Genomic DNA, 72089 nt, shown 5'->3' with positions numbered 1-72089 from the left:
TTAGAGGAAGCAGTACACAGGTCCTGTGTAACAGTATGATGCAAGGGTCATACAATCCAAAATGTACCAAATATCTACCTCTTAGCAAGACAACATCTAAACCAAGAGATATAAATGTTTAATCTTTTAATTATGATCTCTTATCACACTAGACATCTTAAGAAGCCTAGAAGTTCATGTCCCATTGCAGAACGCCCTCACAGTAAGCAGACCTGTCCTGGATCACTTTTGCTCTAACTGCTCATGCACCAAAAGCCTCCCCCCTCCCACTAGCCTCAGCACTCCCAAACCCCAATGCATGCATTAATCTTATACACCCGGGAGGGAAAAATCCAGCAGCTGCCAATGCAGTCCCACCCAGCTAGCTGCGTCCCTGGAGCTCTACTAATTCCAAGGTCATGTGGATGCATCAGCCCCTTTCCTCTCACCTCGTCCTCTTACCTCAGCTGCAGGCGAAAGAGAGGAAGTGAGGAGGGAGAGAAAATGGTAGAGGATGACAGAGAAAGTGAGCCTTTCAAAAATAGTTCTGTCACACAGAGGTTTGGCTGTGAGGTGAGAAGTTCCCTCATGCAACAGATGTGAGAGCAGAGATAACTCAGGTGTGACAGGGCATGTATTTCTGGAGGTGGGAGGACAGGGGAGGCCTGGTGCTGTCTTCTAGGCTCTCGCCATCTTCAGTGATTGAATATTTCATTAGTGGCGCCCAGACATTCCTAAATCTCCCTCCCCCTCAGTGACCCCTCTCTGGTGACGGAATAGAGATATGGCCTTTATTAATCTGATTCCCTTTGGAGACAGGTCATGATTTTGCAGATGAGAGAGAAACATTTGACAACTAGAGATGCTATATTGGATTTTCTGATTATTCCAAATGTGAGTTGACATAAATTTTAAGTTGTACAAACCTTGTTTGTTTTTTTAGGCAACCTCAGAGCCTGAAAAGTGAAGCCAATGCACACACAGCTTAAACCTGCATTCTTTCTAATGACCAGCAGGGGGCGACTCCACTGGTTGCAGAATAGATTTCTGATTAAAAATGACCATACTTCCTGCCTGATTTTTCACCTCAGTTAACATTTAGCTGATGAGTTTACGGTCTCAATTGAGAATTTAAAGTTGTCTTCAATACTATATGATTTTTCAACATTAGTAGGTATAATGACGTATAATTGATGATAAAACTGGGTACGCTTTTGGGCATGGCTATATAATGATTGATAAGTTACTAACATGGCGCACTGTGTATATTTCCATGTTTTCATCTTAAAAACGTGTACCTTTTCACAGTGTAATTCCAGTTCATAAAACGTAATTTTAACATTTTGGATGCATAAAAATATCTTTCACAGCTTTCAGTTGTACCAGAAGACAGAGGAGTTGGCTGACTATTCATTTTTCACCTTGCTAATCAAGCTAGCTAGCACTAGCTGCTAACTTAGTACCACCCTCTTGTCCATGGTCACTTCTGTCTCAAATAAAACAAGATGGCAACATTAAAAAACAAGATGTTCACTTCTTTTACAGTATATGGTCTTCACCTGTTTGTGTCTAGTTGAGTCTATTCTTGCTCTGCTTCTAAAATTTGCATTCTAACACATGAAGACCTATAAAACCATTTTCCCTATGCTAAAATTCAAATACTCTGACATGATATAATTGTAGTATGAAGCACTGCAAGCTACCTGGATTAGGAGGCAGAACCTTTAAGAGACTAAAGTATTTTTCCTCCTCATTTGTTTTTAGTTTTTTTTTTTACTTTTGGGACCCATCGACAACTGCATGTTCAGGTACTTCAGTTCTGCATGAGTGAAGTCTTTGAGTCCTGTTTTCCCAACACTTCTTTTCAGTACAGGAAAGTGTTGAAAGGAGGCCCTCTTTGTATTGTTTATAAGTGAGATACTCAAAGTAATAAATGGCAACTCATGTCAGCAGTGTGAACTTTCTTGCTAGCCTTGGATGTGCAGTGAAATGTTAAACTTTGGACTAAGTTCTTCAACTTCCAGTGCACTGAAAATATTAGCCTTCAATTCTCACACAGCATTCCAAAATACTGAAGATGGACGAAAATAAAGTGATCACCTGTTGTAAGTCAAATAGGAACATATCACTGCTGTTAAGCTTTTGTTTTTCTAGGTAATCAGGTTTTCTTTTGTCCCTTTGCCAACCACATGTTTAATTCAATCAGCAACTCCACACGTTGCATTTTTCTTTCTGTTTTCAAGCATGAAACTCATCAGGCTGTTGCATTAATCATCCCTTTACGCCAGCTCTCCCACAAGGGTCCAACAGACTCATTAGGTGAACCTGAGATGTGGTAGTCATAAATCCTGTCGGGGGCAGGCAATGGTATGTGACAACCATGGGAGAAATGATCAGCTAGATGATCCACCATGTTGGCCATTGCTAAAAGACAGTAGGGAGTTACCTACAAGTAAGTGACGCTGGGACAAAGAGGTTAGGTGTCAAAAGGGCCCAGCATCCAGTCCTGAGCGCAGGTTGGTGAGTAGTGGGATCCTGACAGTGGGAGATGAATGGTAGGGAATTATCTACTCATTCGGCCAGATAATTGCTCCATTTGGCCCTGAGTTAGAGAATAGCTTCTAATTAGCTCCCTGCAGTCCCCTAGACCTTCACTCCTCCCCCCAAAAGAAAAACAATCTCACACATGTTGGAGGTTTAACCAACTGGGTCACTTTGATGACACCTTTAAAAAGTAGCAAACCCCTCGGCCAGTTGGCAGCACGTCTTATTTGAATGATTTTCTACTTTAAAAGAGAGAAAGAGTTCAGTGTCAGTAAACCCTTATTACCAATTTGGTGCAAGTTGGCTTTCACACTGTAGCCGTCCCATGTGAGAAAATGCTTTGCAAAGCTGCAGTGTCATCTGCATAAGTTTCTGTCGGTTTAGGTGTCAGATGCATATGATCACGGAGTGACAATAGAGTTAGATAAAAGACGAAAGGCACATAACCCTTTATGTGATGTCTGAGAGCTGGAGCAGAAGCTTTCACAAGCTTATCTAATCATTCGTGAAATCCACTTATTCTCTTTCTGAGTCTGCTCCAATAACTGTAGGGAAAAATATTTCCCAAAATGTCAAACTCTTCTTTTCACTGAAGTTATTTTCTGTTCACCCATGAAGCTTAACAAACATTACATTACATTACATATGTTACATTGCCGTTACTATGAATTATCTGTGTGATTTTCAAGCACATTCAGTACAGTATAATAACCAGAACATAGAACAGCTTCATTATCCCTTCATGAACTTAAACACGTCTGTCTGGCAGTCAAATAAAGTGCAGAAAATATTCTAAATAAAGCATACACTTAAACTAATATTGGTTTTGTGTAGGTGGGCCTTTTTTAAGTGGCTAAAAGACCTTGAAAGACCTTTTGGGCTAATATCACCTCACCAGTAATAAAGAGGCGATGCCGCCTCCTCACTGATTAGCAGTTTTCACCACCAGTGGGGGGCCATTTACAACTGAACTTCTCTAATTAGCATTCTGTTTATTTGTTCTCACAGTTCAAGAGCACCAAACCTCACCCATTTCCTCCTTTTGCTGATAGGATCCATGAAGTCAGAGCCTCATCTACAGTCTGGACTGGCAGGACATACAGTTAAACTGTAGCCAAGCTCTTGTCAAGCATTATTGTGGGGATGTTCTGCATTGTTGCTATGTGCATCAAACTTTGACCTTTGGAATATGGAATGCATTCTTGTCACGAGATCCAGATAGCTTGCCAGGTCTTTTACAAATCTCAAACCTCAATTTAAAGACAGACACAAGTGGGGGGAAACAAAAGTAATTCAGTAGTAGTAAAGATCAAACAGCCACAGTGGGCCAGTGGGGATTTCTGTGGGGAAGATAACCTCCAGCACTGGCAGGAGTAGGAGGCGGTGACAGCTTTAGTGCACATGCCTGTGTCCCTGCGAGTGGACTGCACAGGGACCCCTGACATGCGGAAGCCTGCAGAGAGTGGCCCAGTGCTGGGCTGTCGTTAAGGGTTGAGTGGGGTTAAAGTGGGTGATGATAGTTGGAAGGATAGAAGGGTAGAAGAGGGTTTAAAACATTGTGATAGCCACCCCGACGACGTCTCACATTAGTCCCACATTTGATGAGAGCAGCAGGCCACAGGAGACATGGCATGAATGTGACATGGCATGAAACATATATACAGGTTATTAGAAGGGTAGTCTTGATTTATTCAAGTGGGGTTTATCCATAGTCAATGTATTACCTACTAGGGTTGTCAAAAGTATCGATGCTCAAAAAAGTATCGATACTAAAACGTTGTATCCAGATACGATACTCATTTTCAAAAGTATCGAGCATCTGAAGCTTGTTATCATAGTTGCAGTTTCTTTTGCACAACTGTTTTTTATTATAAATATTCAACCTGTGGTTCTGTTCATTTTTATATGTTGCATTTTTCTTATTAATAAAAATATTTCTGTTAAATTTTGGGGTCTTTGTTTTTATCCTGGTGGTATCGAAAATGGTATCGAGTATCGAATATTTTCCTGAGTATCGGTATCGAGTTGAACATTTTAGTATCGTGACAACCCTATTACCTACAGATTAGATTGCAGTGCCGTTGGTGAGTTTAGAACTAACCACAATGGAGTCTGATTTGCTTTGACAAGAACTGAGATAATGACTTGAGTTACCCCCATGTGAATGTAAACGGGGCTGTATGGCAGCAAAGTAAAGCTGTTAAAATATTGTAAATAAAGTTGAAACTAAAATTTGATTTTTTTGTATCTAAGATACGTTTCATTGTTGCCCCTGTTCTCAGTGTGCCAGTACTCCTGCCTGCTTCTCTAAACCTTGGCCGCACTGACTACCATCAACTGTAGTTAATAAACTGACTAAAAATAAGTACATTCATACAACCCAACTTCAATAAATAGAAACTTTCCATTTAACAATGAGTAGGCAGGCTAAGACTTTATAGGACCTTTAAATCTAGAAGACGTCAAGAACTACTTATACTCTCATGGAACTGGTATTATAAGCATTAAGCTTCTGCCTCTCACTTAGTATTCATAGATTTTTCATGGCAGACTCGATTTCAGGTTCATATTTTCATAAATGTGGAATTCCATCTCATCTGTCAACTGTTTGTTTGAAGTGATTTGAGATATCCCAATGTAACCACAGGAACTAAGGGCTGGGGAGATTTCATTGGCAAAGGGGTGGAGATAATGGGAAAGGCATCCTGGGAAAATAAACTGCAGCCAGTGATCCCTGTATGCAACATAATCCTCTCTCAAACTCCCCTGTTTATGGATGTTGGGATTTCTATCTGCAAGTATGACATATTTCTCATCCAGATCACATGACTGCCCATCAGAGTAAAGGTGGTATTACTATACTAACATGAGTATAAATCGGTAAAGGCGTTGGAAAACATAGATTGGGAGTCGTTGCAAAGCAAATATGGCGACATATTAATACGGTACTGGAAGCATTATCCATGGCAGTGGGAAAGGAGTAACCACCCAAGAAGGATGACATAACAAAAGGTATGTAGGCTTAACTAACTGATAAGAATGGTTGATAGTGACTGATGAGACCAATAAGGAAGTGAAGGTGAGTGACTGCATCATCGTCCCCATTTCCACTGTCCAGGCTTAAATGCAACTCTGGAGTTTTTAATCTAGAATGGGGTCAGTCATACTGATGTATTTTAGAAAGAGATGTGTAGTTGAGACAATACCGCCATACCGATATATATCTTTTGATGTTGCCTTAACTTATGACCACTATTTGGTTGGTTGTTAAAGAGTTCATTGAAAAAAATCTGTAATTTGGAAGTATTTCGGATTGCAGATGAATAGCAACACGACGCTGTTTGCAAAACATGCTGCAAACAAATTGATTCAAAAGGTGGAAGGTATTTAATTTGATAAAGTCCTTAGATAAAACAGGTTGATGATCATTACTTGTGACATTGGGTTAAAACTAAACACAGGACCACCACTTTGCATGTTTTGTTTAAAATACCAATATATATTGTATATCGCATTTTGGCCTAAAAATACCGGGATATGAGTTTTGGTTCATATCGCCCAGCCCTAGGGTCATCAGCATTTGAAAAGTTTAATTTAAGTGGTTCGGAAACGTCATAGAAGTGTGGATGCTAGGCCTAAATATAGCACAAATTGACAAGTTTTAAAATGAAAACATATCACTGGATGCTACGTGTGAAATCTGATACTATCGCATAATTTGTCGACTGACATTTTCAAGTACAGGCAAATTCTTTAACACAGGCTCACTAACAGTGACAAACTGACTGAGGTGAGGCAGTATATCATTAAGTCATTAGTCATTAGTTTTGTTTGACAAGCAGGGATTTATCACATTTCCTTAAGTGGAAAGTAAGGGAAAATCAAGGGCAAGAGAACATAAAGGTTTACTATGCAGGTAGATAAGGAATGTGTAGTTAGTTATAGTCATTATAAATATTACAAGTCAGATATGGTGTGCATGCATTTTATTCTTTTTTTTCTTCTTTTTAACTCAAACAGCATATAACCTGGTTTTTGGGACGTAAATGTGTAATAAATCTCCCCGTAAAGCCACTATTGGTGAGTTGAGAATGTGTCACACATCACCTCTGGGAGAGTAAGTGTAGCAGAGCTCAGCAAAGTGGATGGAGCTGATAAAGCTGGATTGTCTGGCTGTAATCAGAGCCAGATGTGGTCAGGCCCTCGCCATGGTGGTCCAACCACATCTGCTGTGTCAGGGGGAGAAGGAGGGAAGGGGAGGGGCCACAGCTGGATGACCTCTGACCCAGAAGGGGAACCACGAGCCAAGGCTGACAGCTGCCATGGACGAGGCAGACGACCTGCTATCATCTCTTTGGCTCACATGGTTTATGACTTGGCTCACAAGATTCAGTTGAGCTTGGTTAATTTATTATCATGTTTTATTTGTCTGGGTTTTTACTTTTTTGCCATTAGAAAGGTCTTCAGTAGGTGTTTTGATATTTTTTTTTACATCCCAAAACAAAAAGAGCCAAAATGTTTATCAATTGCCAGTAACAGAGGAAATATTTGTGTTTATATGATAGTCATAAAGAATAAAGAACGCTATGCAATCGCAGTCCATTTACCATTTACTATCTTGAGCAATTTTGTTTTCAAACAGCTTCATATTACTTTCACCCTGCATGCATTTAATCCAGCTACATTCTTCAACTTCTTGTACACTAGCAAGTTCAAAAGCAGCGAGGCAGAAAAAAAAAGAAAAACGCAAACATCTGTGCTGACTAGAATTCATACATTGCAGAGATTGAATGGAGAAATAACACAACCCTTTTTTACCCACATTTCTATTTTGCATATTCTTAAATTACAAGAAAAGATACCACATCATTATACATCATACCACAACATTTTACCTCCTGAAAACATAGACCAGACAAAAAACATATTGTAAATCCTGAATATGAGTTAGGAGCAAACATAGCCCAGTAAAGCTGTCAGTGCAGCAGGTAAACTGACTGACACTATCTACACGTTCACTATTAACCCAGGGGGCAGGAACTGTAGCTTGATGATGGACAGCCTTGTGGTTGAAGCTTGCCCGGGGCTATTAGTAGATCATTGGAGAAGTTACTCTTTCCCTCACGCCCTCCACTTTCCTTGGAAGGAGGAAAAAAATATTGATGTGATTCAGCTGTTAAACACAGAGAATAAGATAACCGCTGAGATTAGCTATTTAGTCCACCTTCACAGCCAATATATGACAAGGACATTTATTATGTTGCTGCAGTTTTTGTTTTTAAAACTTTTGTGAATCTATAAATTATGGAAAATTTGGTGATACATTTTCTAAGTCTGATTGAACTTCACTTACCCCCATATGACTCATTACTTAAGGACAGATGATATAAAAGGCTATAATAGATTTGTGAAACAGTTGGGCTAAATAGTTTTGCCTGGCGAAATAAAAAAAAAGCATGTGATTCTTTTTTTTTTTAAAAGGTGGGATTATTTTTAGTGTTTGTGGTTGTAATACTCTTATCGGCCACAAGAGGCTGAAGTACACCTCTAACCCATGCAGGCTATTTTCATGAACGGTGTGTAGTTATTCCAACTGAATTTCATAGCTTTCCCACAAAATGACTGCACTGAATTTCTAAGGTATCCAACGGAACTGTGTCTGTTTATAAAGCGTACAGACTGCGGATGCATAATGTCCTGTTAGAAACTTCTTAACTCCACTTAACTTACTTCCAATTCACCAACATAACTGTGTCCAGCAGATTTGTACCAAAGTAGTTATTTTAAGCCTAACTATGTTCTTTTTTCCTAACCTTAAACAACTGATTTTGTTGCCTAACCTTAGTAATCACAATGTTACCAACATTTCTGCATTTCCTGTCTGCAAAACAAATCTACCTTTGTGTGCTAATAAAGAAACCTTGACCTTGATTTGAGAGTTGTGTTACAGCTGCATGGAAAGGAATCAATTCAGGAGAATACATTGCCCCAGTTTTAATTTCTCCATGTACGCTAAACACAAGGTAGTCCCGCATATATTGTGTGTTAAATAACTGTCTTGTCTTTCTTTTCGCTAGAGAGGAAAACAAAATGTTTTCCCTTGTTCTTACGTCATAAACAGAAAAGAAAACAAATCAGATCAGACTTAGAAAATGGATCAACACAATTTTTTTCTCATTGCCTCTCAGGGGTTCCCTAACAGATGGCATAACATTGTTTTTATTGGACCGCTTTGAGGCTTGGAGTACTTGAGTACATTGTACTGTATGTTCATCAACGGCCATAACCATATCTAGAAAATTTTAGTTTTACACGTTTCATCAAAGACAAATGGTCCTTTCATATCTGGTCTTGATGGATGCGGAGGGCAGCCAGTCAAACATAACTCCCTATACTTCAGGCCTGTGTGGCGCAGTGATACGGGTGAGTCTTCATCGCCATGGCAGCGAGCGCTCTATCTCCTGCGCTTGATGATGGAGTTGCCATAAAAAAAGAGATTTATCTGTCTTCGCAAAGCCAGAGACGAACGAGGTGCTACGTGAAGTATCGCCAAAACGACCTGCCTCCTCAGTTTCACTGCTTCAGGTGCCTCATATTTCCTTCCCTGCACCCCCTCATTTCACTACAGCGAAGGTATGCATTTATCAAGAGGAAGAGACCTAAATCATTTCTTGCACCCAAGCTAGGGGTTGGAATGCCAGGGCTGATATGGCTGAACACATTTATGCTTGAGTGTGCATGCTTGCTTGTATGCATGCCTCTGCTTATACGCAGTACGTCTTGTTGCTGTTCAACTTCTGTCTTCAGTGTGGTCTAATGGATGTGAGAGATGATTGCAGGCAGGTAAGAAAAACATCCATTTATAGTTCAATTTATGATTTAGGGCCACCTGACCTGCACAAATATGTCAAGCAGCAATTCTCTGTGACATTTTTGGCATCGTTTAATTACGTGAGGTTATTTCAGGCACCTTTGTTTGAACTGCGGTAAGATTTAAAGTAAAAATCGGTCCAAACAACGTTCCATAAATCTCGATTTAGGACAGTAATTATTAACTTCACAAGCAGGTGAATTATTGCTTGTGCGAAAGGTTATTGCGAGCTGTTATTTGCCACCATGTATTAACCCATCATCACCTCAAATGTATCATATTATGAATTATTATCTGACTCGAAGTACAGGTTTTCTGTTTGAAGTGAAGAGTCTGCAGACACACACCCATGGTGACACCTGGGTCATGTAAACAAAGTCAAAACAAAGAAGTATAAGAGGAAATGCTTCTCTTGTTTCCAAATTATATCTTTGAAAAGGGAGAAGAACAAATGGATAGAGAAGTATGCAATTTAATTAAGTGCTATCATATGAAGCAACCCATATACACTATAATCATCTCATAACTATGGCAGTTTATCCCATATATAATAATCTACTGTTACTGTTACCTGTAATTACATTCTGCACTATTCTCCTACCTGCACTGCTCACTTTGTTAGACGTATACTTTATATATCTTACACACGGTTAGTACTGTTCATACTGTATATATATATTAATACTACAACTGTTTATTCCAAATCCTATATATTCTATATTTTATCCTGTCAGCACACAATTTACTGCTTTTTGCACCCCTGGTTAGATACTAAACCGCATTTCTGTACCTGTACGCTGTGAAATTACAATAAAGTTTAATCTTATCGTGGGCTGTCATGATAAACCAGTATTGACAATAACCGTGAAATATCAAAAATGAAATACTGATATTAATGTTGTTATCAGTGTTAATAATACACATAAGATAATATCGTGTAAAAATTACAGCAGCTGTTAAATGATTTCTGCTTTTTCTCTCCCTTCTTGTTTATCAGTTCATCAGGTTCCCTTTCATTCTTTTTTTCATCCATTCAGAGTTATTGTTCTTTTTGCACGCTTTTTTAAAATGATGGTTACATACTCTCTCTCCACCTTCCTCAACTCAGATTTTTACGGAAGCCCTGAAAGGCAATGTGAAATTTTTATTTTTTTCGGGTATTGTTGGCCCAAAGTTTATCTCATACATATGAGATAGAGATAAACTTAGATAAACCGAAAAAAAAAATCACTTTCATTTTCAATAAAACATTGATATTGTCAATAGTTTTGCCATGATTATTATGTCGCAAAAATCTGATCATTTTAACGTGAATAATGAATTAATGTACCTGCTCTGACTGATAAAGTGGAATAATAACACACACACACACACACATATATATATATATATATATATATATATATATATATATATATATATATATATATATATATATATATATATATATATATATATATATATATATATATATATATATATATATATATATATATATATATATATATATATACTGTAAGTATACAACTATTACTTTTCTTTGATATCTTCTTTTGATCTTTCACAAACAGTTTCAACCAGATGTAGCACATGCAGAGTTTCTGTATTTGCAGATATAATAATAAATTCCTTACAGTCTGTCTGTCACCAACAAAATTTAAGTCATTGTGTTTTTGCCAAGAAAAAAAATCTAAATTGGAGTAATGTAGTTCAGGAGGGATGTGATTTCTTCTGACATCCTGTTATCAGCACCCAGAACTCCATTACATAAGAGTGATAACACCCAGGACTATGCTTAAAGTGCTGGTGGGGGGAGCACAGGCACCTCCTTCAGAGCTCAGGCATTTCCTTCTGGGATATCCCCCTCTTATGACCTCGGAGGGGAAAAGAAGAGATGGTGGAGAGGAAAGAGTGAGTGTTAAAACTGGCAGGGTCCATTAGGGCGTGTCCTCCTGAGGGGTTGGAGGGTAGCAAGCTACACTGACCTTTAATGGGTTTGAGTGACGGGCAGTCAGTGCTGGATCAGCCGGTGAGGAGTGTCTGGAAAAGAGGCCCTTTCTCTATTGTTCTCTCCACGACGTTCCCTGCCATGCTCCAGTGAGGGCAGGTGCTTGAGGGTGTCAAAATAGGAAGACCCACAGACAGGCTTGGCTGCTGTCCATGCTCCTCTGACATATGACAAAAGCTAAACTCTCAACGTGAGCACAAAAGGGAGACCAGCAGTGAGAGCAGGTCGCTTACAAAGAGCTGCTGGAGACGCTTTGCTTAAACGGGAAAGGGCCAACTAACCTTTGGACCCAAATGAGTGCTCTGGAAAGATTTGGTCACCTCGGCTTTCTTCTTTCATGAGTTTGCCATCATGTGGATATCACACTGATAACAGTCTTTCCATAGGATGTGATATATGATCAACTAAAGACCAGATTGCTTTCTTTGTAACTTCAAAGAATCAGCACAAAACAATCACAGACCGAATAAGTATTAAAGGTGTAAAATGCAATTTAATGGCAGTTTTTTTTTTATAAAAAAATCATTACCCTGATTAACATGATGACAGGCACAATCCATGACAAATGAATAAAGGTCACAGACAAAGAATAGACAACGAGAACAGGACACTGTCCAAATGAAGAGCAAAAGAAAGGAGCCAAGTTGTTATCAAAGCCCAAGTGATTATTTTCCACAAGATTTTCCTGTCAGGATGTTATGAATGTCTCCATGTTCACTGGTTGGTGATAAATGGTGTCGCTTGTGCTGTGCTGATGTCATACAACAGCCTCGAAGGCTCGACTTCCCCTCCAGTAAGTGTCAGCTGAAGGATGCACTCGCTGTGTCCTGTCCTGGACAGATGGCTTGTGTGTGTTTGTGTCACACATGTGTGTTCCATACTTTCCATCAATGCAAAATGGAAGATGTTTAGGAGGGTTTTCGCAATCGCATGTTTCCTCATTTTTAAGCTTCAGGAGCCTGAACGCAATTCTGTACAGAAGCAATTAGATCTATCACCATTACGGCTGCTCCGAGGCCTATTATTTACACTAGTTACTGCATTATTGATTATATTTTATCCCCAGTATGTGCAATGTGAGGGTGGAATGTATTTATGTTGGCAGTGAAAAATGTTTCCTCTGCAATAATGTATGCCATGGCATTACATTAACAAGTCTCTATGCTTTGTTTGTTTTCATAGTGTATCTAGCCTTTACTTTGCAATTGGGTGATTGCGGTTGGATTTCCTGCTGTGTAAAGAGAGCCATGGCAGGAATGAACTGCTCTCTTACCAAAATGTGCATTAGACACTTAAAAATGTCTCCAGTGAGATATCTTTGTGAGGTCTCAATCTGGGAATTGACCTTTCCCATGAACAGCGATTGTTCATTGATTAATCCAAGCTTAGAAAACGTAACTAGGCCTGCTTACAGTCATGCTGCAACCTCAGGGGCTGAAAAATGAAGTCAACATGGAAGAGCATGGAAACGAGTCATAGAGCCATAGATCGCCATATTAAAATGTCCAACTTTAAAGCAGAAATAACTATGCTTACAATCTGGTGCAAAAAACAGTTTTGGTCTCTATGGCTAATTCCCCATATCATGACAACTGTGAGGGGGTTAATTCACCAATTGATGTTATATTAAAGCTATACATGATTAAGGGCGTGGCCGCTACAGGCTTTATTTGACCTTCCTCAGCTCACCCACAAGATAAGATACATATAATAAGATAAGATAGCCTTTATTGTCATTGTTCAGACACCTATAGAAATAAATTGGGAGTGCCACAATTTAAGGTGCATTAGGGATTAACAAGAATAAACTGATAAAAATGAGAATAAACAGAAAAAAACAAAAGCATGCTGCCCTTTTTTGGCCTAGCCGGATGTTAGGAGGAGTCAGACCACTGCCAAAAAAGGGCGACGGCTAAAGCCACAAGACTGTCAGCATTTTATACAGTCTATGGTAAAAAGTTTGCATGGATATCTGATCAGTGCATTACTGGTCATCGAAAGGTTTTTTCCTATATTATATATGTCATATACAATATTTATTCTATACTGTGTATATCTCTGCATATATTTAAATATTTTAATTCATTGATGTTCATACTACTACTACATGCAACAACTTTAACCCTTTTAACATGCTAAAAAGATGTTCTCCATTGTGCAATATCTGTAAAATGCAAAGTACTTTCAGGAAAACAAACAAACACAAAAATATATCTTAACAAAAAATGCCAAATAGCAGAAATGTATGTATACAATGTGTATAGAAGATATGTTTATGTCTTAATTTTCTTTTCTTCTATATCTATGTGTCTGTATCTTGAGCTGCTGTGACAACAAAATTTCTCCACTGAGGGATAAATAAAGTCATATCTTATCTTTAGCACCTGCATCAATAAATACACTGTCGTGTATATAGTTATAGTTTTAAGTTCATTTTCATGCTTATAACCCTCCCACTACAATAGATCAACAATGTTGCTTCTTTCTTTAGTGTTGCCTTTTATAGCTACATGGATAATCAGCTTGTGACTCTCGCCTGGGACACTTTGTGCATTAAGTGAATATTTAACACCATTTTCACAGGATTCTCATTTTAAAACAAGTCTTAATGGTAGCATAAAAGAGTCAGTGTTTTCAGCAAACACATGACTCAAGGAGTTTACTCTCGTAACTGCTTGTGATCTTTCTTTTTTATATCTTTATTGAGAGCAATGTGTATATTGCACACAGTGATACAGCTTACATCTCCTCCTGATCTTTTTATTCTCCACACAGGGTAAACAAATTAAAAAACATGACGACATCAAGGCTTGTAATCTTGACTAATATATTCATGAGAAATCAGAGGTGGGTCTAAATGTGCTTGTGTGTTTATATACTTGCAAGTAAATATAATTTGGATTACTTTCTCTCCTGTTCCTCTTAACTTTATCTCCTCTGTGCTGGTGAGATTGCAGGCTGACTAAGTTTTCCCAATGCCAGGCGAGTCTGTGGCCATTGTTCTCGCTCCTGACAGCAGCAGAGCTGTCGTTGACTGACAGCAGCACTGAATCCCTGGTGCTTCCTGTACAGACCCAGACAGAGCTCGCAGTTTGCTTCGCTGCCCTTATCATGCGTGTCACCGTGCCAGGAGTGAAGAAAAAGAAGGGAAAACCGGGGGAGTATTAAGTGCATGAAGAGGGGTTTTCCTTTATATTTTTAAAGCCAATCCAAGGCGATGACTGAAGACGATGCGTATTAGTTTAACCATGTGCATTATTTGTGGCGGAGGTGGGAGCTAAATTACCACTTTCAATATAATTCCGTTTCTCCCTGTTTGGGCACGACGAGATGCGAGATTGTTGCTCCTGATAAGATAAGAATGTAGCAGTCGCCTGCTCTGGTTGCTGGTGCAGAAGGAGGAAATGCCTATCTGATGGGATTTTCAAATTGGATTTTGAATGGCCAGACAGGGAAGGAGAAAAATATTTACACAATTGACATCTCCGTCTCTTGGAGTTGTGGGCATGACCTCTGGGCAGTGTTATAAACAACAGAAACACAACAAATTAAACAACTTTCACAAGATTGGACGAGATTTGGAGAGATCTGACATATTAGTATCTCTTCTCTTGTTAATTCATTTTAATCTATAAAGTGTCATTTTGTCAGTAATAGCATGTGCTTATTTCGGATCATCTTAATATATATGTATATCCTGCACCTACATACAGTATTTATAAGTATAATCCAAACCTCAAATTGAACCCAAGCCCACTCTACAATCTACAGGCTCAACTCTTTAAATATCTTTCCAAATAAAATTCTGCCCTCGGTTTTTAATAAGTGCTGCTATGCACATAGAAGGAGAGTTTGTCATGAAAAATTTGACCTCAGGCTCATGTCGGTCAGCTCCCAGCAGGGCAGTATTATTAGTCAGCAGAAGAAACAATGACTAAGAGCATGTGGGCAGATTTGAGATTGTCTAAGTCTGTCAATGTACTGTGGAAGTGGGATTCAAAGTCATGAACTTTTTTCCAAGAAATCGGATTAAAGCACTCAAGGCAAACAAAAGTCATTTGTTCCATTATTACTTAGGGGGAAAAACTGAATATTTGCTGAAATTACACATAAAGGACCTTCAACAAAAACATCTTTATTGCTTGACTTAAATCATTACTGGAAGCTTTTATTCAAAGATTTTATGACAAGCCACCAATGGTAAAGAAGGTGGAAGAAAACACTCAATACTCGCCCGCATTAGAAAGGTGAAACCTGGGTATGCCCCCACAGCCGGTGGAGATAAGGGCCAAGGTGGCCCCTGCTTCCTTGTGTCTCCCTGCCCTGACTGTCCCATCAACATGCACCGCCACACAAATATTTGAAAAGAGATTCGAGTTACTATCAGTGAGTGCAAGTTCACACTACACAGGAGATGGCCCAAAGTTTACAAAGATTAAAATGAACTAGTTCACAGACATATTTCACAGTCCCCAAAAAATCAACCAGCAAGGTATTTTTCAACTTGATGTGTTGTCACAAATTTGATACCAATGTGGCTGTTGTGTAGAAATGTTTCTTCAGACCTCGCAGGAACAATTTGCATAAAATGTTATTTTTTTCAGTTGGATTAACTTGGACTGAGCACTGATTCGTTCATAAAACTCCCTCAAATATTCATTGAACTGGCTTCAGCAATACCAGTGTTGTGCTGTGACAAAGTCTTTTTCCCCATAGGGTTAGGGTTAGGGTTTAACATAATTTTAACAGGAGGGAACAGAATTGGACACAACACCGCCATGACTAGTGCCATAAACTACATTAGATGATAGTCATCAAATGTCTAGATAGTTAACAATGCCCATGTTGACATCATAATATTATAGAGTAGGATATGGTGCCACTACCTAGCCTCGCAGCCAAATTTTCCCAGTGGCCACTCATGGTATTGCAACAAAACATCCACCCATAGGCATTTTCTCCATAAACCTCCATTATAAAAGAGACTGATGTTAAAACAGGACATCACAAACTGCAAACGAGGTCAATTATGACTCTATTGAGAATTTTCTGCTATTGTTTTCGTTCAATACTTGTAATATTTTGCTCGAGCTTAGAAAAATGATTTAAAAATCTGAGATGTCACAGCAATATGAAGTCTATGGGCAAAGAGTGAGAGACACAGCTGTACGTTAAACTTTTTAGTGTATGCACCAGGCGAGCAATTGTTCTCTGACTGAGTAGGAGCCATCATTGGGACAGTTCCTACTATATTCATGGTTCACATTTATTAGTGGCACATGGATATGTTCAGTTCATTGTTCATTTAAAAGCTTAATGTGTTTTATGAAGACACTCTTTTAGCTTGTTCCTGTACAACACTGGTTACTACTATACAGTCCAGATTAGATACACAAAGTTTAACGATAAGTGTACTTTTAACTCACTCACACAATGCTACCATTGTGTTATTTTCCTCAACAATAATATCATTTAGAGTTTGAGTCCCTCTCAATTACTTCTTTAAATACCAGAAAACCACCAACAGAAGCCAAATCCAAGACGCTTAAAAGTGGACTGACTTACTGGACTCTTGACCTTACTGTCAAGCAGTTGTCAGACACCATATGTTTGCCCTCTCGTAAGCCAAAGGCAAGTCAATTATTGGGAAAGTGCATGAACAGAGGGGTCAATGTGTTTTTTCCAGAGGTTAAATCAAGTGTGTAACCTCCACATTACAGATTGATGGCTGCCTCATGACAGCCAATGAAACACACAGCCTGGGATTTTTGTAAACTTCAGAATGGCCGGCAGCCCTGGCTCTCAGTTTGAAGGAGGTGCTGCGCCAGGTGGCCGGAGTACAGAGCTGTTTATTTCTGCAAACTGCAGGGGACTGCAGCCCTGCGAGCAGTCCCGACGCTTTCATGTTTCCCCATACGGTATGCCCCATGCAATCCGCCCGCCTGTTATGAGCATGAAGTAAACAAAACATTAGGTCATCATAAATCACTGGCCAATGATATGTCTGGAGCTGAGATTAGACGACCAGAGTAAAGCGGCGGAGCACAGAGCAGCGAAGCCAGCCTCTCGTCCTGCAGCCTGCAGCTCCTTCGGTCCCAATGTGTAAGATCATTATTAAAATTGCAGCTCAATTAAGATAAGACTAAATTACTTTCTCTGTCTCCCTCTTTGATGTTCAGGGGATTTTTCCTTCTTTCTACAGTTAAAAAACAGGCACTTTAAAAGGAGCAGGGGGAGACAATCGCTTGGAGCACGCTTTGATGTTGGGAGTCATAGCATTGCATGGGTTTTGATTGGAAATCTGCATGTGTTTCTTTGTGAGATTAATTTTACACAAAGCTCCATTTTACAAAAGTAAATGTTACATCTCATTTGCTTCAAGACAATTTAACCTTTTGGCAGAATGAGTAAGCATTCATCTGTGCATGTGTGTGTGCAGCATTCCACTTTTCTTGAACTCTTCATTTCGGTTGCCACAGGCCCTGAGCCCTGAAACGTGACTTCTTTTTTTTCCCTGTCGGGTCCGCCCATGTCCATGCTGAATCAGTGTAATTGAACTTGTTTCCTACTGCGTGTGGAGTACGGTGCAGAGAGTCGGGTGCAGAGAGTCCATACAAACCTCCACAGGATTAAATGCTGTTTGTTTTATCCCATTAGAAGAGCTGGGAACAGATACACAATGGGAACATGAAGCTAATGTGTAGAAGAAGCAGTCTTTATATGTTTGATTTGAAACAAAAGAACACTTAACCTACTAGTACTGTTTTATCATTTATAAAGAAAATCTTTTTGCATTTGAGAACATTTTTTATTTTACAATCCAAGCGCTTAGCCACTCAGTCCATTGTTCATCCCCGTCCCCTTTGTCTTAAAGTTCACGTATTTGCCTGACTTCTCACTGTAAACACAATGGCGAAAACATCAGAGGCCCATGAACTGGGGATGTTTATATGAGCCCGAGAGCCTGGAGATGGAACAGAGATACGAGTGCTGATCTGTGAAAGGAACCACCGCTGTATCGCTGCTGCTCGCCATCACACACAAACACCATCTGGCTGCCTCTCACCAGACGGCAAAGACCTCACACCTGCACAACTCACAGAAATACAGGAAGAATACACATTTCATATGAATTTGTTGTGAGTGTCAAATCCTGACTTTTGTTTAGGTTTATTCAACACTGTAAAACAAGTTAAATATATAAAGTATGTGCCTATTTATCTTCTACTTTTGCAGTGTGAACCACATTAAATTATCATATTATACATTATACTTAACCTGTAACTTTACATCTAATCTAATATCTAATGTAAGACTGAACGCTTATGCAGGTGCTTAGGGACCAACCAAAAAAACTTCTTGGGTTGTATTTCAATTGCAGAAACAAGAAGATTTTAACTTTCAAATGAAGCCTCATGCAGGCATTTTGGTGTGACGGTTTTACTGTTAGAAGCTTGTGCTCAAAGATAGTTTTTCTGGTCTAAACCCTACTCGGGCAGATGGGTTTTTTAAGAGGAAAGAGAATTTAAAAAAAGGGTTAACTCACACTGATTCCTTAGCTTTTGGAATTACTATTTTTCTGTCAACATGCACTAGAGTCTAAAGTGTTTCCTCCCCTCCTCTCCAGGACAAAAAAAGTGGAACTTTGAAACTATAACAACAAATACTGAGAACTGCGTGAAAGATCTATCAACCCCCCACCCCCACCTCTGACACTTTCTTGTACTAATTCTCTCTCTTGGTTCTCTATCTTGTAACTTAGGTTGTTTTTTAATCTTTCATTCTTTTCCCTTTTTGTGCTTTCTATAGACTCTCCCTTGACTTTCTCCTCCTCTGTGTTCCAGTGCTCTTTACTATGCAACCAAGCATGAAAACGGAGAAAGGACGACTTAGAGAAAATTAGTTAACTGGCTGAAGAGTAAACAATGGTCCGCTGAAAAAGACCGTCGGGAGGAGTAGTTTTCCTCTCAGGGGTCAAAGGGTAGATTGTCCATTGACACAGGCTCAGACAGCTGACATTTGAGATACATTTCTCATCGCTGCAAAGACCTGCAGTTTATGAACATCTTAAAATGAAGAAAAGTTTGATTTTTTTACCAGATTTTGTAGATTTTGTTCTTGCTGTTGCAGTTGTATATTTAATGTTGAGGCTGTTTCAGGTCACAGGAAATGTGTCCATTCAATGTTAATACTGCAAATAGGATCCATGTGATGATTATGGGATGTCCCTTCTGCATACAACTTCTATTTCTGATCAGCTCAAACTTGCATCTCCTCAGAAACTGTGAAAATGTGTCGTAGTTGTTGCTTAGGTCAGTGTTATTCTTTGAAACAGTTTGTTTTTCCTCGCCTGTGTTTCACCTCACACCCCATTCTGCTTAGTAATTCTCCATTGCAGCATGTTATTCGTGTGTGTGTGTGTGTGTGTGTGTGTGTGTGTGTGTGTGTGTGTGTTGTGGTGTGTGTGTGTGTGTGTGTGTGTGTGTTTGTGTGTGTGTATTTGTGTTGTGGTGTTGGTGTTGGTGTTGAGGGGTTGCAGATAAATCCCTGCTTCCTGCTATTCTGGTTGCAGGGACTGAACACACACACACACACATACACACACACACACACACACACATGTAACTTCACTCAGTCACTTTTGGATTTTATGAATAAAATGGCAACCATGGAAAAGTGGATCAGTCACACTGTTATCAATCTACACGGAAACTGAGGATTAAGTGTTAAGTAAGACATATTTGAACCTTGATCAAACTTCAAACTCAAAATAACGTTTAATAATGATGACAAGTTTATAAATCAGAGAAATGCATGATTCTGCGGCCAGTTTACACGCCAATTAAAATATCTCTGATCATCAAATGGAAGTGAGTTTTCAATTTGTGCAATTTTGAAGCAAGTTTAAAGAGGGCACAAAGATGTGAGTTTTGAAGAGAGTGGCATTTCCCCCAATTGGATGTGTTATTGTTGACGTTCTGCTTTGAATTTTCAGCACTTTTTAATCAGATATTTCACGACCTACTGACCTCTTTGTGTGATTGACAGAGCTAATATACGATCATCACCACTGACGGCTGTGAAAAAAAAAAAAATCTGTTTCTAATAAATCAACTGCAGTGTGTTGCGTTAGTTTCAGTCTCAGAGAGCACAGAGCAACATCTTTGTGATCACACAATAACTGCTGCCAGCTCAACTTCAGAATAAAAAGTGGAGGGAAGATGTGCCGAATAGCTCAGTGGGAAATAAATCAAGAGGAAGTCTGTTGCCGTCTTTTTTTAAATAGCACATCAAAATCCCCTCTTTCACACACGATTTTGCAATCCTGCATGGAGGAGCACACTGCACCGACTCTGCCAGGAATTAATTGCCAGAGGGATGGCTTTACCTCTACACACACACAAGCAAAATCTCCCCATATTAAAGTCACATTTCAGGTTCCTCAGTGGCCCACCTCCTGTATGGAGCCACTTTTTCTATTTTAAGGAAAACTGACATTTACACTGCAGTACAATTCATGTCTGCCTCTGCCTCTGGTTGGTGTGACACAAAGTTGCAACGGGTCACTTGCAGTTCTTGTCTCCTCCTCTCTTGGTGCAGATGGCACTTATCTCTTTGGGCTTAGAATATGTGAGGATCAGGAGAGAGTCTGCTGAGATGTAACATCACCATGTGTATGCATACGACCTTTATATGCCCCTCAGACAGGAAGCATACTATTTTCATTGAAAAAATGTAATTGCATTCACGGAAAATGTTTGTGGTCATTCAAGTATATTTTGCCACATGTGTAAATAATGTGTTTTTCTTCTTATCATTTTTTAAATAATAAGGTTAACTTTAGTGACAAATGAGGGTCAAATTCAAATAACTGAAAAAAAAATGCATCATACATTATGTACCGCAGATGATTTAAGCATTTCTATTTATTAATATATTTATGTTGCATTTTACCTTTGCATGTAAGACTTGTAAACTTAAAGTTGTTTAATACATATATTTTCAGATTCAGTCTGCAACCATATCATTAAAAAAAATGTACGTATATATATTTTTTTTTATTATTGAAAGATTTTAGTATTTAATTTGTGATTGTACACTTTGGTCTTTTAAAACTGTGAAGCACTTTGTGACTTCTGTCTGTGAAATAAATAAAGTTTACTTACTTACTTACTTTATATTTTTAGTGTTTTTCATGCTATGGTTGCAGACTAAAATTTGGTTTGTTTTAAAAAGAAAAAAATATTTTAACAACTTCTTACAAGACTTACTTACAAAATTGAAAAGCAACAACAAAATTTTATATATATATATATATATATATATAATGTTACTCATATCATATTATTATAATAATAGTTTTGTGACATCAAAATGGATATTTATACATATTTCTTGCCCTCCTGACTGTGACTGCACCTTGAGTGTAATGTTGTTAACGTCCCCTCTCAGTAAAAGAAGAGACAGCTTCTTGTCTCAGTCTGCTGTTGATGTTTTCATAGCCCAGTGGCCGCCTTGCACCATAAAATGAGATGAGACACAGACAACTGCTACTGTGGCTCAAATAGCAGCAGTTGGACCGCTTTGAAGTGGCCCTCTCATGTCACAAGTTACACAGTTCAAGTTTGTTCTCTTTGCTCCCTGCTATCAGATATTTGTTTCTCCATATAAACACATGCTAGGATGTAAAATGTATGGTATATGCATATTGTTTTTAGCCCTGTAATATTTATTATGGTAAGTTGCAACTTATTTCTTGAAGCAGGGTGAGTAGTTTTCAACTGACAAACAAAACACAGCTGATTCTACTGTTTGACTGAATTATGCATAATTATAATGTTTATTTTTATACAAGTTCAAGAGGCCGCCTGTTGTGTCAACATAAAAAAGCATAATTATCAGGGCAAATCTACTGAACACTGCAAATTATTAACTTCTTTAACACCTTTGTTTGTTTATATAGGCCTATTAATGTAGCATTAATTCCCTCACATGCCTGTGTTGCTTTGATTTGACAAATGCAATGTATAGGATTATAAAGGAATAAGAAAAAATATTAATCTAATTTACTGTCACGGGATTTATTTCTCACTACTATTTATATTTTTCAAAAAGGATTGTAAAAGTCGCTACAAGACCTTCAAAAATACATTCATAAAATTAAACTACACCTGACAATAAATGACTGTATCCCACGCCGTATATAATTGCTGCATTCAAGTGCTCGCTGCGTAAAAAGGTGCTATAATTAGAAACCGCAGGCCCGAGCAGCAGAGAAGCAGGTTTTGTGTAACTTGAAGGCAACTCTGTTCGTTTTTCAGGTATCTCGCCAAGGCTGCCGGGTTATTCACAGGTCGGTCTGACTCCACAGTACCCCATTATCCCAACGACCCAGCGCGCGCACACGAGGCCTGCGCGAGAACATTTCTTCTGACTTAAAAATGCTGCAGGACTTTAAAAGATTTTATCCAGAAGTCTTGTTTACACATCATCACTGCCTGTTTGGACAAATCCGAGTGAATAATCCATTTAAGAAACGACCATTTGTCTTTAAAATGCAGGATATGAGGCCGCGTGCAGCGGTTATTGTCCCCTATGAGAGGACAAGTGTTGGACCTCCAACCTTTCACTCGTTTGGCCGCAGTGCGCGCAGAATGTGCGTCTATGGACTCCTTAATTAGAAGCAGATGGCGCGTGGAGCTCGGCTCTTGTACACTATAACTGAGAGTTAAAACAGCGTTTTCCATAGTGAGCTGAGGCGCTCACTGAGCCGTACAGGTGCACACAGTCTGCAGGGGCCGACCGACACTATACACTGCATGCAGTCTACTACTGCCATAAACATACAGAAAACTATCAAATAAACACAGTATATTTGCGTTAATACTCGAAGAAAAAATGTATTAACAATGGAAATGTAATTCTGGTCAACATCCACTTATTATCACCATAGACTGTAGGTTATTACGAGGTAATAACAGTGTAAAAACTGAAGGTTGTTAGGTTGCAGTTTTACATCTGATTTGTTGTTGTGCGTCATTAAGCTGACCAATTACAAATACAAATAAATTACAAATTACAAATAAGTAATTATAGACAGCACGGCTTTACTCTTTATGTATTGTTTAGAAAATGAATGAATGCATTATTCTACATTTACAGTAGTTAATGCTTTATTCATTATATATATATATATATATATATATATATATATATATATATATATATACCTTTTTATTTTTTATTTTAGTTGTTTGTTTTTTATGTGCATTTCCTGAACTTTGAGCTGGCTTCCAAATAAGCAGGCCTAACACTGAAATAAAATTCAGATTACATGATGATCAGCTTTTTTGGCTCTTTTTTTTTTTTTTAAATAAGTCTACGCATATATCAGAATATAATAAGCAACAAAACAACAAAACGTTATTTATAAATAAGTTCTTGTCTGTTTTAAAAACCCAAGAGGTGACAGATTCAGGTAAAATATGCAGTTTTGATATGTGAAATATTAAAGATTTGGCCTCCATAGACGCTTTTTGTCTTCGCTATTTGACCCAAAGCAGTGAGGGAAGTTGTGCATTTGCAGGAATGTAGCGGAACGTTTCAGGAAAAAGAGCAGACTGAAGCCTCAAACAGGCTGAAACAGGGGTCCCCAAACAGACACTGTTAAATTAAAAAGTAACATCTGATTAATTGTGTTTAGTTTTTTTTGTTGGTGAGAAAAAAACAACCACAGCTGCCTGTACGTGGGGACATAGCAGCAAAAACTGGAATCTTTCTGCTCCTCCTGAGAGGGGAAATGAAAGTGAAATTAAATTTGTACCTATTTTGCAGTGGGACCCCTCGGGACAGGATGAGGGCCCCCGGGCCCAGCGTGGGAAACCATACGCTCGTTGTTAATTACAGTATCAGTTAATTTACAGTGCAAGTTATAATCCTCGATTTAACCCCTCTGTGCACCTTGATTCTGGAAACATTTTAAATTATTTACAGTTGTAAAAGACACACACATATCAAGCTGTACGCTCATCTCTCTCTCTTTCTGCGTGTGTGTGTGTGTGTGTGTGTGTGTGTGTGTGTCCTGTTGTATTGTTGATGGTGCTCTGGCGGCCGACATCCTCCTCATTGACCCCCGTCTCCCTCTCTGCCTTTTCCGTCTCATGAAAAACGATTCCAGCTCTCTGATTGAATTTTATTCCTTCCTGACCTGGTCTATTCTGCGAGGGCGCCATCAATCTTTGGACTAACACGACGTTTGTTTATTAGGGCCGAAACTCGGGACTCGAACGGATCTGATGACTTTTATGAGTCTGATTAGAGTTGGTGCAATCGGGGAGCTGGGGGACATAAGAGCAGCATTTCATCGTGGCTACACTGTCTTTTCTTTTGTTCTTTACTGTCGTTGTACACAAACACACGCCGTGTCAGTGAAGCCTGCACACATGGCCTGCAGCTATAGTCTCGAGATGTTTTGTTTTGATGTGTGTTGTTGGTCTGTAGAGGCCTGAAGATGCCGGAAACGATTTGAGGAATGAGCCACATAACACACCTTTCATTTAGCGGAAGGGTGTTTCAGAATCACGCTTTATATATTATATTTCGTGACATGATCTGGTCTGAGGGAGCTCTGACCTGGTGTCTGTTACACGACATGTTGCCAGCTTCTCTGTTTATGTTAGAAAGGAAACTTTTGCAAAAAGCTTCAGAATTCTTCTCAAAAGGTCATAATAACAAAAAGTTCCATAGAAATCCAGGCATCTCGCTTTGGAAATTAAATGCGAAAATTATAGATGTGTATAGCAATTGTTGTTATTGTCATTATTATATTTATAACGGGTGTTTTGAATCCTATTTATTGCCAGATTATATTATTACTGTGTTATAATATTTTGATAAAAGCTCAGATTATCTGTGTATACTCTTAGTGTAGCAATAAGGGCTACAGGCTAATCACGAGTTTGTCATAAAAGTATTCTAGTAGTATGGTAAATGTTATTATGATCATTGTTATTGTTATTATTATTATTATTATTATTACTGAAGATGTACGTACTGTGACCATGCGTAAGTTTACGCACACGTTACGCACAAGTCTTTCCAAGCAAAACATTTTTAAATTCATTTTTATAAAGCTGTATATATTAAGGACATTCAAAATAAACATCTGTCTGTTTTTAATAAATATTTGAAATATATAAAAACATAATATGGGACAAATAAAACAAGATAAAAAAATAATAAAAGCTGCTTGGATTGTCGGCAGGATATGAAGGACAATAGGCGTATTTAATTTAATTTAAACAGTTAATATAGGTAATAATATAAGTAATGTACGTATGTGAATAAATATACGTAATAGTAATAAATACATGCCTTCATAGTAATTTATGAGTTGCAATTGAACGTGATTAAAAGAGATTGATTTTCATCCATTAATGTCACTGAGGGAAATTGTTTTTGAAGGAAAAATGCCAGCTAATATAATAATAAAAAAATTAATCTGACATTCCGAGTGCATAAAGCTGATTTAATAAATAGTATTATTGCAGTTCAATATCCACATACTAAAAAACGAGAAAAAGAGTCACGTATAAAAAGCGTGACGGCTGTAGATGTCTCCATCCACGTCAGCCTCGTGTCAGACTGGTGAGAATTCAAACATCAGAACTGAAGTGACAACGGGACTATCTTTGGCATGTGTGGTATGATATTAAGTAAGCACTGGTATGCGCCAGTAAACACACAAGGCAATCCAAAACAAAGTAGTGCTGCTGTGTGCAGGCTGGTTCCCAGGTCTGTACAGGCCTCAGGTCAGCTGCACCTCAATCATCTGCTCTAAAACCCTCAGCATTTTCAATATGACAAGGAAAATATAAACCGCAAATGAGATATGAATGTTTAAAAAGCTCAGAAATAAACACATCCTTATCTGGCGTTTTCTTTTGGACGTATGGATATAAATTTGTGCCTCGATATTTTTTTCCTGTTTACTCTTTTTTTTTTAGAAGCAGAAGGAGAACAATATTACATTTATTTTATTCTTTCTTTTTATTATTTTTAGCAAGGGTAAAAATATTAAATATGTGAATATGCAGCTTAATAAAGTCCAAACATATTGTGATAAATAAAGAAATAGAATCTCAGAGGCCTATTTACTGCTACACTACACTAACAGGCACCAGACTGAGAGTAAAATATCAACAGCCTGAATTCAAGTCTGCAAGAAACGAGGCGTAACTTTAACTCACATAAAATGACAATTTATTAAACAAACAAAACAAAAAATCCTTCAGAATACTTTTCAACAAATGAAGAATCTTTGAAATAGTACGGCGATACACACGTTCCTTTTTTTCTTACTTTTATAATGGAACACTTGTTTGGACAATTAAGGCAATTCAATTTAGAAACACTTTTTTTGGTGTTTGGTCCATAATATCCGGCTACATTTTCTTCTTCTTTTTTTCTTTTTTTTTTTTTAGAAATAAATTACTATATGCAATTTACACGTCCTTGAAAACTGACACATCCTCTTACACATAAAAGCACAAAAGCAAAGAGAGACTTACGTGTTATTTGCAGTAACACTTTTCTTTAGAAAAACCAAGATCAAGTCTGTTTTTTTAGTTTTCTGTCTCATATTAGTCCATGTGGTGTGGGCTTGGATTTTTACTGGAAGAGTTCAAACACCGTGAGGAAAATAAACTGAGCCTATGCTGTTGGTCAGAACTTGCTGCAGTCATATACGAAAGCTCCAGAAGTGCGATAGATGGGTTGGCTCGGTGGGAATGACATCTGACAGCTGTTATTCCCGTTCACCGGTGAGTTATTCAAGCCAATTCTTTGGGATTCAAACATCTCTCGGACTGAGTGGAAGTTCTGCTGCTGCGCCGGGTACGCTGCGCCCAGGTGGCCCAGGTCTCCGGCCTGGTTCAGGTACCATGAGGTCAGCCTCCCTTGGTGGGGATGGTGGCCCTCCTGGCCGGAGTTTAGATTACCATGCGCCATGGAAGACGAGGTGGTCGTCACTGAGTAATCTGGCAACGTTTCGTCCACGGTGGTGCTCGTTGCCAAGTGGCTAGACCTGTCCCCGGCGTACAAGCTCATGGCTTGCATGTTACAATGATAGGTCGCGTTGGAGGTAGTGGAGATGGAGTTTTGGTTACACGGTGAACTATACACAGATGTCTGGTTCGGAGAATAGTTTAAGGACAAAGACGGTGTTATACCTGTCCTGGTGGAGGCTGTGAGGCTGGAGGGGAGCTCCCCTTGTGGAGAACCCCGCAGCGAGGTCATGATGTTGTCCACGCTGAAGCCCTGCGTCGAGGCCTGGCCGTGGTGCTGGTGGTGCTCGGAGCTGTCCATGCCTATGGATCTGTTGGAGGGGATGCTGTGAGGGCTCCCGCTGGACATGCTGCTGCTGCTGTCCGGGCTCTCGATTTTGGGCACGGTGCTCAATGAGGGCGAGTCGGCCTGCGGCGGCGTCACAGCCCCGTTCTCAGTCTTAATATCCTGGATCCTCACGGGCTTGGAGCCCGGCTGCACCGGCTGCTCCTGCTCCCGGCCCGCCTGCTGCCTGGGCGGCACATCCTTCTGCAGCCGCTCCTCCTTCTCCTTCATGGCGTCCTTCTTCTTGAACCGTCGCCTCCTTCTCAGGAAGCTGCCGTTTTCAAACATGTTGTAAGAGTCCGGGTCCAGGGTCCAGTAGCTGCCTTTGCCTGGCTTTTTATCATCGCGGGGCACTTTGACAAAACACTCATTCAGAGACAGATTGTGCCTGATGCTGTTCTGCCAGCCCTGCTTGTTGTCTCGGTAAAATGGAAACCTCTCCATGATAAACTGGTAAATCCCATTCAGGGTCACCTTCTTGTCAGGCGAGTTCTGGATAGCCATAGTGATGAGCGCGATGTAGCTATAGGGGGGTTTCACCATATCCTTGGGTTGAGGTTGGGGGGTGTACGGTCCATACGCACGGGCCATGCTGGCTGGGTACTGGTCATGAGCCGCGTGGGAGTACATGTTCATAGGTGCGGGCATCCCCGTGTACCCTCCACCGGCAGCGGCCCGGTAGTAGCTGGGGTCGCTGCTGATGTACGGCACGACGCCCAGAGAGTTGGGACTGGAGACGGAGTAACGAGCCTGCATGATTTCTTCTTTGAAATAATATTAAAGCTCCAAAATACGCACACGGAGAGCTCCACTTCTCCTCTGAACGCGCAAAAAATCTCAGCTCCTCACTGCTCACTCACAGAAAAATAGTCTCAATAACAACGTGCTGGATCTCAGCTGTGCTCTAAGCCGTCCCCATCTCTGTGTCTCTCACATTGAAAAAGTTCTGAACTTTGGACATCCGTCACCGCGCAGGACTTTTTGCGCAGTTAAATTCTTTCCTCCTTTTTGCTGGAGCTCCTCCCAGAGAGAGCGCGCGAAGCGTCCAATGGGAAGTGAGGCCGTGCAGAGAGAGAGCAGAGGAAGAAAGCTCGCGGACACACTCGAGGAGGTGTCGGTAACTCCCAGCCCACTGCAGCCTCCACACTTCACTTCTGACAGAGCGACTCACGTGCGCAATCACATCATGCAGTGCATATTTAATCATTAATATAAATCCTCTATCAGACATTTAGCTGAGGAAACTATACGTTGTATTTTAATTTTAATACTTAATATCTACACAGAAATGAGGATATTATACTGTAAACATAAGATTAAAATTTATGATGAAATCCGAATAGTATTCTACTGTATTGATGTCTCACAGTGTCATACAGTATATGGCAATGCAATCTGCGAGAGAAAATATGTGATTGCAGCACTTTAAGAGAATGCCTTTATTTACAGGAATCTACCGTCAATTTAGACTGAATAGTTTTACATTTAACTGTAAATATTTAGTAATTTACTGACAAAACTAAACCTTATTGTGTTGTAAATTCACAAGATTACATTAAAAATACAGCAAATTTGTTTCTAGTAATACACTATTTCTAAAGTAAGAAATTGTAAATCTTTTCAGTGTAAATTTGCACTAATTAATTGGCAAGTATGTTTTTTATCACAGTGTAGTGTTGGATTATTTCTTATATTTCTCATATAAAATTACAATTTAGTGTCTTTATTTGGCTCTTCTCCTGCTGTCGCTCCTAATATTTATTTATTGATTCTTTTTTTTATTACAAGGAAAGATATGACACAAATAAACCAAATGGCGTTCAGTTTAAGGTCTTTAAAAGGGCATTTTCTTAGTTAAAAAAGACTCAACAGTGAGATCAAAGCAGGACGCAGCTTAGCATCGCTGACCAGTGGGCGGTGAAGTGAGATCTCATTACGGAGGGAATTAAAAGAGAGTTTGGGCTGCGGGAGCCAGAGGTGTGACAGTTCATTCAGGACAGGGGTTTAAAGAGCAGCTAACCAAATGGGGTGAGCGTGACACCTCACGTGTGGGGCTTTTTAAAAATTAAAATGTTTGATTATGTGTTGTGTTGAGGGCTTTTGGGAATTGTCTCTGGAATAATAAAAAGGAAAAAGAAAATACTTCTTGATCATTTACGCAGATGTAACTCCTTTTTTCATTTTTTATTTAAAAAAAAAATAGTCCCTAGAGAATAATTGCGGAATCATGGTCCGTGTAAATAAGGCCAAAATAAAGTGAGATTTTGACCAAAGATAGAGTTCAACGAGCCGACCCTGAAGGCCCCTGTACGGCCTGCTGTGCATGAAATTGTTAATGGTGATTGTGAGGCAAAGTTACAGTCCTAATATCGGTGTAATCCTCCGCAGGTCGTCTTAATTAACTGTCCGTGCAGTGGCCCGGTGCTCCGCCGGTTTCTCCTTACATGGACCCGGGCATGAACTTTTTCCAGCGCCCCGGGCTGTTTACACAACTCACGACGGGCTTTTTACTTAATACCACGGCCTGCCCACCCAGTCCTCCTCCACTCTTTATTATTTAAGGTCGCCAGGACTGAGTCGCAGTGGGACGCATGAATGGATGTCAAAATAATAAACAAAACAACAGACCAAACATCTGATGGCGTTTTTTTTCCCCCAATGTAGAAACAATTACGAAATACTAGGATTTTATGAACACCTTTTCTGATATTATCAAGCTAAATTTAATTGGATTTAATTGTGTTAAATATTTTATTTTGTTTTTCGTACCAGCTCCTCTTCTCTTATTACAACGGGTTTCCTTTGCTAAAACAAAAGGCCCAAATCATACCAAATAGACAAAAATATGAATATACATATTATATAAAATAAAATAATGCTATGACATTAAAAAATGGACAGGGCCTGATGTTTACAAAAAATCGGATTAAAAAACTAAAATGAAAATTAGATAGAATGTGGATGGAGAGAGAGAGAGAGAGAGAGAGAGAGAGAGAGAGAGAGAGAGATTATTTCCAGGTCCACCATAACTATGATTTTGGCTCCCCCTAGTGTTCACAAGGGGCAAGTTAGAAATCGTTAATTTCTTGGATAGGGCGAAATTGATTTGTAACTTTAAAAAGTCATGAAGTGCCTTCTTTAATGGCATTTCTACAGACAAATTTAAAGTTAAAAATAACTCACAAAAAGATTAAGATAAATTATTGACTTTATTATTTATTGTACTAATAGATCAATAGTTTATATTTATACTTACCTTCAACATCAACATAAAATACGTATATTTTAATACCTGCAGTTTGTGAACATCTTAAAATGAAGAAAAGTTTGATTTTTTTGTGAGATTTGTAGATTTTGTCCTTGCTGTTGCAGTTGTATATTTAATGTTGAGGCTGTTTCAGGTCACAGGAAATGTGTCCATTCAATGTTAATACTGCAAATAGGATCCATGTGATGATTATGGGATGTCCCTTCTGCATACAACTTCTATTTCTGGTCAGCTCAAACTTGCATCTCCTCAGAAACTGTGAAAATGTGTCGTAGTTGTTGCTTAGGTCAGTGTTATTCTTTGAAACAGTTTGTTTTTCCTCGCCTGTGTTTCACCTCACACCCCATTTTCTGCTTAGTAATTCTCCGTTGCAGCATGTTATTCGTGTGTGTGTGTGTGTGTGTGGGGGGGGGGGGGGGGGGGTGTCAGCAGAACATTTATAACACACTACTGCCACCTCGCGGTTCATTTCAGAACTACAGTGTGAAACACATCAGTATTAGTCTCTCCTGTGCAGGCATCCTGACGGCAGTCACAAGGCACAAGTGGTCTTTAATAAAGAAGGCACTAGATAGCAGATAAGATAATGACACGGCCTTAATCACCACTCAGAACCCTCAGAAGTCAGAAGATAACATATAACATGATGCACAGAGTGTGTAGGTGAAAAGGTCAGAGAGCTTTTTACAATGCAATTATTAAAAGGGAAATTTTGTTCATATATTTTAAAGTTTGCAAAACTTTTTTGGAATTGTGATTCCTATTATTTTTACCTCTTGGTCACATATTTCTACGAAGGTCATCATGTGCAAAATCTGTGTGCATTCGTATATCGTCACACTGTTAAAATAATCGCGTGAATCATTTTTTTGTCAAAATTGTTTTTTTCTCCCTAAATCATCTCTTCATGACGCCGGCCACCTATGGTAAAATCACCTACATCCTCAGTTGATAGATCATGTGATTTTACCCCTTTAAGATCATGGCCTATGTCAAGTGTGTGACCTAAGCGGATTTATTATGCCTAAGTCAAAATAAAATGTGACTTAGGCAATGTTTTTAACATGCCTTTGTGACTGAAGCAAGATATGGTAACACTTTATTTTGAAGTTGTCTACATAAGAGTGACATGAGTATGTCATAAACATGACATGGGATGTGTCATAAACATTAATGACACTTTGAAGTAACATTAATGCTCATATACTTGTCATGTCATGTTTCTGACAGGCTTGTGTGACTCTTATGTAGACACCTTCAAAATAAAGTGTTACCATATCTTGCTTAAGTCACAAAGGCATGTTCACAAAATTGCCTAAGTCATTTATTTCTCTTAAGTTACATAATTTACACTCAGTGTTATTTCTATGCCAATAGCCATCCTTTGTTACATCCTTTTTGAGTGAAATGATCAATAAATGTCATATGTTACACTTTTGGGTTAAGTTTTTTGTGTTTCCTGCAAAACTTGAAAAAATGAGTTAGGCGATTATTTTAACAGGGTGACGATATTTATGTTAATGGTAGACTTCAACCTGTATTAGAATTGGGGAGTTTAAATACTACATATATAAAATGTTAAAATGCTGTTATTCTTTTTGGTGAATCTTAAATGATAGATATTAATTGTACCAAACAGGCCATGTTTAGCATGTTTAACTGCAAACTTCTTCCACCATCATCCTGTAGGGCACCAAGACAGCACTGATTATGACAGTAATTGCAGTTTTACAGTATAATTCAAATATCATATTAATTTAATTTGGCTTCATTTATATATATTTTTGTTGATGCATTGTTTGCAATTTAGGTGATGCTGTTTATTTTCCATTTTTTATTAAATACATGGTCACCCATAAAGTTGGAATGAAATATTTTTTACCTCTTTCTATGAAATGATTGTGACAATGTGATTTATTCTTGACAGATAAATTGTATATCTTCTCAAAACTTTAATCAATCTCTTCAAAACATATCACAATGAAAATGAAACCACAATTAACCGATGATTGTGTCTGAAAACCAAATTATTCCAACTTTATAGGCGTCCGTGTATTAACCCTCCTGTTATGTTCTTTTTTTCAGGAACAGCAATAATGTTCGTGGGTCAATTTGACCCGGGGCATGATTAATTATCCAAGTGCCAGAAACAAGAGAAATCCCAATAAACACTGTTCATATTTCATTCATAACTCAATTATCAACCATTTCAATCAATATTTATTGCAATGGTGTTCTTTACCTCTCACAGATTATGGTTCAATGAGGATAATTCACTTGTTTTTCATTGAAAAAAATGCATGTTAAAACATGCATATATATATATATATATATATATATATATATATGTATATGTATATATATATATATGTATATATATATATATACATATATACATATATATACATATATACATTTATATACATATATACACATATACATATATACACATATACATATATATATATATTCACATATATATATATACATATATATACATATATACATATATACATATATACATATATACATATATGTGTATATATATACATATATACATATATATGTATATATATATACATATATGTATATATATACATATATACATATATGTATATATATACATATATACATATATGTATATATATACATATATGTATATATATACATATATACATATATGTATATATATACATATATACATATATACATATATGTATATATATACATATATACATATATATACATATATATATATAATTTTATTTTAAATTTAAAAATGTTTTCTTTTTATGAAAAAATACTTTTAACTTTCTTTTTTTTTTAGATTTTTAAACTTTGAAATGGGTCAGTTTGACCCGCAACATAACAGGAGGGTTATAATAGGGTATACTATGTGTTACATACATTAACCCTAAACAGAAGTGTATTTTTCTTTATAAAAGATGATACAATCCAGAGCTAAACTCACAGCTAAGAAATCTTCTGAACTCAGCAGCACTGCCTTCTGATTTTTGAGCTGCATCAGCTCTCAGACAGTAACCTTTATAATGATGAACAAGGCTGTCTTTTTATAGCATGGCTCTGGATTAAATAACTTCCAGCTGCATGTTGACGTTTTATGTTTTATGTTTTATGTTTTATGTTTTATGTTTTAAATGTATTACTATTTTTCTTTTTTTGTATGTTGTTGTTGTTTGTTTGTTTGTTCATTGTTGTCTCATTATGACTACATGGGTGTATGTGTACTTATACGTTGGTCTTTCCAATGCACATAAAAAAAGTTTTAACGTGCATTTATTATCCTTATTGAACCTGATCTGTGAGAGGTAAAGCACTAAATATTTAATCATGAAATATAACATGTTTATTGGGATTTTTTGGTTTCTGACACAATGTGTTTGTAAGTTAATAACAAGTTATGTATGTTAATAATGGTAATAATGAGTTTATAAACTACATTACTATGTGTTATATATATATATAAATATATATATATATATATATTATTGTTGTTATATAACTGAATATAGTATATTATAGGGAGAAGGGGTGGGATTTAATAAGCTTTGGCTTCTTCCCTCTCCTTTTGAACACAAATAAGTGTTGAGTCTTGTTGCTGGTTCATTTTGTGTTGTTGTCGTGTATTTATTGTTGTTCGTTTGTTTTTAAATGTTCATCTTTTATTTTGTGTTCAAATAAATGCTTAATCAATCAATCTCATTTGAGAGCTTGTTATTTAAATGAAATATTTTGTCAAGTTTCCAGTGCTTGGCCTAACTTGTTGTTTTCTACCTTTGGATACATTATCTAAATTCAGCCCTGATCTTTTTTTCCTGCATGCTTGTGCGTGGTCATCAACTTTGAAAGTAATTTAGGAGAATAATATCTTTCAAGGACATGAACATTAAAATGAAGAATAAAAAAAGCATTAGAACATAAACAGTATAAGGATTTAAGGTTAAAATAAATAAGACATTTTTTAAAAACCCTATATGACAGAAAGATCAAAAAAGAAATAACTGAGTTGGGTTTTTGGTCATTTTTTTCTTTATAAACATTAATCGGATTCACTGCAAAATGTCACAAATTAGATGTAAGAAAAAAAATCAAGACTTACAGTGAAATATATTTTAATTTAAGCCATTCTGTACCATAGAATGATAAGTAACTGATGAGGTGTTACAGTGGTTTGTAACACAAGATGTTTCAGTGGGTCATAAGTAGCCACTGTGATACATTGTATCGAGTAAGAGAACTAAACGACCTCACTTCCTGTCTCCCCATAAAACTTAAATATTCCGTGTGTGTGACAGAGGTCAAACACAGATGTTATATGATATTTGATTCAGTGCTTAAATTCATATAGCATTTCCATGTTTACTTTCTTTAAACAACTTCCTCACTATCATAAAAAATGCAGCAAGCTTAAAGATCTGAAAGTCGACCCAACAGGTTTCTCAGTGCAACAAGATTTTTCTGCTTTTGTTTCATTCTGATTTGTTTTGATTTGCTTATTTGTGGTAGGCCTACATATAGCATGGCAACATATATACACAATCCCCTTCAGCACCATGGACAGCAAAGACAATTATAAACTTTAAACCTTTTGGAATCAGTCATCTATAATTCATTACTCCATTACTCTTAACACATATTTTACAGCTTCCATAATACTGTTTGTGTGCTTTTATCTCATATCAGATTAGCCTGAAAAGACTTGGCTTTCCAAGCAGAACTGGTGTCATTAAGTCAAGCATTTTTCATCATGGACAATGATCAGCACCCTCTCCATCACACAGTAGAGAGACAGCGGAGCACCTTCTCTCACAGGCTGCTCCAGCTCCGCTGTCATAGGGACAGATACAAAAAATCTTTCCTTTCACATGCCATCACACTGTACAATAACAAATAATAGTTTGGTTCATTACATACTGTCGCTATGCACTTTATGTGTTTTTTATGCACACTGTTCATTGCACCTTATTTGTTTCATAGTGTAACATAGTTAATCAGGTATCAGTGATTCCACTTGCCATCTTAAAAAACCCACAGGTATTGAACGCAGCACCCCTGGGGTTTAGTGTCGTGCACCCCGGGGGCAGCTGCATTCAGACCTTGTGGGGTAACGGTAAGGTTACGGGCTATGAGCTCCGTCTTTTTTCTTTAATATATTAATTTAATTTCACTTTATTTTAGTAGAAACTTAACGTGTCTTTTAATTTTATATTTTTCAGAGGGATGCACCCGTTTTTATTTCATCAGGTATGATTTTTGTATTTTGTGTATGATTTTTGGATTTTGTGTTTATTGTCGGGCATTCAGACCTTGTGGGGTAACGAGGGATGCACCTGTTTTTATTTCATCAGTTTCAGAATAAATTGCTGGATGCCAACTAGATGTCCTGGTCTCAATACATATCACACAACGCAGAAAGAGTACTAAGCCGCTACAATAGCACCAACATTTTTGTATATTTATATTTATTTATTCTGCACTGGGATTCTATTCTACTCCTAAATACATACTCCTTCTTTAGACACTTTATTTTTTATTGTATTTTTATATTTTATTGCTTGAAGTATGCCTAGGTTGTTCTTTTTATTTAATTGTGTTGTTATTGTCTCTGTGTGTAATGCTGCTGCTACACTGTAATTTCCCAGCTTGGGATAAATAAAGTATATCTATCTATCTATCTATCTATCTATTTTGTTGTGTTGTATCTCAGGTAACTCTCACTTTAAGCTTTTCACGACAATTAATGCATTTTTGCACAATACCAAAACCATTTGTATCTGTTTTTCTATTCTAAGGTGACTAAATGTCATTTTAACCTCTTTAGCAGCATTATATATCACATAGCATTTTCCATAACAGATTTATAAACGAAATACGATTTAAGACCTTTAACCTTCAGTCGCCACTTGGTGGGGGTAGAGTCACATGAAAACCAGCAGGACTAAATCACAAGGATGGATTTGTATCTGTTTCCAGAGCAGGGTTGTGTATGTATTCTACCTTCATTTTTTCTCTTTGTTAATTCATCTTATAAAAATCATTACATAACGACAATATAAACGGGCAACCTGGATAATTAAGACATAGTTAACATTTGAATTCTCCTCAGGGTATGAGCCGATTAAAAACAGGACTACTTTCTTTTAGATCATTTTAAATACATTTTGTATATTTGTAGAGAACATGTGTGATTAGTGAAAATAAAACTACACCATGTCCTTTTTATGATAGATTACTTATAATGCAAAACATCGATTTTCCAGTTTCAAAATAAAAGGTTTATTAAAGACCGCACCGAGAATTCCGTGATGGATATCAATGCGATTGCAACGTCGCTAATTTAGTATTAGTATTTTATTTATTTATTATAATTATTATGAAACTTGAATTCTGCAATTATTTTTTGTTTCCTTTATTATTATTATTATTATTATTATTATTATTATTATTATTATATCATCAATCAAAGATGTGATTCAAACCCAAGCTTTTTAAAGTTTAGGATAAAGGGTCAGTCGATATCGTCCACAAACTGCATTGTTGAAAATGTTCGTCATGAAAAAGAAGTTGATATAATAATAATAAGAATAAATTAGTATTCATAATAATAAAAAAAGAATCATCTTGTATCAGATAGAGGAAAATAAGAAAGGAAGGGAGAAGAATTACCGCTTTTTTGCTTTAAAAAACAACACATTGAAAGTATCCTTTAAAAATAAATCTCTTTAATTGCTTGCTGCAGGAAATCAGCAACAATTCCAACTTCAGGAACACAACATTAAGTGCACGAATAAAGATTAATTCAGGTACGTGTGTATTTTTTTCCATTAAAGAATGTCGATATTGCTTATTCATATGTTTACAGTCAGTCACGTAATGAGTTTTAAAGTTCACTGAGGGTATAATATCGCCATTTTCACCAAATGACACCAGAGATTGTGTTAAAATAAATCCTTTAGAGGGTTGAATTCAGCAGAGAAGTTCCTGACAGTTGTGTGCTGGGTGTTTGGTCACATGACGCATGGCTTCACGTCCTGGTAGACACTCTGGTGGTGGTGATGGAGTGGATGGTAGTAGGAGCCACCGGAGCTCGGGTGGAGAGACGAGATTCCGTTTAGGTTCAAAACGAAGTCCTTCCTGTCACACACCGGACCGGAGTGGCTGCTGGAGTATCGGGACAGTCCCACTGGGGACACACAGGAGGACAAATCACTTATTATATCTGGATTATTCTTATTAAGACAGTTGGATAACAAAAATAATTTTTAATTCATGTGGATAGGTGGAATTTGTTATTTATATAGTGTTTAGTCATTATTTAATGGCTTTATTAATTATTAAAAGCAAAATAAAACGTTTCATGGATCCATGAGAAGCCGTTTATGGGAACAAATATTGAGCTGCCTGGTAACGGAAATCATTTGGCTGGTGTTTATTCTTTGTGTTTGACAATAGTGCAATTGTAATCTTACAGTTCTTATTTATAATTAAACATTAAGTATGTGGGTATAAATATCAACAATGATAAAGGACGTTTTTCTTTTCTTTTCCTGTTTTTACAATAACCCATTAAGTCTTATGTTGTAAATGAAAAACATGTGACACGTTATGGTTAAAAATTAATTTTTAACACAGAAAGAGATTTCACGTCAGCCAAATGAAATTTTCACAACATGTCGATAGAATAAATTTTTTTTTTTAAAATGTAAAAAAAAACAAAGCCAAAATGTCTTCTTGCAGAGTTACTATGTTGTGGTGCATCTGTTAAATAGTATCAAATCGTTTAATAAACATAAATAAAGCCATCAGACAAGCTGTGAAGAAAAATATTAATGGTAGCTTATTATAAACTGTGTTTCACTATGTGCATTAAAATACAATATGAACACCATAAAAAATCAATAACGAATTATTTCAAGCAACAAAAAACACGTAAAACAATTTATACTGTAAAAATCGCCAATATTATTCTGATGTGGGTCCTGTGAAAGGCCTTAATAAAGCTGCAATGAAGTGAATAAAAAAAAGTTTTTTCACTGTTAAGAATATTTTATGCCATCGTATTTAATGTCGTTTTCGTCACTTCACGCAGGTTATTACTATAGAAATCGTCCTTTTTATGCTTTTGTAAAATGTCTTACATAGCATTTTTAAACTGACTGATTTTAAATCACAGAGGCCTCTTAAGAAATCTTAAATAAAAAGCAATCCAATTGTAAGACATTGATTAAACAACAGCTTTATGACACAACACAATTTGATGATGCATGATGAAAACTGCAACAGCGCGACGTAACAATGTAATCAATTACTCCACATTAGTTTAAACCTGTCACTTTTATCTGTTTTACTTATATTTCTATAAAGCATCGCTCAGTCTGCACATATTTCAGTAAACAGGGCTAAGCACTTGCATTTTGACGCAACTGCATTAAATAAAAAGACAGCATTAATAATATATCTAAGCTCTGTAGAAAACGAATCTAATCTTAATGTGATGCACATGCAGTAATCATAAAATATAATATGTGGGGCTGTACCTGAAATCTCAGAGGAGTCTCGTGCGTTATGGTGCAGGTAGCTCTGATCCAGAGAGTAAGAGGACATCCCCGCGTGCAGAGCAGAAGAAGTGGGACTGCTGGATGACAGAGACTGCTGTTTGATATATGAAGACACACCAGGTGAGCTCCAGTGTGATGCTGCGTTAGCATACGGAGACTGACAGTCCAAAGTGCCCACCATGGCCGGGGGGGACTGCAGGGGGCTGCTGCTGCTGTCCGGGCAGTAGTCCGTATTAGAGGCCACCTGACATGCGGCCATGTACGATGACCCGGAGCCTGAGGACATATGTGGGACGTGATGTCCCCCTGCGAGTCCCTCATAACCACCTGACACTGAATTACCCATCAGGTCTAAGTTGTAGCTGTTATGACACGCTAATGAGCCTGGAGCTGATTGGAAATCAAAGTTCTGCGGCAGCATGGACGCGCCAAACCCGATACCGTTCATCATCCTGTACATTGGTTTTAAAGCCTGGCATTTCCTACGGAAGCCCCGAGGTCTGCGACGAAATGAGCCCTCCTCGAACATAAACTCACTACTCGGGTCTATAGTCCAGTAGTGCCCCTTTCCAGGTCTGCCGAGACCCTTAGGCAGCTTTATGAAGCACTCGTTCAGGGACAGGTTGTGCCGGACGGAGTTTTTCCAGCCCTGATAAGACCCCCTGAAGAAAGGGAAGCGGGCCTGCAGGAACTGATAGATCTCACTCAGAGTAAGCCTTTTGGTGGGTGAGCTTTGAATAGCCATCACAATAAGGGCGATGTAAGAGTATGGAGGCTTTTCAGGGCGCCTCAAGCCAGAGTTTCCCTTTTTCCATTTGGGTGATGCGTTGTGTGCGCTCTCCATCACCGGCTGCGCGCTCAGCAGGGCTGCGTTCAAAGCGTCTGGGCTGCAGCGAGGATTAGATGGATCCAAATGTTGCTTTGAGCTCTCGGTCGTCATGGTTGCGCCTCTCTGTAACTAACTTTTCCTTTATTTCAAACGCCACTAAAACCCCTTTAATGTAATATCTAAACAGCCGGTGCGCCTTCGCGATGCTCCGCAGGTTTAAAACCGTGAAAATCAAGAAACACCAGCCGCTGTTCCTCCTTCCTCTCTCTGTCCATCGCTGGCAATAATCCCACAAGATAGGGGGAATAAAGCTCCGAGACTTTGCTCGCGCATATCCACCCGGCCAAACACAACTCGACCACCTATCAATTCTTAAATCTCTCTCTCTGCCCCTCTATCCCCCCCAAATCCCTCCAAGAAATCGCCAGGAACTGTGCTCCCTCCCCATCTGGCCAGGATCCAGACTAGAAGCCGGACACGGCGCAGTGGAGTAAGACAAATCTCCTCCCATGACTCACTTTCCAGAACACCTCTGGATGCATTTGTCAGACTGATATTTGGCACGAGGACTTGACATGAGTAAAGTGTCCACAGTTTGGACAAATTCCATCTGACCTCATGTGTACCCGCAAAACAGTGCTTTAAATTTGATTTTGTAAAATGTACATAAGAGGAACAGTCCTGCAGGGTTCATTTGTTTGGGATCTGTTCAGGGTTAGGACTCTGACATGAGAGGAAGCATGCTTTTTCCATCAGAGCGTGCCAACGTACCACACACAGCGAGCAAGTGTCAGTTTACCTCGTGGAGTCTGAATTACATCCCTGGAGAAATGGACTGATTAGAAAATCTAAATAAAATCTTAAAGGACGGTTCAGATGATTAAATATTTGAATATAGTTTGTACAAAGTAGCTGAAATTATCATTTGTTGTGTGTAAAACATGATTTTACGCATGTCTTATAAGGACGTGAAATTATTTCCCATACACAAGCAGAGTTAAAACACAATCTGCCCAGCATATGAAAAACATCAAAACTCTCACCCCGCTGTGACCAGGATGCGCAGCTGCTTTAAAAGGAAATTTACTTTCTAGCCGAAGAAGAATGGGCCTACTTGGAAGACATTTCTTCCTATTGTGGATTCGGGTTTGGGTTCGCTCAGGATGCACCAGTTGTACAAACCCTTTCCTGCGCATGTGTGGTGACTGAGGCGACAGCTATTTGCAGCGCCAGACAGAAAACATAAATATGTGATGCCCGTTTCCGGCAGCAGCGAGCTTCATCAAACACTGGAAAGTAAATAATGAAAAGGCCTTTTCTTTTCGCATCAGAAATGATGGAGAATTTGATCTTAATAATAGACAGCATTCATATTATTATTACCATACCAGTTTGTTTTTATATTATAATTATAATTTCCTTCTGATTATTATTATAATCATTATCATTATATGCAGTACAGGCCCAAGCTGTTACGTGGCAGTGTACACTGTAAAACGTTTCAGTGTAAATTTACAGTAATTAACTTGCAGCAGGTTCGCCTGGAAATTTGGCCTGTACTGTATTATTATATTTTTTTTACAATAGCTTACCGCATTAAACAAATACAGTGTAGTAGTATTACTAGAAATACATTTGCAGTATATCACTGTATTCTTGTAAATTTACAACAAAATACTTTGTCAGTAAATTAGTGAATATTTACAGTACACTGTAAAACGTTTACTGTAAATAATGCCTAATAATTTTTTTAAAGTGACGCAATGGCAACCCAGATTGCATTGCAATATACAGTATGATACTGTATGACATCATAACAGTAGAATACTATTCAGATTTCAGATCTCAGGTTTACAATGCAGGAACTTTAGAATAAGTCTTGCTTTTTTCTACTGTATGACAAAATCATTTTGTAATTTTAAAAACTATATGGATGGATGAATATGCTTAATAAAAGAAATAGTAAAAAAAAAAAAAAAAAAAAAAAGGGAGAAGAGCATCTTCTAAGAAGAAATGTCACTTGCAACCAGTCTCCAGCAGAGCTCAGAATTTTGCAAGGTGGAGTCACGTGACCAAACGTCCCCAATAACCATTATTGCCTTGGCACCTAACAGGTGTCAGTCCTCATTCGTATGCACCCACACCAAAGACAACATTTAAACTCAAAATAAAATAATATTACAGCAATAGCAAACACAGGCCATCATCAGTTCAGTTTTTATTTCGTTGTAAAGAGCATAGTTTTTTGAAAGAAGGAGCCACACAAACAGTCAAAGTGCATATTTTAACACGGTTTTTAAACAAACATAACGTTAATGTTATGTTCAGTAACATTTACAATAAAATATCAAATGTGATCATGCTTAATGTCCAAATAGTGTAACACTTCGCCAGCAAAATAAAGTCCAATTTAAATCCTCCTCTGTGTCCATCATCAGTGCACAATGATGATTTTTAATCATCAGATAAAAAAATATATTTATCTATGATATTGCAGGTGTGAAAGCAGCCCACAGTCGTTCGGCACATGCGCACCACAGGAGTCCATGTAGCAGGCTGCCTTGTATGAAAATGAGGCAGGTGTATTTAAATGAGGCACCATGAGTGGAGAGTAGCGCGGCCAGGTGAAGGCAGGGTGCACGGGTAAATGGGGTAAGTGTTCCTTGTTTGAGTCTCTCTTGAACGGCTTGCTGAGGATGCTGTCGATAGCAAATGAACTTGTAAACTTGACGCATGAGTCCGTGTTAGTGGCGGCTGCAGGCTGCTCAATGCTCCGCGGCTCCTCTGCGCGCTGCTCGGACACCTCTGCCTCCCTGCTCGACTTTTTATTATGAATGCGCTTTCTTCTGCGCCGGAACACCCCATCTGCAAAGGTGTACTCGCTATGAGGATTAAGCATCCAGTAATTGTCCTTTCCCCAAGGCCTGGAGGGGTCCCGGAGCACTTTGAGAAAGCAGTCATTCAGAGACAAGTTGTGCCGAACAGAGTTCCTCCAGCCGGTGTAGCTGCCCCTGAAGAACGGAAACCTTTTCATCAGATAGTCGTTTATTTCCGCCAGAGTCAGACGTCCAGAGGGGGAGTCCCGGATAGCCATGGCGATGAGTGCGATGTAGGAGAACGGGGGTTTGGGTCTCCTTGTGTATGGCTTGGATTTGCTGCTGGTGCATGGAGCAACAGGTGGAGGGCTTTGCGCCACGCAGTCCCCATCCGACCCCAGCTCCTCCTCAGCAGAAAGAGGAGAGCGCACACTCCCCTCTGCATCACTGGGCATCTCCATGTGTTTCATGTCATAGTGGCTTCCACACAACACCTCCAACTTCATGATGAGTTCTCTTCTGTGGATAAGACCTCTTTGCGTAAATCCCGGACTTTGTGTGCGTAAAAACGCGGAGTTCTTTACACTTTATTGCAGTCCCTCTCAGCTATTATACCTGTCTGAGTACTGAAGCCAGTCTCACCTACAAATCTGTGTGAGCAGCTGTTTATAGCCGGCTCACCTCAGGACCAACCCAGGAGGGCGGAGTTAAAGGATTTCAAAAGAACATCAGAAAACATCTTCACATTGCGTGCATGATAGTCTGTAATAAAACTGTGATCATAATAAAAGTTTCACCATGAGCTTATAATGTAGTATTTAGCAATAATGATGTTGGATGAAAACACCCTTCAGTGCAACTTTGTTACCTTCTCACCTGTGAAACGTAAGCTGGCAGACACTTTGGGACCATTTCACCTGAGACAACCAGGTGGCGTATGTTTCCTTTGTATTTAGAGGTGTGGTGCCTGCAGGTATAGTACTGTATCATTTGTCCATATAAGGCAGCACTATAGCCAGAACTATATATATAGAAAATTGCATCCAAAAAGAAAAAAGCCAGCCAGTAACATTAAACCTGGACCCCCTTTGGCCCGCCTAGATGTCAATTAATATTACCACCTTTAAGAGGCTGTAGCAGGCTCTGATCTAAAGCTAGACCGAAGATATCATATGAAACCATAACCTTCCACATCGTTGTAAACCATGTTTTGTGCTGGTTTGTTGGGAAGGGGATGGTAAGGGTCCCCTCACCTCTGAGCTCAAGATATCCCAATAAAAATGGACTGTATAGGTATGCATGAGTGTCTCCTCTACAGATATACCCATGTTATGCTAATTTAATGCAGTTTGGGGCAATAAATATGATGTTTTTTTGAATGCATTAAATGTGTTTTTTTTTTAACCTACATTCTAAAAATGGTATGTTTGAAAATGTCTGTGTACTTTATCCCTTAAAATTCTTGGAATTGCATAAATTGGGTACCACCGGAAAGTTGAGACTCTTGTGGATTCAATAAGACCAATTTTTATTAATGTCTGATTAGAGACATTAATACATATTAGCATTGTAGTAAGACAATTTTTTGAAAGTTGACCTTGCTGTATAAAATGACCTGCTGTGATCTCTAAGATATTGACAATAAGGGGGTTTCATCCAATTGATCCTAAATTGTCATGATGTGCAGAAATCTCAAAAAATATCTGAAGGTTTGACACCAAACGGATTGTGTAACATTGTATATTTTGCTAAATATACAAAAAATTGCATGTGACCCCATCCTGCCCACCTCATTTGAAAATGGTCTGCAACCGCTGCTGTCCACACCATGTTTAGAGTGTTATATTTTAAAAAGCATCTGTGAGAAAAGATGCTCCATGTGTCAGCAGTGTACAGATACTCACATGCTCTCAAGATCTCTCACATCAAAGCACTCTACTAAGGAGTGTACTTCAGATGTTCAGCCTGCATAGAAACCACTGTTATTGTGTTTCTGTCTTTTAAAACAAATAGTTGGTCTGGCCCTTCCTGTGCCAAGATAGCGGATGAACCTAAGTAATTACTTATTGTGATTTATTTTCTTTCTGAATGAACCGCCTTGAGGCTTTGAATGGAACTGGGGGCGTAACTTATGAAGTGATTCCAAGGATACAAGGCAATTATGAGAACAAAGCCAACAGGTGAACAGACTCATTGAAGATGCTTTATATATTCTGCCTTTAATATCTAATGTCCGTTTTTAATTATCATTTAGCTGCTCCACAGCCGGATACGTTCTCCTCCCACTCAGGTTCATCCGGCAGTCATGTTAAACTCAACAGCCCATCTTTATATAACTGGCCTTCTTAACTTCCTGCTAATTATCACTCTAAATCACTGGTATTCAATGGTTGTGCTGCAATAGAGTCACCAAGTAGACAAATCGAAAAAACAACAACCTCATACATCACCTGGAAACCAATGTTGACATCACACCAGCAGCTGATTTGTTGTTGCTGCGACAAGTGGTTTAACCTTTGTTTATGCAAACTTTGCTTTTCAAGCTGTTTTTTCTGCATGCAGGTTACACATGTTTGTGCTGGTGTGAATGTTTTGATTTTTCAGGTGGTAATCTGTTTGTGTTGTCTGTGACACCCAATCCAGGGTGAAGTCACTATTTTGAAAGGTGGCATGTGAAAGATGGATTCCTGTAAGCTAACCACACAATGACAAGAGCTCAAATACCACATATTCATTCTGGGACCTGCATGTAGCAGCTTGTGTGTCTTTGTATACATCAGGATCTACTTAATAACAGCTTTACAGGTGGAACCAGAGAGGAAAATGGCTGGCTCGTGTGCTCCAAAGGGGAATGATTAAAAAAAAAAAAGATCCCCTAAATCCCCTACATTCTTACCACTTATTAATAGAAAGGGGATAATGTGGACCATAACCCTTTTATCAACATTGTATATTCACTTACAACTGCAGATTTTATGCTAAATGTCTTATTAATGTTGATATATACAGACTCTGTGGTTTATTAGAAGAGAGAAACTATTTTATTGAAGGTTCTGTATTGTAGAAAAGTAAGATTTCCATGTTTTTTTTTTAAATTATAAAGCAGGTGTAGGTGCTTTATAAACACTGTGGCAGTATCAAAACACAGCCCAGCCTGTATTCAGAAACTGTGCCTTTAAATCAGCAGTCAGGCTTTATGTAAGGTTGTGATGTCACAACTAGAATATACATAGGTTAGGGGTTAAGTGTTGCAACAGTGTCATTACAGTCATTCCCTGGCTACGATGACAGTGCAGATGTGGGGGAAAAAGCTGCTTAATGATTCATATAATTTTATTTCCTGATGTGTATCTATCTTCAACACACAGCAGTAAATTAGGTTATTCAACTGACTTTACTACAACCAACATAGTATAGAGGCAAATATGAGGAAGACATTAATCTTGGACAATAGATTTTTTTTCCCCAAAACATTTTCCCCGTTTCTACATAGTTACATTTTCCTCAGTCAGTGACTCACTGCCATGAACTAAATTGTTTTAACTGGCTCTTATTGTCTCCCCCTTTCTCTGACTGTCTGTCAAGACCAGCATTGGGAGATTTATAAGCACATTAGATGTACAGTATGTTGCCTTTCTGAGGATCAGATAAGACAATTTTCATTCACTCTGTTTTAAAGCACACACCTGTAAGCCACAAAAAACCTTCAACGTTCAGTTTGAATAATGTAATGAATACTGATGTCAATCTCTGAGCAGCATAAAAGCTCCCTATGTTGTGTCCCATTGAGAAGGATTGAGACATTTTGGATGTAAATGTCTATGTAGGTACGGTATACTATGGCTGCAGCTCCGACACTGGCCTTGAGGTAACACTTGTTATTGTGTTGGAATGAGGAACACACTGAAGCACATATAGTCAGACACCCTTATTTGCTTATATAGTGCAGTGGTTGGCACAGTGCTCAGTTCATGGACATCCAGTAATCACAAACGGATGCCAACATACTTTGCATGGATATAATTATTAATACAAGGCACTAGACTTAAGCCTGTCTGCACATGTACAGTAGTTGTATGAGAACACACAGTTCAGAGGACGTAGTACATAATATATTGAAGCCCTGCAGTTGCTAAAGTCAGTCAAACTGCTGAAAAGTGAAATTTTCTTATAATGCTTTATTTAGTGTTTGGGCACATGGGACTACGTTTTTGCAATAGTGCAATATACGATGATAAGACATCAAAGACTTGCCATTTAAAAAAAAAAAAAATTCATATGGAAAACTTTTAATAAACAGAATTTTAGTGATTTTTTCTCATTTTTGAAAAATCCAACTATGACTTGCCCAAGAATTTAGACGAATCAGAATAAATGTTTTAACATTTTTCTTATTATACAATGTATAGTATTTGTGCATATTTTTAGTACACTGTGTATATTCTTTGTGCACATTTTTCTGATCATGCTAAATATAGTATTTGTGCACAATTTTCTTATTACACTATGTACGGAATTTGTGCACACTTTATTATACTATGTGTAGTCTTTGTGCACATTTTTCTTATTATACTAAATATGGTCTCTGTGCACAAGTTGGAAGAGTACTTTGCTGTCTGGAAGGTGACTGGGCCCAGCAGTAACTCATAAAAGAGACACAGTCACAAGCCTGGGATTTCTAATACGTTCCCTCTGTCTGAAGTTGTTTGTGAAGGAAAATACCTTTCCATCCATTTGTTGGAGGGCACAATGAAGAAATAAATACTGTTAGTTGAATGCAGGTGTAAAGAACAAAGCTGTGACTAAGCATTGCACAGAAGAGAAAACCCCAAATGTCGTGTGTAGAATAATTGTTGAATTGTGCTGACTTTTGCGTCCTCATGTTGAATTTTGGTAATGCTACTGGAGGTTGATAAGTTTAAAATGTTGTGGGGGAACTTTTGTTCTGTTTGTATAATCCTTTTAGATCATTTATGTTAGATAACTGTCCCAAATAGTAGGACACCTTATGACACCTCTTTACGTCTGAGAAAAATATTTCAACCCTGCGGAGCATTTCAGTAATGTAAACTGTTGCAGCAGATTCCACAAAAAGTCTAAAAATAACCCTGTGAAGATGTCAGCCTGACTAGAATTTGGTTTTCATAACTCCCACTCAAGGCTTGTGTGTCTCTTTCTTTATGCAAACACAAAGCTTTTGCGTGCGAGGCAGCAGATCATTCGAGATGTTCAGATGTTTTACAAAGGATTATGTTGCCGAGAGCGTAAAGATCACGGAGTGGCCTCAGAGTTGGGGATGTATTCACGGGTTGAAAATAGAAACAGAATTTCATGTTGATTCCAGGCATTCCTTCATGCTATTTATGGCAGCCGTGTGTTTATTACCGTTGTACAATACATCCCACCTCAAAACATTTCATCAGCCACTAATTATAGTATTTTGACAGCTCTGTTTTGAAACCATGTTACCAATGTCTCAGTGTTTAACTGGCGCATTATGGTTTCGCACAAACATGTTCTTACTCATCATCATAATGTATATTTGGCTGCACATGTTTCTTCATGTATATCTGGTCACGCCCTCTAAATGCACCCATTCACCTGTAAGCATCCAACGTTCATTCTGGTATAAAGTTTAGCCTTTGTCTTCACCCTTTAATATGCTTAAATATAGATGATGTGCGAGACACACATTTAAAGATGACAGTTCAAGTTCAAGTTCCCTCATGTCTCTTGTTAAGAGAAGTAGCAATGAAAGGAGGAATGAAAGCAGGTCCCTGCCTGTTGCCGGTTTGGGAAGTTTCTATTTTGGTCGTGTTACTTGGAGGTAAAGCGAATGGACTGCCAAAGAAAGTGGAAGATAAAATGTATGAAAGATGCAGTAAAAATCAAACGAGAGAGTTAAAAGAGATCAGATACCAGAATTATACTGACAAAGAATGATAATTAGAATGTGTAAAACAAAATCATATTTTCTGTATATAGCCCTCTGTAGAAGTGTGATCAGCACTCTTTGGATACAACAGAATTTCACCTTCCAATTATTCATTTATAAAATATAATGGATTTTTCATTTCTCCCCATTCAGTTTCACACAGCGTATATTTTCCTGCTTTATACGTTTCCATACGTTTTATCTTGTCTTACAACTTGGTCAACCAGCTATTGTTTTTTGCATATCCTGTCTACATTTTCATATTTTGTGACACATGTTTACATATGGGCTAAAATTACACTCAGGTATGTACATTTATATCAGCTGGGACAAACTGATATTGATAGTAAAAGTTAAAGGCAGACCAACTCTGTATACTATCAATTCATCAATTATTCAATATTTAATATTACACCTGTCAAATGAAACAAATGCACTTCAAAGTGCTTTATAAGGAATTGACACAATCAGGATGTTAAAAATGGTGATGGTTTTGTGAATGAAATTAAATCGAAGTAACATGAATTTCAAGTCAAAGTCAAGTCAAGTCAAGTCAAAGTTTATTTATAGAGCACATTTAAAAACAACCTCAGTTGACCAAGGTGCTGTACAGTTATTAAAATAAAATAAAATCATGCATAAATAGTTATAAATAAAAACAATAAAAACAATAAAGTACTAAAAAACAGTAAAACAATAAAACAGTAATAAAAACTCAATCCAAAAACAGATAGAAAAGAAAAATAAAAGGGTAAAAAAAAAAAAGTAAAAGAAAGCCAAGGATTCTTGCCTAGTTGGGACTGGCTTGCCTAGCTTCGGTCCTAAAACCACTTGATACAATTTATCATTCTGTTATTAGATTTATTACTGGCGATGGGTTCATGACCCATCACTGCCACCTCTATCACAATGTTGGTTGGACTTCCCTGGCTCTAAGAAGGGAGCAACACTGTATATTGTTTATTTATAAGGCACTACTGAAAAAACTACCATTCTATTTATCGAGCCTAGTGAGCTTCAGATCTTTTAACTTTCCAACTCGTTCATATAATCCGCTGGCTCTTAATATCCCTGCTGTTAAAACGGAGGTTGGGAAATTCACTTTTGTTTATTTCGCTCCTTTTAAATGGAATAATTTACTGTCACAGCTTCAGTTGGATACACTGATTCCTTTTAATCATTTTAAAGACATTCTTATTAATATTATGATTTCTGAATGTGTATGTGCTCTTTGAATTTATTGTGCTTCTGTTGATTATATATTATTATGGATATGTGGTGTAATGTGTTAAATTGTATTTGTACTGTAATCAGGGCGCCATTGGAAATGAGAGCTTGCTCTCAATTGGCCCTCCCTGAATAAATAAAGGTGAAATGACTGAACGCCAAGGAGAATAAATAGGTAAAATGTTGATAAAACAAATACATAATAATGGTGATAATAGAATAGATATAAATAACACAACCAAAAAGATATAAAACACTTAAAGCCAGACTAAATAGCTTAAACCCTAGAAACCGAGTATAGGGGAGGATTGTCAGGATGAATAAGTTTGAAAACTTACTGATCTTGTTCCTATTTTGTTTATATATTTGCATCAGAGATAATTTCAGTTAAAACCAGTACAGGCACCCTGGGACCAGGTTTGGGAGGTTGGCTAGCTGTTGAGTGCTGGAGACCATCTGTGTGAGCACACCTCTTAACTCCTCTCTCATGTTTAGACAAAAAGGGGAAATGGGGTTTACGGTGAAAGACGCAGCACTGAGGCTGGAGCTGTGATAGGGATGTGGTTTACATGGCGAATGGGGAAGCAGTTTCCACGCTGAACAGGGGTATAACGTCATAACAGCGTGAGTGATGACAGTGAAAGCATGAAAAAAAAAAAAGGGTCAGTACTTTTTCTATTTATTCTCTCCAGGGTCTGTGGTGAGGCCTGGTGTATAAGCAGACAGAGCCTCATAAGCTGTTACTGACAAGCAGCAGGGCCACAAAACTGTTAATATTATCACACTATGGCAGAGAGAAGGGTTAATATCTCAACTTATACTGACGGTGGCTCAACTTTTTGCTTTTTAGAGCTCCTATAATTTTGTTTTTTTACCATTATGTCATGACACCATTTAAACCTGTGAGTTCTCCTCCTTTTATCCTCTACACATCCATCCATCTCGACCTCATGACTGCACTACTGTGATTAAAAACTAGAAAATGAATTAATCTAGGAAATTACAAGAAGCACTCAAATATCTGGCATTTATGAACTCATAAGGTAAATATCAAAGACATGCCATTTAAAAAATATATTTCATATGGAAAACATTTTATAAACAGGATTTTAGTGATTTTTTTCTCGTTTTTGAAGAATCCAACTACGACTTGCCCAAGACTTTGGACCAATCAGAATAACTGTTTTAACATTTTTCTAATTATACTATAGCATCTGTGAGCATTTTTCTTATTATACTATGTATAGTATTTGTGCACATTTTTCTTATTATACTATGTATAGTCTTTGTGCACATTTTTCTTGTTATACTCTGTAAAGTTTTTGTGCACATTTTCCTTATGCTAAATATAGTCTTTGTGCACATTTTACTTATCATACTAAATATAGTTTTATGCACATTTTCCTTATACTAAATATGGTCTTTGTGCACAAGTTCTCCTTTTTTTATCCTCGACACATCCATCCACCTTGACCTCATGACTGCGCTACTGTGATTAAAAACAATTTTGTGAAAGATAAAAAAAATAAATGCAATCTGAATTTACGTTTGAAGGGACACATATTTTCTTCCAGTTTTGTTGTATGAGAACGTGATTTTTAGAAGACCACACTGGGAATAAAAACAAAACGTATTGTAAATGTTATCTAGAGGTTAATTCAGCAGCAGTTAAACATTTATTATCTCTTCCGATGTCCCAGTTTAGAGACCTAGTGACCGAGAGAGACACATAAAATCAAATCTTGGCGATGTTTTGATTACAGTGCTGGTTTAATCATTACAGATATACAGTTTGATGCAGCCTGCTGTTTTTGTACTGAGGATATGTGGCATGCACATAATATGCTTTTGAGATACAGTTTTTAGTCATGGTGTCTCAAAAGCACTTAGTTTACCTACCAGGCAACAGGGCATGCATTATTTCTGTTAATCAACAAAATGATCAACCAAAGGGCAACTTCATATTAGAAAATGAATCATATTATTGCCTGATTTTGCCTAATATTTGCATGCAAAACTATTTTCATTATATTACTGTTAATCAAAGATCTGAGAAGTTCAGTATAAGAAGCCTACATATTTGCAACCCTTAAACAACTGCACACTTCTTTGATGTCACCATATTAAATGCAGTCACATTGTGTACAGAAGTGATTAACTTGGGTCTTGGCGTGTATCAGGAATGGACAGGAATCTGAATATAGGGATGTGATAAAAGCCTTCAGTGACTGGAGTCACAAGATTTATCTCCTACTGAACACCTCAAAGACTAAGGAAATGATCAGAGATTTCCACAGGCTCAAGCCCCCTCTTCAGCCAGTGAATACCTGTGGGGTGGACATGGAGGTGGTGCCAAGTTATAAGTATCTAGGTGTTTACCTGGATAATAAGTTGGACTGGTCCCTTAACACAGACACTCTCTACAAAAAGGGGCAGAGCCGCCTCTTTTTCTTAAGGAAGCTCAGATCTCTGGACATCTGTAGTAAGATGCTGCAGATGTTTTATCAGTCTGTGGTGGTAGTGTGTTGTTTTATGCTGCAGTCTGCTGGGGAGGCAGCATCACACACAGAGATGCAAGGCGGTTGGACAGACTGGTCTAAAGAGCTGGTTCTGTGGTTGGAGCCAGGTTGGACACACTGGAGGAGGTGGTGGAGAGATACACTGTCAAGATGTTCGAGGCCATCCTGAAATACCCGGATCATCCGCTACACAAAACCTTTATGGACCAGAAAAACAGCAGTGGACGGCTCCTCTCTCTCTGTTGCAGGACGGAGAGATACAAAAGATCCTTCGCTCCTACAGCCATCAGGCTGTCTCATTCTAACAGAGATTCTACCAGACTAACTGAATTTCCCTCGGGGATGAATAAAGTCATTTTGATTTGATTTGTTTATATACAGATATAATTTAATAGTTAGCCAATGAATAGCCATTATGTTTCACTTTAAAAGTCAACAATCACGTATCATTTTGTGCCCTCAGAGGGACATCAGTCTCATGATCACCTCAAAAATAACCTCGCTCTATAGCCGTCTCTTTCCGTGCCCAAAGCTGAGCAACATGGCACCACGTAGCTAGGATAAAAACAATTCAAAGCTGTAAACAAGCAACGGCATGTTTTCTCTTTTCTTCTTGTGTACATAACTTGCGTCGCAATGGCAACGGGTAAATTCCGTCACATCCAATCACATGAAATAAAGTGGTTCAAAAAGAGGAAGCTAAAGCCATATCCAACCGCAGCGATCAAAGCAAGACTGCAAAACGAGTTTAGGAATTAAATTATCAAGGTAATAGGGTGGATCTTTACGTCGAGTCAGCGCCCTGTGTAAACTGAAGGATTATATTAAACATTTATGACATATCATGTTTATTCAAATTAAACTGCGTTGCTTTGGCATTAGTTTGTGCCACACCCTAAATTATTATACAGGCATCAAAGGATATTCCTGCTCATCTGTTTGTTCTCCCTTGTTTGCATGTTACTGGTCAGATGTTGCCATATCAGCAGTTCCTGGGAACCAGCATAAAGCTTAACAGTTAAACTTCTGAAACAGCTAAACAATTTGCCCTCATTTCCCTCTCTGATCAGGGCCAGTTACACAAAGCTGCTTATGTTCAAACTGACACCGCAGCTACCCAGAGTAGACTGTGTAAACATTATGACATCCCTCATAATGATTAGAAGACCTGCAGAGTTTTATTTCTCCATGTATAACAGTTTACATAATCTGCACATTTGTCCTCAATTAGGTTTTGCATCGTGTGGTCACACTAGCATCGCAAATGCTAAAACATTTTGTTCCATGTCATAAGGCTTTTCACATTCACTGTTCGTGCTTATGCCTAACTAATGCACTATAATTTGCTTATAAACCACATATTCGTGAGGCAGGAGGCGCACCTTATTACGACTCCTATTGATGTTTGTTTGTTAGGCGGCGACGTCGACTGACTATAGTAATTATGACGGCAGCAAAGAAGAAAGTCAGGCGGGATAAGATCGAGAAAGCCACCAGGATGAAAAAAACCCAGGATGTGAAGGAAGTGGCTGTTTGTGTCCTCTGTGAAACTAAAATTCTTTAGACAAGTCGAGGTGTATTACTGTACATGGCTAGGTCACATTCTTACCCACGAAACTATGTCATCTAGTTACATACAGTTATGTACAGTATATACAGTTACAAGTAGTTATTTTAACTGAACCAATATTTTGTTTCCTAAACTTAACAATGTAGTTCAGCTTTACAATGTTAACCTCTCATACACTAGAATATTTCTTTGGTAGAAAAAAAGCGCCTTTTTAAAAAATTCTTCATAATGAGAAATAGTTTGGACAACATACAATTGGTTTCTTAAAGCTGAAGTCCTCATGTTTTCAAAACAATATAGCATTTATACCTTAATGGATGATTATTATTTTTTGTGAGTACTACTGCATCACTCTCTGGATTAAGAGGTTAACCATGGGTTTAAAACAGTTTTGACAATGTTAACTACTTTTAAAAAAGGTTTTTAAAACTGCGTCCGTTTCACAAAGTTAAAAAGAACAGTCATTTAATTAAAAATATCATACAATCCCTTATCCGTAAGTATTTGTAATACATCATATTTGCTTTTGAGATCAGTTCCAAATGCTCCTCGAGCAAAAGAAGAAAGAAATAACAATGTGATGTGCTGTACTGAAAAATCCATTATTAAAATAGTAAAAAAAAAAAAAAAATCCAGTTTCTTAATGTGGACTATGTATCACAGTAGCGTTGAAACTGTTTTTGAGTATGAATTTGTTTCCTTGTTACAAACAGGTCTGCATGCTAGCATGATTGCTGCCATGACTAGAGTTGCGTGAGGCCACGCTCTGCTGCCCTGTGCCTAAACATTTAAGACTGCTTTTGAAATCGACATGTGGGATCTTGATGGGACTTCTGATACCATCAACATTTTAATCATACTTTGCATGACGTCTGTTTTTGAAGTTTTACACACAGACTAGTTTAGCAGTCTCAGTGTTACATTGATGTGGTGTTACATTGATTTTTATTTATTTTTATTTATATTTATTTTAAAATCATGTGACAGAACAGACTTGTCAGAAATTGTAATTGCCCTGCAACATATCTGTTATTGAAAGGTCCTGACACTTAGCGTGTATTAACAGGGCAATGTGTCTATTTACAGCAACCTTTATATAAAAAAAAAGGAGTCTAAAAGCTTTCAGCAGGGCTTAGCCTGCCTCAACTTTGCTCAACTTGTTTTGCCTGCCTTTAGGCCTCCAGGCATCACTCATGCAAGCAGGAGAAAAAAATCTGTGTGATGGGATCCCCTTCAGGTGAAGTATGCTAAGATAATATCACTGTTACTACGTCTACAGGACCTGTTTGGGTTATTTTCAAATGAGAGAAAAGAAGACGGGGGGAAAAAATGCTCACAGCGTAGACAACAAAGGCGATGCGTGCAAATGGAGGAGGAACTCCCTTTAGGTGAGTGCCTGTAAAATGTTGGCTTTGCACGAAACCAACACAGGTTTACCAGCACACACCTTATTTACACCTACTCAGATTGGAGTCAATCAGAGGGCAAATGCCACCTTGTCAAGGAGATTTATTGTCCTGTGAATCCAGGGTAATCAAAATCTGTATCTTCCCATTTATTTTTAGTGTTTGGTTGCCATATTCTATATTTGTTGCTTTTGTTACCAGGGTTGTCTTTGCTAGTTTGATTTCCACGTCTCTATAAAAACACCACACAGCAAGGTTGATATTTAAAAATATTTACTAGCACGGATTAAGCTAAAGTCAAGTAACTCCACTCCAGTATGTGTTTGTGCTTGTTTACAGCGGCAGGTCTTTGTCTGTGATCACTGCATGATTCTGTAATCCCTGTTCCACAATGACAAAACTACATTCTGGATGTAAATGAATGGCGCTATTTAGATCTTTTGTGCTTAAAGCGAAACAAAAGCTTTCGTCTGTTTCTCGTGTGGTCTCTGCTCGATTCCATAAACAGATCTCCCAGGTGGTCTTCGTGTGTGTGTGTGTGTGTGTGTGTGTGTGTGTGTGTGTGTGTGTGTCCCTGCATGTGTCGGTTTCTTTGCGAGTGGTGGTTTTAGCATATGCTTGTGTGTGTGTGTGTTTAAGAGGGAAGAAAGAGAGAAAACCAGCTCTTGCATGGAGGACAGCCAAGCTCTTATGGATGGCGGCACGCTCAGCAGAGCCAAATGCAATCTGACAGCTGAGTTTAATGATATTTATTTCCAAGCCACACACTTCCAGACCTGTTCTGGATCTGTTCTCTCAGCTGGACCTCAGCTCAACACAATGCGTCAAGCCTGCTGTGAGTTTACTCTTAACGTCTGTGAATGGGAAATGTTTACACCGCGTTTGATGAGTGTGAGTATGAAGTAGTGTGTGTGGGCGCGCATTGCCATCGGTATGTGTACCAACCCCTAGTACTGTCACTGTAAGAGTGCGATTGCACACATTCCAGCAGCAGTAAGGCCTATTTTAAAACAGTTTGGATACACACAAACTCTCCTGATGGTTAATTAGCCCACTCCTAACTGCCATCCCAAGATGGTTAACAATCTCAGCTGCAGTCTGCACATCTCTGTTCCTCCAGCCCCACCACAGAGCTGTATCAGGAAAGCTCTTTTCAGTGTTAGCTCAAGCCCAGGGTCAGTCTCACAGCTGAAGCTGAAACACTAGACATCATTGTCTTGCCAGCGGCGTGACTCTTGGGATAGCAATGTTCATAGGTCGTTTCAACTAATGATCCAGACTAAAATAGCTCAACAACTGTTCAATGGGTTGTCATTCATGGTCCCCAGAGGATAAATCCCACTGACTTTGGTTATACCCCAACTTTACAGCTCACAAGCTATCAGATGGTTTTACAGTATACTCATACGTTCATAGTGGCCTGAGGATGAATCTCATTGACTTTTCATGTAGTGCCACTAGCAGGTCAAAGTCTTAATTTTTCAGTGGAAATAAATAAAATGGATTGACACAAACTTTGGTGCAAACATTCATGGTTCCCAGATAATGAATCCCAATTTGGTGGACTACCGTTAGAAGAGGCTTTGAAATTTGGCTTTTTGGTTGTCACCATCTGTTTTTTTCAGCCAGAAATGACCATAACTGGACAAGAGGGTGATGCTAAGTTATTGGTTGCACTAGCTAGCTTGGTAAGCAAGTTGTAAAAATGAAATGAACAGCTGACTCTTAAGAGTGTTTACATCCGAACAAGACATTTTTAGGTGACCAACTTTGATAGCCTGTAAACACACTGTGAAAGGGTCAAAGTGTGAGTGACTTGTCAATATTGTCACGCCCTAAAACCAACCCTGCTTTGTTGTATATTTTACTATAAATGTGACCACAATTTATGAAATGAACAACAGCCTTTATTGAAGAAGACTTCAACTCTTGATTGAGACCATAAACTCATTAGTATGCCAATGGTGCCATTGTTGTAGGCTCTTCTTGTTCCAAAATGAACAACAAGACATAGTATAAAACTACAAATCTGACAAGAGGAAAAGTGATCATCAGCGGAAACCACTGAACATTCATTTTTTTTTTTTCACTTTTATATGAACCAATTCAAAATTGTGAACCAATGTTCACAATGAGTTACACTTTGTTTCGTCATTATCTCAGGGATTTGCACCATAATTAAGTCATTCAGACAATTCTCTCTGGTGGACTTTCCCAAACATGACCTTCATCAGGCACAATAAACTAGCAAATGGTGTGCAATAGTACCATTACCTCATGGTCTAACGGCATTTTATGATCTAGAATTGTATGCTCAAGTTTATATCTAAACAGTCAGTTTATCAGTGGAACAAAGACAATCACAGCTTGTGTCATTGCGTATAAAGCAATAAATATTGCGTGTGTAGGTGTTTCCAAGCAATGTTGGAATGACACAAAGTACATTTTAGGGTTTTACAAGGTTGACTTTTATTTTGATAAAGTCCATTTTTTATTATTTAAAATTGCATTGAAATATGCTTTTAGAACAAAAAATTCTGGAGTTGCGCAAGTGATTTGTTAGATTTACTAGTCTGATGTGGCTTGTATGTACACGTGTAAGAGTGTATGTATGCATATTTCTATATTTCTATATATATCTAAGAACTTGTTTATTTCTTATAATAAACTTCTGCTCAATTTTGTTTGTTGTAAAGCACGCTTCTATTTATGGGGCCTCATAAATAAATGTAGCCTTGACCACGACCTTGTTAATATATAATTACAGGAAGTATCATTTTTTTTAAACGTCAGTTTAAAAAAGTTTGCTCAAGAGTCAATTTGAAGTAGGTCACACAACAAATACTTGCAAGAGAGTTATGATTCAGTTATTAGTAAGAGTGTGACAGAGAAATACAAAGAGGCAGGGAGGGGAAAGGAGAGAAGTGATCATGTTTCAGTTTGTAAGAGTTGCCCTTTTGTGCCACCTGAGCAGTGTTCTTAGCTTTGTTTAGACCGGAGGTTCTATTTCATTATTAATCAGATTTTAACAAGTGTCAGTGTTAGTCAAAACAACATCCCACACCTTCTTTATCTTAATCTTTAGAAATTCATGTCTAGCTATCAGATGGCAGATGTCAACATACGGTTCTTCTATAATCTACTCATTTTAAGCACAAATTTGGTTAATAGGATCTGATGGACAGAAAAAGTCACACAATTCATGTTGAGCAACATTTAATGCAGTACCACAGCTAATAATAGGCTGATCCAAGTCAAAAATGACCGTAATCATGCACTTAAAAAAATCTTTTGTCTGTTAATCAAGGGTTTTATTTAGTGCTTTAATAATAAAATTAACATTTGTGATTAATTTTGAAATATTTGTGGATAATAAATAAATAACTTTTATTTTTACATTTAATTTTAATACAACACATGAAGTCAGTAGTTGTTCATTCTAATAGTAGTTGTTCAGGATAAACATTAATCACAATAACAATTCTAATCAACTGAGATATAGCGTTTTTAGAACAGAACACGATTTATCAGTGAGAACTGCATGTCTCTGCTTACTGAGAAATGAATTATTTCCCTCTCCAGCACAGCAAGAATGTGTCTTGGTGTGTGGTATGTCTACAATGAGGAGAATGTAAACTGTTCTTGAAATATGATCCCTTCTGTTGTAGTCTCCCCAGGTTCAGAGATCTGAGAGAGATTAAAACTGCATGCACGTTTTTATTTGAAGTCATCAGCCGTGATTACTGCCTTAAAAGAGCTGGTTTCACCATATATTTATGACTGAAAATTAATAATTCCCTCTGATTTATACGACTCATACCCAAGGCCATGGCAACAGCTCATGTGTTTATGTTTTCTGAAACAAGTGGTTGCATCCAAAGGCTAAGGTCAAGCGGTTCAGCCGCTGGGCATGGCTTTTAATGAATTTCGCAAGGACAATCTGGCCATGCTAGCAAAGGTGCGTGCGAGACGCTGCTCCACCCCATTTCATGAATCATTCCCCATCTCTCCGATCAGTAACATCAGATAAAGACGCATAAATCAAGTTGTCTATATAAACATTCCTGATTATGACTGGTGAACATGAGTGATTGAAAATGAGCCAAGTCTGCGCATGATTCATGTGGGTAAGGCTCAAACCAGATGAGAGAATGATTTCAATTGCACCCAGAATCTGCTGAGCTGGAATCCAACCAGTGTAAATAGAAATGTCAAGTCTCTGATGACCTTCTCAGATCTCCCCGGTGCTGCGGTGGATATGGAGAGTCATGGTCTGGACCTACTGATCTCCATTTAAGAGTGTTTCATTTACACATTACCACTAAAGCATTCCCCCACCCCTTAGAGAGAGTTCATAGTTATCTGCCATGAAACACCTGTCAAACCTAGCCCTTCAAAGCCCAGGTTACACAGCATTCAAGATAGTGAAGTTTTGCAGCAAAGTTCACTTCAATGGAATCACTGGGATGAAGGAAATCTGAACCTCCGTCTCTCAACATTTTTTTATAACTTTATGGTCTTAATCACGAGTTGCTTCTTCAATACAGCATGGTGTTCTTTTTTGTAAATGATGATCTCATTTAGAGTAAAACAGATGATAAAACAGAGTAAGCTTTAGGGCATGGCTACCTTGTAATTTACCTTGTAAAAGTCACTACTGATTGAAACCTGTCAAACAGTATAGAAGCATTACAGTGTATACCCATTTCAATGCGTACATTTAAATAGCTTGTTTTGGGGTTCAGTCCATGTTTTCGTCTTCAGATTTTGAAGACTGTTCTTTCAGTTCATTGAAGTAAATTGTAACATTTCGGTCACCTAAAACGTCTTGCTCAGGGATCATTCGTACTCAAATTTTGCTGTTCTTTTCCCCCAGTTTTCAGCCTAGTTTTGGCTCACCAAAAGCATCCCAATTACTACCACAGTTAATGTGAATTACAGTTTACATTACAGTTGCACCTTTCAAACCAAGCTCTAGTTAGCATTAGCATTAGCTACTAACATTTGCTAGGCTATTTGTTTATGGTTTATAATATAGGTAATGGTTTATACTTTTTCCTACTATGGTGGAGACATGTACTGTCCTTATCTGCCCCTGATTCTCTTACCTTCTTATATTCAACCTAACATTATAATTCCTTATGCTTAAATAACTCAACCAACAAAGACAATAAGTACTAGCCAATCAGCAGCATAGTAGGGCATGCAATAACTTCATCATAGTAGGACTGCTGAGCTAGTAACGTTAGTAATCTTGCCAGCTTCACTCTGTTATCCAGACATCGTCATTCTGGCTCCAAATGCCAAACTTAAGGTTTCAAAAACGGTAGTCCACAAATCCGTGTGAGATCACAGTGGCTACGTCCACTTCTTTCATACAGTCTATGAGTGCTCCACAATAAAGGAATGATTAACCTGTAAATCATTCTGGGTGCAATTGAAATCATTCTCTCATCTGGCATGAGTTTATAGTACAAATAACTCTTAGCTTGCTAACTGACCTAGTAAGCTGGCTAGTTTAGAGAGTTGTTATGACTGTCTACTATTAGCATGTTTACGTTAGCTTCATGGTTACCTGTAAGATCCCAAGCTACACTAGCCCAGCAGCTAGCCCGGCAAGTATTCACTACAGTACATCACCAAGTTTCTACCACCTTAATTGTCTTGTGCATGCATATAAAAGGCAGAAATAAATTGTCGAACATACACAGTGACCTCATGGCAAATTAAGCTCTTCTTCTACAGAACAATAGAGTTCAGGGAAAGTAGATCTTTCTAGATCTAATGCTATAAAGAGCTGGGAAACAGTAGGCTGCTGTTTGTTAAACTGTATTTTACAGACTTATTTTCAGTGTGTAATTTAATGTCTTCAGTGAGAATCTCTCAGCCCACTGTGATGACTCACCAGCTGTTGTTGCTAAACAGGGAAGTTCAGGTTTCTGAGACTCTGTGCGAGAAGCTGGGTACACCTTTCTCAGGAAACTGGCAGTGGGACAACTCGTGAGAGGATGTTTTCTTTACTACACCCAGTGTTTGTCAGGTCTGAAGAGGGAAGGTGGGTTATGACGAGGTCGAAGGAGGGCTGAATTGTGATTTCTATTTCAGTCTCTTTGAAGGACGGGGACGTCCATCCTTTGGGGGTCTGCGGTCTGTCTCTTACCTTTAACCCAGACTGTGACATGAGAGAGGAAGAGCATCAAAACAGGCCAGAGGGAGAAGAAAGGAAATCACATTTTTGTGATGCATAATATCACTGCAGTACCCTTATATCTAATCTTGTAAAGTCAAGTAAAATGTACAGTCCTGGCTGGATGACGATCAGTGATTATGACCTGTTATTACCTGTCCTTATCAATAAAGCTGTACTGTTTTGTGTTTTGTCAGTACGCCTAAAGCTTACTGCAATTAACACGAGGAGTTAAGATGTCTCTGAGAATGATGCAGTGCGAGGTACCTAATAATGATCTGGGAAGTGAACCCTATCAAAAAGCGTGAAGTTGGCCCATAAACACAATGGTGGGCCAGAGTCAAAGACCCAGGCACGATGAAAGCATTTCCCGTCCATTGACCTCTTGTCATTCCAAGCCCGCCATGCTGTGGAGCGAGATCAAAACAACGCCTTTGTAATCTGATCCGCAGTCAGCATCAAACAACCACTACCAACAAAACAACAAACGATGAGGTAAAAGGGCACAGAAATAGTCGGGGAAAGAGCCATAACACAATGCCATTGTAACTGCAGAGACATGGGAGACTGGCATTTTGTCTGCTTTCTAAATTTAAAACCACATTCTATTTTTTAATGGTTTCAGTAACAAAACATTGAAGTCAAAAGCAGAACAAATAAATAACTGTAATGCAGGACAGCTAGACAAGAATTGGCAATACTTGTAAAAGGACCAAATGTTTGCAACAGTACAAAAGTCTCTCAGACACTTGACAGAGCCAACAATTAACACAGTCTATCAAGTTTCAATAGAGCTCGAAAGTAAGACTTTTGGAATAGCTCAAATTCCTCACAGCACAGGTGCAACCCGTATTACTAAAGTTATATGGAGAGAAACCTCAGGCCCTAAAGCATTTCTTTCTTAAATCATTCTGCAAAACATCTAAAAGTTAATGGAAGTAGTATTCTAAGTATTGCAGATATGTTGATTTATATCCCTCTTCTTCAACAACTAACACAAAGCTGAATTCAGTGCACAGCATAAAGGAGATGAGATTTTCTCCTGGTGAATGATTACAATGGGAAAAACCAACAAGCACTCCCTGAGTGTAGGAGGTTGTGATGTCCATTCAGAAAGCCATAAACACAGTATGACTCATCATGACACATAAGGTCGACCTTAGAAAAACATTTCTGTAAATCCTCAGTGGTTTCCCTTAGTATGCCAGCCATTCAGATATAATGGGAAAGGGTTTTGTTTCATATGAAGAGAAGAAGAGAACAATGGCAGCGAAATAAAAAGAGCGCTGAAGATGAATGGTGTTGTCTAGAAGTTGTTTTTAGCAGATATCACATAACAACAGGTAGTATTGTCTGCCAGCACATTGTTGCTTCTGTTTTGACATCTCAACTATTACAATACAATACAGTGCCAGTATTCCAAGAAAAATAACCATCGCATATCTTAACAGATTATCTTCTTGTACACAACAAACAAACTAGGTTGGTGCCATCCTTTAATACAGCAGCTTCTTTAATACAAACTCTACTGCTTGGTTGGAGATAGCTTAACAATTTTTCAAGCCAGCTGTGTCACATGCTAAAAGGTGCCAAATACTTAAATGAAAGACCACAAAGTGTCTCGGAAATAGTAATAAAGCATTTCATCTCCATTTCAGGCATGTCTTGCCAGGTTGATGTTGCGTCAAGGCTTTTGCCATCTTGCAAGTCATCTTTTTTACCCAATGAAACATCAAATAATGCATTACTTTGTAATCAAGTCTATTTTCTATTAGTGGATAGTTTCTTGTACAAGTAATGAAATGCTTTATCACTATTTACATTTGTGGTCTGGGTGCAAAATCTTTCCATTTTACTTCCAAATAAAGTGGTTTAGATGACTGATATATTTGTTGTCACAGTGGCTTTCCTTGCAGTAATGGCATCATGTTCATGGATCTCAACAAAGACTTTAAGTATAGTGTTACCATAACTGATAGCTTAAAAACAAATAAACATTGTGATTCAGTGCTACAGTAAAAAATAAGTTATTCAATAACTAGTTTTTAATGCCAAAGAGATTTGCACGAGGTGATGCTATGACTTGGAATAGAAAGTAAAACATTAACAGTACAAAGCAGGGTTTTTGTTTTTTTCTTCCCATAAATATGATGCTTGTAATTGTACAGCATTGCTGTCTATGTAATAACCGCTCTTTGGAAACTTTAATCACTGCTCTGCATGAGCGGTGAATTATGTTTTATTACTGTTTCTTAACCAGGGCTGAAAACATACACAGTTAAACACATGCTGCTAAGCAACCGCTCTTAGCTGAACTGAAAATATGTTACGTTAACTGTAGTTATGAAAACCTTCTCATTAGGATTTTGGCAAAGGTTGACACGTAGCCTTGCAGCATGCAAAGTTATTTTTGGTGTGTCATTGTTACCTGTCTGTCAAATCAATCAAATCAAATCAAAATGACTTTATTCATCCCCGAGGGAAATTCAGTTAGTCTGGTAGAATCTCTGTTAGAATGAGACAGCCTGATGGCTGTAGGAGTGAAGGATCTTTTGTATCTCTCCGTCCTGCAACAGAGAGAGAGGAGCCGTCCACTGCTGTTTTTTTGGTCCATAAAGGTTTTGCGTAGCGGATGATCCGGGTATTTCAGGATGGCCTCGAACATCTTGACAGTGTATCTCTTCACCACCTCCTCCAGTGTGTCCAACCTGGCTCCAACCACAGAACCAGCTCTTTAGACCAGTCTGTCCAACCGCCTTCATCTCTGTGTGTGATGCTGCCTCCCCAGCAGACTGCAGCATAAAACAACACACTACCACCACAGACTGATCAAACATCTGCAGCATCTTACTACAGATGTCCAGAGATCTGAGCTTCCTTAAGAAAAAGAGGCGGCTCTGCCCCTTTTTGTAGAGAGCGTCAGTGTTTAGGGACCAGTCCAACTTATTATCCAGGTAAACACCTAGATACTTATAACTTGGCACCACCTCCATGTCCACCCCACAGGTATTCACTGGCTGAAGGGCGGCTTGAGCCTGCTGAAATCTATGATAATTTCCTTAGTCTTTGAGGTGTTCAGGGGGAGATAGTTCTTGTGACTCCAGTCACTGAAGGCTTTTATCAGATCCCTATATTCAGATCCCTGTCCATTCCTGATACACGCCACAATAGCAGTGTCGTCGGAGTACTTCTGGATGTGGCAGGACTCAGAGTTGTATTTGAAGTCTTCATGTCATGTTCTGAAAAAGTCATACAACTGTCTAATACAATCCTATGTGTGCACACTTTGAAGGAATTTAAATATCTGGTATGAAGTTTGCATGTCAGTTAATAAAATTAAACCTACCTAACACCTGACATGCAATCAGTGGTGACAGCCAAATAGTTCCACAATAAAAGCAGCATTACTTGAATGGAGGCTGTCAGTTGGGGTGAGGCCCATATCTAAACAATCAGAGGAGAAGCAGTGGGGCACACATTTACAAACAGTGCTGAAATTCCTCAATGTTATTCTTCTGGAGATTTTAAAAGCTTACTTAATAAGCTAACTGATGAGTAAGACACAAAGTACAGTAAACAGTAATGACTAATGTCTCTATGGAAGGGAATTCTATGCTTTGGGATCGGTGTTGACATGGGTGACTCCTGTCTGGCACGCGATGTGGGCTTAAGGACATAAACAAACCTGCGTCTGGCTCCGCCCCGACACTCACAATGAGCAACCTTTCTGATATAAGAACATCAAAGCACTGGTTCAATGTATGATCCATCTGAGACCACAAACCATTTACCCTAAAAATATCTCATAGGGATTCTATGAGGAAATCTGACCTATTTACAGACCGAGACTTCATATATGAGAGCAAAATATTATGAAAAAGAACTGACAGAGAGATGTATTCAGACTGGGAGGAATCTCCATCCTGAGGCAGTGTTGCAGAGCCAGACCACTCTCCACAGTGCTGTGTCAGCGCTGGAGCGATTTCTGCTGCACCCCTTATCATTCTGGGATAAGGAAAAATATGCTACATCTTGTTTTAATTTCTTTAAACAAATCACAATCAACCATGCTAAGCCCATATTTGAGATAGATAGTGGAGATGGCAGAAGTGGAGGACAATGCCATCAGAAATAGGCAGCCAATGGCAAGCTTATCCCAACAATCTACATCAACCAAGTCAGTTTCTCATAGCCTTTCATATAATATAAACCTTCCCTTTTAGAAGTTATATGTGCTGGTTAGATTTTTGTCATTATGTAAAATATGTCACCTACCCTCTTATAGACCGAGGATGACCCTTATTCAGCAAAGATATTGTGTACGTTAAGGTTTGAAAGCACACAACAAACAGTATGGCTATATTTATATACCCATATTTACATTACAGCTGCAGTACAGCCACTGTGTAATTTACCTATGATCTGCTGTGTCACGCTATAAGTGTGATCCTAATTTAGATAAGCAAATGCAATACAATGCACTATCAGTCACAATGTGATCAGATGCCTCACTCAGTTCTGGTAATGCCCACTTTTATCTTTATGCTGTATTAGATTAGCTTCTGTGAATCATTTTATTATTTACAACACTTGTTTGAGTGCTGTGTTACAGCAAACTGATAAAAAATAATCAGCTCCGTATGTACTGTACTTATTCAAACTTTTATCAGCAGCGATTTATCTGTTACAATGCCAAAGAACTTCAGAGAATGAAGCTGTGACATAATCAGGACTTTATTCATCAATAGATTAAGTCACAAGATCGCAATAAATCTTCTTGTGTTTGTTTGTGTGGGTGTCAGTGTGTGTGTGTGTGTGTGTGTGTGTGTGTGTGTGTGTGTGTGTGTGTGTGTATTTGTGCGTGTGTGTGTGTGTGTGTGTGTGTGTGTGTGTGTGTGTTTGTGCGTGCGTGCGTGCGTGCGTGCGTGCGTGTAGGGCTTCTTGTTAACTGTTTTCACAGCTGAAAGCAGCAGAGAGGCCTTTCCACACCTCTTGACAGCTGTGTTCTGCCCAGTCACGCTATAGAGACACAGCAGTGGTCTTCACCTCTGACTGCAGGGCCCTCTAGAGTTGGAGTTACAAATAAAGAGTCTCACTCTCAAATGAGAAACTCACAACCCGAAAAGTGGCACCATGTTGGACAAAATCGGTGCAGATAAGACATCAATGCTAACACTTTCTATGGAGCCCACAGCTATAGTGCATTATGAGGGCATTCATAGTGAATTATAATGCCTTTTATAATGCTTCTTATGGCTATTCAACTTATCTTATCTTTTCTTTTCATTTGTAAACAATAACCTAGACAGCACAAGTTGAATATTAATGTCCACAATACAATGGAATCTTAATGGGCAATCATTTTAACCACATCAATTTAATGCAAAAGCGACGCTCCTACTTTCTACACAATGCGTTTGATAATGTGATAATATGAGCCATGTTTCAGGGTTTAACCCTCAGCTGCATTGTCCTCACACAGCTGCACAAGTTGCAGGACAATTAGTTTACAATCAGCTATTAATATTTCTGTTGAGTGACCTGTTGCTCATTAAAACCAAGTGTAAAATTAAATTGGAATATAAACCAAATTACCATGCTTATTAATCTGATTATTTTCTTACAGTCCAGCGCCACCTGTGTTGTTTATTGTTTCCATTTTAAAAATGTACTTTTTACATTTTGTTTTACTGTATATTTTGTCAATTTCCTGCTCTTATCCTGAATTTATTTATCTTCTTTTTTTCTTACACACCACGGGACTGTGAGAAACATTATTTCAATCTTTGTGTGTCTTGTACATACAAATTGACAATAAAGTTGATTTTGACTTTGATTTTCAGAGCTTAAATTGTATGCATGACACACCACTCTTCAAGAAAAAGATACAACGTCCCTTTTTTAGTGTGAAATATTTTTGTATACAACATCTCTGACAGGAATAAATCTCATCTCGAGTGAACATCGAATAATCTAATGTTGTTGTGTTGATTCATTAAACTTACCCAAAGAGTTACATTCTGAACCTTTCAGACTTTTGTTTTAAATGCTGCAATACTGACAAAACCACCAGAAAGTCAGGTGGTAAAACTATAGCAAACACTCAATTAGCTACAGGAATTGTACATAGGGTTATCAATCACATAATTTGATACATTGAAATGAACAGATGAAAAAGAAGGTGAGGAAGGCTGTACGTGTACCAACGATTTAACTACTCAACACTGAGCAAGCAAATGTCATCTTTCTGTTGAACTGCAATTAAATTTAATCACTGTTCCTGTTTAGAAAGAGGGTGTGGGTTATATACACACTTACAGACTTCTTACATAATTTAGATAATATTCTGTTAGCTGACAAAGACCGTTTAATGACCAATTAGTGACATATTTACCTACGAGGGTGCAGCTCTCACATGCATCGCAAAGTATGTGTGTTTAGTTAAATACAGCATTAATTTTTCCGTGGACAAAGATAATGACTTAATATTAGGTGAAAATATACAGTAGCAATTCATTGTATTTACTTTTACTATTATGTTTGCCATGCAATCGTCTCATTATGGTCAGAGAATTACTTCCAGCAATAGATCCATAGCTTTGAAAATATACTTTTTTTTTTAGGAATGCTTCCTCATGACTTAATGTTTACAATAAGGACCGTAGCGAGTTGACATTACTTGTAAACAGATTGGGTCCAACTTGTACTCCTGAGCTGTATAATTTAGCCATATTTCAAGAAATTCAAGGTCTCAAAAGTTTGTGTAATTAAGTTTGAGCTTTAATCTTCCGAAGGCATTAAAGGGTTCTTTCACACACATATTTATAAAGCATGGTTGTGACTCCCTACTAGTGATATTGAGATTCTAGCTGTAGTTTAGGCTTTATATGACTAGATTTTCAAATAACTAACGCTGACATTTCTGTCCCAACCCCACTACCGTGGAGGCAAATTATATATTTTACATCTCACGTTGAAAAATTCCATTTACACAGACAAAAGCAGCATCTTTTTCCAGAATCAATGTCCCAGTTACATGCATATTTGCTTGAGTTTTGTTTTCAGGGCATGAAAAGCTCTGCAGGGTCAGATGTAATTTGCCCTTTTATTTTTATTATAACTTGTATAACAAATATGTATTCCCTCCAGAATATAAATCTGTGTAAGGCATTTGACAAATTACTTAAAAGAAAATAGAGAAACATTGCAAATGAGTTTACAACGTCATGCCTAAGTGTCCACTCTACGTATGTAAATAAGGTAATGAGCCGAAGGAAGGAGGCGATGTAGCACTAGTAGTGAGCAGATAAGCTTTGTTTGTGCAAGAGCAAAGCGGACACACAGTGGGAGGATCAAAGGTCTGATGCTGTCCAAAATAAAATGCCATAACACAGACATGCACGCACACCTCCACTACCATAATGGAACATTAAGTGGGCGGTAGGTGTACAGAGGACATCTCATTCAGATCAACCACTTGAATGATAACATTGATGTGCTCTGTTGGTTCCTTTCAGTTGTATTGTCAGGACCATCCCATTATTTGAGAACAACTTATCTGCATTCATTGTGTGTACGTGTCAAACAATCTGCTATTCTACACTTCTTCTTTGTAGGCGTGATATTCAAAAAATTCTCTGAATCCCAGTGGAGCACAGGACATAGAGCGGTCTGGCATCCTCTGCTCTAAGTGAACTATTGATGAAAGCATACAGTATGCCAAATGTCATTTTAAAATGGTCACACAGGTGTGTTCAATCACGCCCCCTGCTGGGCAGAAGGGACAGAGGATCCCATGTGTCTCAGCTGGAAAGAGCTGGTTGAATTTACGTAATGTAAAACTGACTTTAAAAATGAGCAACAAACTTATAGTCAGTCTTCGAAACTGAATAAGGTTCTGTAAGTATACGGTGATGATAAAGAGTCTTTATAATAGTATGCATTGTTTTAATACTGGAAGACTATGATATATGATTTCTGTATGATGGGAAGGTTTTGTAAATAGCTGTTGAGTTATCAGTATTTGGTACAAATGCAACACAATTAATGTGTTTTATACAAATATGCATTATTTGCAGATTAGTCAAGTGTTTTGTTTGTTTGTTTTTTGTAGTAGTAAAACCTCTTTGTTCCTTTTCTTAAAAAAACAAACAACTGTTTGTCTGCCACTAATTTAAAGGTAATATGTTGATAAGAAATTCTGAAATCAAATATATAGGATATATAACTGAATGAATATTGTATTTGTGTCCATGTTGTTGAAAGGATGAAAGGTTGTGCAATGAGCCAATGTATACATTGATAACACGATCTGTCTATAGACAGATCGTGTTATTTTTACAGCTACATGTATATGTAAAAAGTTGAGTTGTTAGCTAGCTGCTCAGTTGTTGTAAGATGATGTAAGAGAATGATTTTGAAATTATCAATATACCAGTAATAGTTGATAACATCCAGGATCATTTTACTTAAATATTATAAAATAAAATATTATGATCATACAGATTTTGTACAAATAGAAATGAAAATGCAAGCAGCATAGTGATCAGGCTCCAGCCAGATATCCGTGTTTTATTTTGGAATCACTTGAGAACATTCTGAAAATTTTTGTGCATTTTCATTGATGAGAAGACATTTTTGTCACTGAAAAACAGTTTAAAAAACAACTAAACTAACACTATACGATATTTATTGCAACACAAAATTAAAAGAGCAAACATTAAAAAATAACACTTGCATTGATTTTTGTGCAATTTTGTGCAAATTGCATTGAAATAGTTGTCCTTCTATCCAAATTAATAAAACAAAGAAAAAGTAACTATTAGACTATTTATGCCATCCTTGTGATTTGATCAGAGTAAAAAATCATTAAAGTAGCATTTACTTCAGCCCTGTAAGCAAAGGATGTTACTATTTACAAACACAATTATCTGACACTAATTTATTGCCTTTTATGGACACAACGCAATTACATTGCATATTTTCAATATCTCGAAGATTGTGCTTTGAGAACAGTTTCCCAGCCAGTTTTTTGCATGTAGCAACACACCCTGCTTGAGACAAAAGTTACAATTTAGACTAGATTAACTCAAACAACATTATAACTACAGCCAGCACACAAGAGCTCCTTGTCGCTAATCTTTATTATCACACAACAAATGAATATTGTCTCGGCAAATACATCTTAATGTTGTTCCCGCTGATGTTGAGCAGGCCATTTAATCCAGCAGCGGGGTGTTTCCCTGCTGTACCAGTCTGTAGCATGTTGTTCTAACCGGGGTTGTTAAAACCACCATGCTGCTGTTAAAAATACATTCCCCCGGGGCCTTGCAGAGGTCTTAACATTTAAGCCGGACAGAAAGCCTTAAGTCCCATTTAATGGAAGGTCAATATTAGTGTAAAGTTCACAGTGTGTCCTTTTCATTTTTACACCTAGAAGAAGGTAATTGCAGCGGTGCACTTAAGAATTAAGACTCCGTTATTGTGTTTTCCCATATTCTCAATCCAGTCTGGCACTCTGAAACCTGAACTGTGGAAAATGGCGTAGCAACAGAGAAGCCTGGTGGACTGTATATCTCCAGGATTTGACTGTTCCATGATTCATGAAAGCTTTAACCTGTGGTTTACTTTGCACATTCAGAGATGATACACAGCTTTCTGATTCTTAATGAGCTTGAATCTAAAGTGAACCACTCTTTCATTTTAGATTTTTAGCCCGGCTAGCCCTGTGGCTCAAGAGATAGCAGTGTCAGTATCTCCGAAATTTTGGTTGAGACTATAATATCTGAACTTCTATTGAATGTATTAATACGTCATTTTAAACAGACATTCGTGGTTGATGTTCACGATGTTTTCAGTCATGCATTAAATATCTGAACACCTAAAACGTAGATTAGCACAAATGTTTGTACAGTCGTTCATGGTTCCCAGATGGTACATCCCAATTACTATGGTAATGCCCT

At 38.0% G+C, this 72089-nt stretch overlaps 3 protein-coding genes across 3 annotated transcripts; all 3 read right to left on the bottom strand.

Annotated features, from left to right (window-relative positions):
• Positions 1-26640: 26640 nt before the first annotated feature.
• On the bottom strand, positions 26641-28766 carry foxc1a (forkhead box C1a). Its single transcript, XM_059345074.1, has one exon. The coding sequence runs from the start codon at positions 28545-28547 to the stop codon at positions 27126-27128; it is 1422 nt and encodes a 473-aa protein (XP_059201057.1). The 5' UTR covers positions 28548-28766; the 3' UTR covers positions 26641-27125.
• A 9019-nt stretch (positions 28767-37785) lies between these two features.
• On the bottom strand, positions 37786-40672 carry foxf2a (forkhead box F2a). The gene is made up of 2 exons (XM_059345075.1): positions 39618-40672; positions 37786-38263 (listed from the first exon to the last, which is right to left on the bottom strand). The coding sequence occupies exons 1-2, from the start codon at positions 40576-40578 to the stop codon at positions 38088-38090; spliced, it is 1137 nt and encodes a 378-aa protein (XP_059201058.1). The 5' UTR covers positions 40579-40672; the 3' UTR covers positions 37786-38087.
• A 1806-nt stretch (positions 40673-42478) lies between these two features.
• Positions 42479-43909, bottom strand: foxq1a (forkhead box Q1a). Its single transcript, XM_059345076.1, has one exon. The coding sequence runs from the start codon at positions 43787-43789 to the stop codon at positions 42947-42949; it is 843 nt and encodes a 280-aa protein (XP_059201059.1). The 5' UTR covers positions 43790-43909; the 3' UTR covers positions 42479-42946.
• Between the last annotated feature and the right edge of the window lie 28180 nt (positions 43910-72089).

The sequence above is a fragment of the Centropristis striata genome, chromosome 11 (assembly GCF_030273125.1).
Source record: "Centropristis striata isolate RG_2023a ecotype Rhode Island chromosome 11, C.striata_1.0, whole genome shotgun sequence".
NCBI lineage: Eukaryota > Metazoa > Chordata > Actinopteri > Perciformes > Serranidae > Centropristis > Centropristis striata.
The sequence above is the reverse complement of the archived record's forward strand: the minus strand, read 5'-3'. Positions and strand labels throughout refer to the sequence as shown.

Bases quoted from the DNA above. Each gene is read 5' to 3' on its own strand.
- foxc1a (XM_059345074.1), bottom strand. From the start codon at position 28,547: ATGCAGGCTCGTTACTCCGTCTCCAGTCCCAACTCTCTGGGCGTCGTG.
- foxf2a (XM_059345075.1), bottom strand. From the start codon at position 40,578: ATGACGACCGAGAGCTCAAAGCAACATTTGGATCCATCTAATCCTCGC. The intron at 38,264-39,617 runs GTACAGCCCCAC...GTGTGTCCCCAG, and splicing joins AGACTCCTCTGAGATTTCAG to TGGGACTGTCCCGATACTCC.
- foxq1a (XM_059345076.1), bottom strand. From the start codon at position 43,789: ATGAAGTTGGAGGTGTTGTGTGGAAGCCACTATGACATGAAACACATG.